We start from the raw sequence: 72,089 nt of genomic DNA, 5'->3' as shown, positions 1-72,089 counted from the left end.
ATTACTCACCTATTATAGGCTAAGTGTTTTACAAATGTTATAACATCTGATCCCTGGGAAGTAGGTGCCATTACTATCTCTGTTTTACAGATGAGGAAACTAAAACAGATTGAGATTAAGTGACTTGCCTAGAGTCACACAGTAATTAAGTGTCTGTCCCCGGATTTGAACGAAAGTCTTCCTGACTTCAAGCCCTACATTCTATACCCTGGTGCTTTTCTAGTTGCTTTACCCAGGGATAAGGATTTGAAAGAGGGAAAAGGGAAAGACAAAGAAGTATGGGATCCAGGAGTGGAGGAAAGCTACTTGTTGAATTAATGAACTTGTGAACAGGCAAAGACTCACTGATTAGGGTTATATTGGTGCAGAGTAGAAAGAGAATGGGATTTGGAGTCAGAAAACCTGAGTTTGAATCCTGACTCCATCAATTACTGTGTGACCTTGGTCAAGTCTCTGAACCTCAATGAGTCTCTGCTTCCTTATTTGTAATATGAGGTGATACTTAAGGTCCCTTCCAGTTCTAAATCTTTATGATGCTATGAAACATAGGGTCAAGATTTTAGAGGGATGGAAGAGTGGCAAGAACCAAAGTAATAGCTGGGGCCCTTCATCTCAAAGTATATGACAGATGAGACTTGGAAGACCCCAACACAGGTCCCTGGGAAGTGTCTTCAGGCACAATAACTTCTCTAGTGGAATGCTATTGAAAGACAGGAGGACAGAAGTTAGTAATCCTTCTCCTGATAACCACCAACTGAGAGCTACTAGAAGACCTAAAACAGAACCTGCCCCCCCACCCAAAAAAAAAGGAATAAAGGAAGGAAAAAAGAGGGAAAGGAAGAAAGAAGAGGAGGAGGAGGAGGAGGAAGAGGAAGAGGAAGAGGAAGAAGAAGAAGAAGAAGAAGAAGAAGAAGAAGAAGAAGAAGAAAGAGAGAGAAAGAGAGAGAGAGAGAGAGAGAGAGAGAGAGAGAGAGAGAGAGAGAGAGAGAGTCCAAAAGTAGCACAAAGGCTGTCCAGCAAGAGGACTATACAGTGTTTCTACTGCCATTCTAGGAAAAGAGCAATGTGTTCAACTTGTGGGGGTGAGAGAGTGGGGGTGGGGGAGGGAGAGAGTAGGGAAGATGCTACATTGAACTAAAGAGGAGAAAGTAGGCTCTAAGGGGGTTACAAGAAAGCTAATGTGAACTTTCTTGCTTGAGACAAAGAAGCGAACTTGTATTAAGACTCCTGGTATGGGGCAGCTAGGTGGTGCAGTGGATAGAGCACTGGCCCTGGATTCAGGAGTACCTGAGTTCAAATCCGACCTTAGACATTTAACACTAGCTGTGTGACCCTGGGCAAGTCACTTAACCCCAATTGCCTCACAAAAAAAAGACTCCTGGTATTCCAGAATCATATTATAGGGGAAGGACAGAGCAGGTATAAACCCTGAAAGGTTAGAATTTGTCCTGTTCAAAATGTAGATCTCGATCATTACCCAAACCAGGACATTCCTACAGTTTCTTCTAGATCCTAGCACTAGAAAGGAGATGAGGAGACCCTCTGGACCAACCCCTTGACTTCAGGCAGGTTATATCAGGCTAAAACATACAGACTTTAATATTAGAGTCTCTCCCTGCTCTTCATTCCCCACCCCACCTGCTGCTGCTCCCCCAATGTGCTTTGCCACTGGACCAATGCAGATGGTTGGCTCTGACCTTCAGAAAATATAGCAACGTCTGTAACTAGGCAGGAACAATAATCAAGAAGGTAGAGGCAACAATAATCAGTGTGGTGCTAGCACTTTCCCTCCCCCTGCCCATCACCATCAAGGTCTTAAGCCCTCATTCTATATGGAGGCAAGAAAACAGGGATTTCTAGAATGATTCAGGGCTTGTGTAATCACTTAAAGATAGGAACCAGTATTTTTTGTGTATTCGTGTATTCCCACTTTGCCTAGGAACAGACTCTGCATTCAGTAAAAGCTCAAGAAATTCCTGATTAGAAGTTTGATAATATTTTAAAAATTAACCTTTGAAGATCAGTGGTTCAAATTTCCCTGTGAATTTATAGGAATTCCTGGTTGTATTTGTGATAAATATGCTAACACAATAATGATGACTACCTCTTAGGTGTTTCACAAGTCTTGTTACTTGATTCAACAATTGACATTTTAAAAATGTCTACTGCTTGCCCAGAACCAAACTTGTCACTGGGCAGCTAGGTAGCAAAGGGGACAGAGTGCCAGGCTTAGAAGACTCATCTTGCTGAGTTCAAATCTGGCCGGACACTTATTAGTTGTGTGACCCTGGGTAAATCACTTAACCCTATTTGCCTCAGTTTCTTCATCAGTTAAATGAGCTAGAGAAGGAAGTGGAAAACCACTCCAGTATCCTTGTCAAGAAATTACCAGATGGGGTCACAAAGTATTGGAAATGACTGAACAACAGCACACAAACTTGGCACTGGGAAAAATTCAAAGTTTAAATAAGACATGACCCCTAACTTCATAGAGCTCACAAGTTAATAGTAAGGAGCATGTAAAACATACAAAAATAGCTATGATACACAAAAATATAAGTGCATCAGAGAGGTGTATATAGCACCTTCAGGAGATAGATACCCTATTATAACTATTCTGCAGCAAAGAAAAGTGAAATACACAGAGGTAAAATAACTTCCCAGAATCACCAAGGAAATCAATGCAAATAGTGTCAGTTTCTAAAAACAAACAAAAAAAATCATACAGAGGTCAATTTAGATTCAACATGAGGTGGGGAAAATTCTAATAGTTAGAATTATCCACAAGTTGAATGGACTACTTAACTTAGAAGGTAATAGGTGCACCCTCCCTCCATTAGAGGTCTTCAGACAAAGGCTGATTGACTGCATGTTAGATATGTTGTAGAGGGGAATTTTGTTTAGAAATCGGTTGGGGGGTAGCTAGGTGGCGCAGTGTATAAAGCACCGGCCCTGGATTCAGGAGTACCTGAGTTCAAATTTGATCTCAGACACTTGACACTTACTAGCTGTGTGACCCTGGGCGAGTCACTTAACCCTCATTGCCCCACAAAAAAAAAAAATTTTTTTAAAAGAAATTGGTTGGACCATATGGCCTCTGAGATCCCTTCTGACTCAAAGATTCTCTTCTGTGATCATTTGGCCAGAGACCAACTAGTTCAGCACCTGCTTGAACATCAGACCTGACTACCTGACACAGTGCCCTGTCTTTTAATTGAATTGAAATAATAGGGCTTGACAAAAGCAGCAGGGGTGGTGTAAATAACATCCCTTCACCCTCCCCATGTCCAGTTGCCAATTATTCTAAGCTATCCCTGGAGATGTAAACATTGTCACAATATACTGAGGGTACTCATAGGGGTTCTAGTATGATTCAAAGCATCCCTAGGAAGTGAATCAGTTCTGAGGTCACAACATTTAATTTAGCCCCATTTCCTTATCTCAGTAGAGTAGAATGACCCTAACACTAAGGATGACCCTGCAATTGACCCAGCTTTCTTCCTTTCTTCCTTCCTTCCTTCCTTTCTCTTCCTTCCTTCCTTTTTTCTTTCCTTCTTTCTTCTTTCTCCTTCCTCCTTCCTTCCCCCTCCTCCTTTTCTTCTTCTTCATTCTCTCTCATTCCCTCTCTCCCTCCCCTTGCCTTCCTTCCTTCCTTCCTTTGTACTTTCTTTGTTCTCCCTATCTTACTCAGACCAGGAGTTGAAGGGCTACTCACAGGCCAATCCCACTATTAATTAGCACCAAAGTTTCAATCTACACCATTTCTGACCTGGAGTGATTCATCCATTCTTCCTGGCCCCCTTTTTTTTTTTTGGAGGGGGGTGAGGCAATGGGGGTTAAGTGACTTGCCCAGGGTCACACAGCTAGTAAGTGTCAAGTGTCTGAGGCCGGATTTGAACTCAGGCATTCCTGAATCCAGGGCCGGTGCTTTATCCACTGCGCCACCTAGCCGCCCCCTGATTCATCCATTCTTAACCAAGTGGATGTTCCCTTTCCTCCCCCACCACCAACTCCCAGTACTCACCACATTGATACCAAATTTAGTGTGGATAACTAATCTGTGTAGCCTGCTGCAGTTCAGAAGGCAAGGCAAGAGGCATTTATTAAGTGCTTACTATGAGCTAGGCATTGTGTTAAGTGCTAGAAATGAAAATACAAACAAAAAGAAAGACAATGCCTGCTTTCAACATATAAAAGGAGCTAGAACAGGAAGGAGAGACATGAAGGTCTGTGAGGGCTAGCCTAGGTATACAGCTTAAAATGATGGTTCAAGGGGCAGCTAGGTGGCACAGTGGATAGAGCACTGGCCCTGGATTCAGGAGGACCGGAGTTCAAATCTGGCCTCAGACACTTAACACTTACTAGCTGTGTGACCCTGGGCAGGTCACTTAACCCCAATTGCCTCACAAAACAAAACAAAACAAAACAAAACAAAAAACAATAAAATGGTGGTTCAAGGAAGAGGCAGCTAATCAGAGGGAAAGGTGAAAGGGGTGAAGGGTGATTCCAGGGTCTGAAGCTCAGAGTGAGCTTCCAAAATGAAGAGGTTTCCTGGGTGTTGTAGAGTCCAAGAAAATCAGCAGTAGAGCCTGGAGAAATATGAAGAGCTCAGAAAAACTCCTGAGTTCAACAGATATACCATGCGCAGCCTCCTCCGTAGATGGGATTACAACTATAGACTACAACATCCATCTGATCCAGATGAGAAAATTCCTAGAATCATGTCAAACTCTCTAGCTTTCCTGATCCAGATCTACACCCCTGGTTTATAATCAAATAAGTCTCCAAAGTAACCTGATGCCTGTTTGGCTGCCTTTCCCAAGGGGGTCAAGTCACAGTCTAGAGTTCCTGGCTTTCAACTCACTCACTAATTATTATAGAAAGTGGGCTTTCTTAGCTATGCTTTATAAGCCTTCATAGTACAAGACAGAGGCAACTTCAAGCATATTTTTAAAGGTACTGCAAAGACGTCATTGATTTAGAAGTAGGGAAGACCTTAGAAGCTATTGGGTTGGTTTGGGTTTAATAAACACAAGGTCTTTCAAAGACCTGGATCATAATAAGAATAACAGCACAATAGCTTTTATTTATTTTGGTCAGGCATGGGATTGTCAGAGCATAAATTAGAGGTAGGAAATGACCATAGAGGTGATATACTCCAACGTCCTTATCTATCACACAAACTGAGGTTCCAAGAGGAGAAAGATCTGCCCAACATCAGTGCAGGCTTTTTCTTGGCCAGCACAATTAGTTACTCTTCCATGCCTTGGCAGGTGGTCTTCAGGAATTGGTGTAGTCAAAATAATGCACAAACTGGTGACTGACTTGAGAATGCTGATCTTAGGTGAACTTAGCTAGACTGGTCCTTAGATAACCAATACACAATGCAGTCCGTTGATGGAACCAAAACTAACCTGAAAGGCTCGAAGCCTTTCCACCTTGGTGGACCTGACCAGAGCCTGTGTTTTGCTGGCATAATCTTTGAGAATCTAAGGTCACCAGGGGCAGCTAGGTGTCGCAGTGGATAGAGCACCAGCCCTGGATCAGGAGGACCTCAGTTCAAATCTGGCCTCAGACACTTGACACGTACTAGCTGTGTGACCCTGGGCAAGTCACTTAACTCTAACTGCCTCATTAAAAAAAAGAGAGAGAGAGAATCTAAGGTCACCTCTGTGCCACAGTGAGACATCACAACAGTACTTCAGGGGAGTTCACTTAAAGGTAGGCTAGAGAAACAAACCAGAGATGTCTATTTAAGACTTCCTGCATTAGTTCCAATGAAAACCAGACACTCCAGGGAAAAGTACCAAGGTAAACTTACTACCTCATGTAGGAGGAGCTGGATTTGCTTTCAGGAGTCCAGAGAGGTGCTAAAAGGAGTCAGGCTTCCTGAAGCAGCTCAGGACTTCAGGGGCAAGAAAGGGAGGATTTCTGGAATCATTCATGGTGTGTGGGGCGGAAAAGGCACCAGAATTTCCTATTAGTGCCCCCTGATCTAAGATGCTCATCTCTCTAAGTTAGCCCTCCACCCTCACCCCAAGGCCCTTAGGAACCAGAAGGCTCCCATGGCATATATGCTGTACAAAATCACTCTGATTCTTTGTCACTAACTCCATGGGGGCCTGAGAAAGCTGAGCCAAGGTTAGGTTTTCAGGTCATATGAGAGGTTTGGGATTATGAAACATTATCATCATTGTGTGTGCATTTGGCCTGGGATGACTTCCACAGAGCAAGCCAAGCAGATTCCCATGATGTCAGGCTCCTGGGCAGAGTTTCCAGGGTGTCCAGTTGATGTTGCTTTCCCTAGCCCATGGAAAAGTTTTTTTAAAAAATACAGTGCAATTCATTATATAGCAAAACCCAATAAATGCCCATCTGCCATATAGAGTGGTAAAACCCTCTTAGTTTGGGTTTGATTATTCTTGGAAGCAAATATGAAATCAAATGCTTTAAAAGGAGCTCTTAATCATGTCCCTCTAGCTAACTTCTACATAATAAGCACTGTTAATAGGGAAGGCATGTCCCTCTAGCTAACTTCTACATAATAAGCACTGTTAATAGGGAAGTTGAGTCCCTTCCATGCCAGCTCTCCAAATCCAATTTATCTCTCAAAGCTCAGTGCAAGTCTCTTCTGTTTCCTAAAACTTCCCAGTCACTCCTGCCCATCCTAAGCTCTCTTCTCTGAACTTCTTTTGCAATAAGTTAAGTGCTCAGAGAACCAGAGAATCACAGAATGTGATCATTGGGCAGAACTTCAGCATCCAATTTGTCCAAACCATACCCAAAAGAAATCCCCATTATTTCAAGATGACACTTGATGATCTCTACCAATGAGTAACTGACTATCTCTCAAGGCAGCCCATACCACTTTTGGGTAGCACTCATTGTTATCAAGTTTTTCCTGATATCAAGTCTAAATCTGCCCCTTTGCAACCTCTATTCATTATTTTTGGTTCTGCCGTCTGGAACCAAATAAAGCAAACTCAATCTTTCTTCCACTTAACAGACCTTCAAATACTTGAACACAAAGAATATCTCCTCCAGCTCTTCTGCAGACTAAGCATCCTTTGTACCCTCAAATGGTCTTCATATGTCATGGACTCAAAGTCTTTCACTCTCTTCCAGCTTCTTAAAGTATGATGCTTACAACTGAACACAATACTGTAGATGTGGTCTGACCAGGGCAGAGTATGGTGCCCTTTTCATAGAAGCCATGCTTCTCAATAAAGCTCAATATTACATTAGTCCTTAAAATGTTAGGAAAAGGGGGCAGTTAGGTGGTGTAGTGGGTAAAGCACTGACCCTGGATTCAGGAGGACCTGAGTTCAAATCTGGCCTCAGACACTTGACACGTACTAGCTGTGTGACCATGAGCAAGTCACTTAATCCTCATTGCCCTCTTCCCCCCTCCAAAAAATTTTAGGACAAGAAACTTAGAGGTAATCTGGTTCAATCCCTTCCCCCATTTTCTGGTGGGAAAACTTCATTGTTCTCTAATGGCTTCATGGGATACTCTGGTCTTCCCATATAGACTCTAAGTCCCTCAAGGTTAAGGACCATCTTGTAGGGAGATGGCAAGAGATCAATAGACACTCAGACACAGAGACAGAGACAGAGAGAAATTGAAAGAGAGTATGGGGAAGCTAGGTGGTGCAGTGGATAGAGCATTGGCCCTCGATTCAGGAGGACCTGAGTTCAAATCCAACCTCAGACACTTAACAATTACTAGCTGTGTGACAGGCAAGTAACTTAACCCCAATTGCCTCACCAAAAAAAAAAAAAAAAAAAAACCAAAAAAACCCAAACCCAACAACAACAAAAAAGAGAGTATTATTACTCAGTATTGTGTGCCAGGCAATGTGCTAAATATTATTATGCATATAATAAGGAAAAGAAAAATAACAGCAGGTAGAGATGTGACATGAAGCCATTGCAGATATAGCGACAGGAAAAGATTAGAAATTTGCAGTTTCTTATGTAATCATCTTTCTTTTTATTCTACTACGCTATGGAAATGCTTGTTATTTCATAAATTAAAAATAAAATGCTTTAAAAAAAGAAAATAACATTATGACTGGTCTAGTTTACTGGAACTTCAAGTAAAGATATATAGGATAAGGCTGGAAAGGTAGGTAGGTTAAAGCTAAATTGTGACTGGACCTTGAATGTCAGGCCTTTGAGTTTGCGTTTCATTCCATAAGAAGCAGGAGAAGGAAATGGCAAACCCCTGCAGTATCTTTGCCAAGAAAACCCCAAATGGGGTCACGAAGAGTCAGACACAACTGAAATGACACCACCACCACCACAGCAACAAGAAGCACCAAAGGTTATTTGAGTAGCAAAGTGATATTGTCTGATGTATGTTAAGAAGATTCCTCTCACAGCAATATGAAGGATGCATTGGAGTTGGGAGAAATTATAAGCAAAGAGACCAGTTAGGAAACTCTTACAATGCTCCAGGAGAGAGCAATGAGGGCTGAGTGATAGTGTTTTCAGTGAGGTAAATTCAACAGATGTTGTCAACATAGAACTGACAGGATTTGGCAACTGATTGAAAGCTGAGGGTGAGGGAGAGAGGAGAGCCAAAGGCAGCACAAAGACTTCTCATTTGGCTGACTCAGAGCAGGATGGTGCCATCAACAGAAATAGAGTTGGGAGGAGGGACAGATTGGGGGTGCATAGGGAAACATGAGGAGTTCAGTCTGTGAGATGTTGAGGTTGAGGTCATGCCAGGATATCCTAGTGGAAATGTCCAGTAGCCAGTTAGGACTAAAACTGTGAGGAAGAGTCATAGGTTTGGCAGTCATTCACATGGAAGCAATAATTAAAGCCATGGAAGTGGATGAGATGGACAAAGGAAAGGGTACAGAGATTTTGGAGAAGGTGAAAGACAGGGTGGTGGGGGATGGCCAGTCTAAGCATTCCACAGTCTACTGGAGAACTTTGCAAAGCCTGTCATTCTGCTCTAAAGTCTCAGAAATGATAGGCTCATAACCTAGGCATCATCCTCAACTCCTCACTATCTCTCACTGCCTCCCCTTCCCTATCTCCAATTTGTTGCAGAAGTCTGTCAATTTCACCTTTGTAGCATCTCTCCAATATGTTCCTTCTCTCCTCTGACACTGTCACCCTTCTCATGCAGTGCCATCATTTCATTGGACTGTTGAATAGCCTGTGGGTGGGTCTGCCTGCCTCAAGTCTCTACCCCACTCCAATCCATTTTCCATTCAGGTACCAAAGTGGTGTTCCTAAAGCATACACCTGATCGTGTCATCCTCTCTACTCATTAAACTCCAGTGGCTTCCTATTGATTCCAGAATCAAACAGAAAATCTTGTTTGGATTTTAAAACCCTTCATAATCTAGCTCCCTCCTACCTTGCCAATCTTCTTACACCTTATTTTTCATCTTGTACTTGACATTGGACTCTTGGCTGTTCCACAAACAAGACCTTCAATCTCCCAGTTTCAGGAATTTTCTCTGCCTTCCCTGACTTCTTTTAAGTTCCAACTACAGTACTATTTTCTACATGAACTTTCCTAACGTCTCTTAATTCTAGTGTCTTCCCTCTGTTAATTATTTCCTATTTCTCCTGTATATAGGTTATTTGTGTATATTTGCTTGCTTGTTGTCTCAACCCCATTAGATTGTGAGCTCTTTAAAGGCAGGGACTAACTTTTGCCTCTTTTTATATCTGTAGGGCTCAGCACAGTGCCTATAACATAGTACATGTTTAATAAATGTTTATTGGCTATTGACCATTGATTGCAACCAACCGACTGACCGATGGGTGGTAAAGCTGATCTGTGAGACAGAAAAACCATAGCCACTACCAATAACCCCAACGAGGACACTGGCCTCTTTTCTTCTCCAAGGCTGTCTTTAGGAATCAGATGAAAATAGACAGAGCAAAGAGGCTCCAAGGTAGTGTCCCCAAGGACGTTCCCCTGCAATTGGAGGGAAAGAGCCTAAACAAGAGACCAGGAGATAGCTACCACAACTCAAACCACTGAAATGTCTACCACAACCACAATCATCACAAGAACCAGCATCACAAAACATTAACCACAGCCACCACAACCAAAAGAGCCACTTTAACCACAACTACAACTACCTTAGCCACAACCACCACCACTACCACAACAAAAACAACCTTCACCACAACCCCAACAAAAAGCAACACAACCACCAACCTCACAGCAATAACAAAACATTGGCCCATAGAAAATGTAAGAATAATATTTTTACCATAACAAATAATTCTTAATATCCTATCTCTGTGAGAAAAAAACTCTCAAGCTGTACAGAACTATCAGAAAAAATAAAAAACATGGGAACAGGATGAAATATGTATCATCTTCATCATACTATCTGCTCCTAAAGTTATTCTAAAGATGCTTTCAGTGAGCCCATAGAAAGTAAAGTAACAACCCAATATTTTATTCAGTTATGTTGTTGTTGTTGTTGAGTTGTTTCAGTCATATCTGATTCTTCCTGACTCCATTTTGGATTTTCTTGGCAGAGATACTAGAGCAATTTGTCATTTCCTTCTCCAGCTTATTTACCGATAAGGAAATTGAGGCAAATAGGGTTAAGTGATTTGCCCAGGGTCACAGAGCTACTAAGTGTCTGGGGTTGAATTTGAACTCAGGTCTTCCTGACTCCAGGCCCAGGGCTCTATCCACTTTTATTCAGTTATAAAAAGGCAATCATCGTGTGAAACAATGCTCTAGATCACTATTGATAAGAGAAATGCAAATTAAAACAACTCTGAGGTATCACTTCATACCTGTCAGAGTTAACAAAAAAGGAAAATACTGGATGTTGGAGAGGATGTGGGGAAACTTAAACATTGATTCACTGTTCTTGGAGTTGTGAACAGATCTAACCATTCTGGAGAGCAATTTGGAACTATTCCCAAAGGGCTATAGAGCAGTACATACCCTTTGATACAGCAATACCACTACTAGGTTTATATCCTAAAGACAACCCAAAAAAGAGAAAATGACCATTTGTACAAAAAATATATAATAGCTCTTTTTGTAGTGGCTAAGAATTGGATATCAAAGGAATGCCCATCAATCGGGGAATGGCTAAACAAGCTGTGTATATGTTTGTGATGGAATATTATTGTGCTATAAGAAATGACAAACAGGACGGTTTCAGAAAAGCCTGGAAAGAATTATATGAACTGATGTATAGTGAAGTGAGCAGAACCAGGAGAACATTGTGCACAGTGACAGCAATATTGTTTGATAAAGAACTGTGAGTGACTTAACTATTCTCAACAATACAATGATCCAAGACAATCCCAAAGGATTAATAATAAAGCATACTATCCACCTCCAAAGAAAGAACTCATATTGATTGAGCACAGACTGAAGCATGCTATTTTTCACTTTCTTTTTGTTTCTTTTATTCAAGTTTTCTTATACAAAATAACTAATATGGTAATGTTTTACATTAAAAAAGACAATCATTTTGTTGATCTGTGCAATAGTCCTGTAAGCATTAAACATAGAAGAACGGGTAGGATAACAACAGGACCATTTCTCTCTGAACTCATATAAAATGAGAGTTAGAGTAACAAAAATAATAATTACCAAAATTCATATAGTAAACAAGCATTTCATTAAGTGCTTACTATGTGCTAAGCATTCAGGATACAAATACAACCAAAAAGAAAGCTAATTTCTGCCCTTAAGGAGCTTACATTTTGATGGAAAAGACAACTCATAAAAGGGAGCTAAGCAGGAGAGAGAGAGGAAGAAGGTACCCCTGGTAGACATGATGGATAAAGTATATGGGGTCAAGAGTGTATCCCAGAGAAGAATGAAAACAACACTTTTTTAAAAGTTTTTTTTTAATCATTTATTTATTTTTGCGGGGCAATGAGGGTTAAGCGGCTTGCCCAGTGTCACACAGCTAGTACGTGTCAAGTGTCTGAGACAGAATTTGAACTCAAGTTCTCCTGAATCCAGGGCCAGTGCTTTATCCACTGCACCTCTTAGGTGCCCTGAAAACAACACTTTAAAAGGCATAGAGTAGGGGTAGCTAGATGGCACAGTGGATAGAGCACTGGCCCTGGATTCAGGAGTACCTGAGTTCAAATCCGGCCTCAGACATGTAACACTTACTAGCTGTGTGACCCTGGACAAGTCACTTAACCCCAATTGCCTCACCCAAAAAAAAAAAAGACATAGAGTAGATTAAAGTTTGAAAAGCATTTTATGTACATTAAATCATTTGATCATGACACAAGACTCTGAGGTAGGTACTACAGATGTTATTATTCCCTTTTTATAGATGAGGAACATGAGGCTCATAAGCAACTTTCCCCATGGTTATGCAATCTGGTAAATAGCAGGAATGGGAGAGAATCAGAAAAAAACCCTGAATGTCAAAAGAGTGTGAGCACACTCTGTGTGCTGTATTAAGTGCCCTGGACCTAAAGAACATGGCATCCAGTTCTTAACACAGGAAATGACCTGGGTTAGGGTGAAAGGTACACATTGTTTCATAGGTAAGTGCCTGGTTATGCAGTAAGTACCTAAGACTCAATTTGAGACACTAGAAGTAAGCTGGGTGAAAGGTGTCCAATGGTGAATATTCAGTCATGCTACTGTGATAGATGCCATATGCCAAGATGTCCCCCTAGCAAGGACTCTTAACTTTTTTGTGGCAAGGAACTTTCTGTCAGACTGGTGAAACCCAAGGAGCCCATCTCAAAATAATGTTTTAAATGCAAAAAACCAATAGGTTTACAAAGGAAACTAATAATATCAAAATATGGTTATCAAAATATTTTTAAAAGTTCACAGACCCCAAGTTAAAAATCCCTGCAAGCAATATGTGGAGCAAAATATGAAATGGAAATGCTGAAGATGGGTCAGCAACAGGCATCCCAATTCCCTGACAAGGTAACTTCAGACAATACTTTCTTTTCTCTTTCTTTTTAAAAATTATTTATTTTATTTTTAATTTATGGAATAAAACAACCATTTCTATAACATAGTTCAATAAAAAGATAATTGCACATGAAACTGCAAATCTATTATGTGCAACTTGCTATCCCTTTTAAATATATACTAAAGTTAGGGGCATCTAGTTGGTCTAGTAGATAGAGCACTGGCCCTAAAGTTGGGATGGACCCGAGTTTAAATCTCACTTCAGACACTTACTAGCTATATGACCTTTGGCAAGTCACTTAACCCCAATTGTCTTAAACATCTGGGATCATCTCCAGTCATCCTGATGTATATCTTGCTACTGGACCCAGGAGAAAGTAAGCTAGATGATCTTGCACAGTCCTGTCTCACTTAAATCCAATTCAGTGCAAGTCTATGACATCACCCCAAAGTCATGGTCCTCTTCAAAAATGAAGCACAAACAACAGTAATAAAGTTATCATATACATTTCTTATTTTCCTTTTTTTCTTTCACCCTGCCCTAAGAAAAAGTTTACAAGAAGCATATCCAAGTCATTTCCAAAATTATTTAACATTTTAAAAATTTATGTTTATTTATAATTTATAGTATATTTATAATTTTTAATAATTCAAATAGAAAATATTCCCCTGGTCTGTTTAAAAAAAAAAACAATTTAAGTGTTTCAGTGACAAAATAACCTAGAGTCATCAGTTTTGTTCTGGAAACTGGATAAGACAAAAAGAAAGAGAAAAGATCATCCAGTAGAGAAAATTGTACAATCTGGAGGAGATCCCATGAAAGTTAGTTATCTATTATGACAGCTCTCTGTTTATGTGTATGAGTAAGTGTTGGCTTTAAGTGTTTTGTTTTTGTCTTAAGTAAAAAGGGGATATATCACCTCACCACCCAAATAAAGTTGAAGAAAGGAAAGAAATTGCAATAAATATCCCATATCTGAACCCAGTATCTTAAGGGTTCTTATTTCCATTTCTCATTTTCTCTTTCTCTTTTCTCATAGTCATGAGTACCTACAATCATAGTGATATAGAATGGAACTTCCCTCAAATACTATATTGCTACTTATGTCTTAAATGTGTTTCTCTTTCTGCAGGCTAAATCCCAGAGAGGGAAAGGTGTTTTTTTATTGCCCTATCTTGTCTCACAGCAGAATTGTGGTGGGTCATTTCAGTTGTGTCCAACTGCTTTTTACCCCATTTGAGGTTTTCTTGGCAAAGATTCAGTAGTGATTTGCCATTTCCTTCTCCAGCTCATTTTACACATGAGGAAACCGAGGCAAACAGGGACAAGTGACTTGCTCAGAGTCACACAGTTATTAATCTGTCTAAAGCCTGATTTGAATTCAGGAAGATAAATCTTCATGACTCGAGGCCCCACATTTTATACTCAGCACCACTTAGCTGCCCAGAATTGTGGTCCTTTGTAATTTATTATCAAAAATTAAGACCTTCGTGTCAATAGCTATCAGATTGAGCTAATCCATATTTCACTGAAAAATATGCTGGTGTATCTTTCAACTAGAATTTCTCCAATGTGATCATGATATATTTGATTTTAAATTCTGTAAATTTATACTCCTATTTTTAAAGATAGACCTATGAAAATGTAAATTATTGACTACAGTCTGCCAAGACATACTTCCACCAAAGCTAAATGACCCTGAATTTATGGGACTCTTGGAATATGTGTAAACTAAGTATGTGACCATGTGTTTTTCCTCTGAATAGTTCAAGCAATATCATGCCTAGATGCACTGATACTATATTTGTATATGTGACCTGGAAAGTAATTTTGGATGTTATGATGTGTAATGCCAAAGCTATAACTTTCAAATTGGTAAATAAGCAATCCTAAGATATATATCGGATACAAATGAGTTTAGATCTATGCTCTCCAATGGATATGTGAAAATAAATGAAAAAGACAGTCCTAATATTTGAAAATATCATTCCTATAGTAACCATTGGACTAGGAGAATTTAGCACCTTGAAATTATATACAAATTCTTTTTCAAAATTTAGAATCAAGCCACCAGGGGTTTGCGGGGGGGGGGGTTGTTGGGGGCAGGGGGAGGGAAGAAACAAAGCAGAGAAATATCCATCTCAGCTTTTAAAAGCTAACAGTTTCCAGTCTCAAAAACAAAAACCACTTCCAGCTTTTTGTCAGTGAAAAGAATGTCAACTTGGACTCTGAAAAACCTAAGTTCAGAGCCTCCTTCTGGTGCCTGTCAATCATTAGCATAGGTAGGTCATTTCATCATCACTATCAACAACAACAGCAACATGTACTTTTATTAAGCACCAACTGTGTGCCTGGATAAGTGCAATGGATACAGAGATAAACGCAAAATAATCCCTTCTCCTTCAGGAGTTTTACATTCTGGCAGTCAGCAGGTCAACAAGCATTTATTAAGGTTTACTATTTCTAGGCACTGTGAATACAAGGAGAAAGAAAAACAGTCTCTGACCTCAAGAAGCTTATATTCTAAAGAGAAAAGACAACACGTAAAAGGAAGATGAAGGGTAAGGGGGTTTGGGAACTGACCCAAAAGTAGGCTTTGGGGCATGGTAAAGTCCAGAATGCAGCTTGGAGAAGAAGGAAGACATCCCTGGTCTTAGGTGGAGGTTCTGAGAGAAGTCATCACATCGGAGGGAGAAGCCTCAGATGTTGAGACTATTTTCTTTTTTTTCTTTTGTGGGGCAATGAGGATTAAGTGACTTGCCCAGGGCCACACAGCTAATAAGTGTCAAGTGTCTGAGGCTGGATTTGAACTCAGGTCCTCCTGAATCCAAGGTCAGTGCTTTATCCACTGTGCCACCTAGCTGCCCCTCAAGAGTATTTTCAATGTGTAAACTCTGGGGCTAGAGTGAGCTCCCAGGATGAAGAGAATTCTGGGACATGGTAGGGAAAGCATAAAATGCATCCTGGAGAGGAATGAAGAAATTAGTCTATATACAAATAAGTATATATAAAATATGTGCCAAGTGTAACATTTGACCATCTTGACCCCTACTGCCCGAAGGCGAGTTATTTTACATCCCTCCTTTCCCCCAGAGTTTTCTAGTACCCATTTAGAGGGCTGCAGTGTCTAGGTTCTCAGCCAAATGGCTCCAGCCCCTGTGGATAGTGTTTCCCCAATTGTAGGGGGGTGGAGGGGGTAAACTGCATCCGAGTTCAAATGGTCAGATTCATTTTTACAAAGGAATATTTTCTTCAAAAATATAATAACAAATATACAAACTTACTCCCCCAATACATGTGATATAATCCCAACCCCTCCCCTTGTACCACCTCATACTCTGGGGAGAAGGGGATTAGGTTCACAGTTTAGCTCAGTTCCTGTGAAGCACAGTTCCAAATTCCAATTCCAAATCCTCCCTTGGGCTCAAATCCCAGGCACCCTGGCTTCTTTGGGATTCTGTTTGAATGGCTGTCTGCAAACATCTGTCCTGAAATTCTGCCTCCAAGGTCACTATTGCTTGAGCTCCTGGTCCAGTGGGGATTACTGCCTACACTAAGAAACTGAGGACAAATGATACAGAATAGATACACCCCCTCAGGAAAGAGGAAAGAAAGATATTCCTTTCTTCTCCCTTACTGCTTCAATTCATGGCACATGTTGTGGGTGAACTGTGATCTCCACCCTCTGAATGCAGCAGGAAAGAAAATGAGACTGTCCCAGGCTGGTGGTTTTAAAGATGCAGCCTGTTCCAGCTACACAGACAATCAAGGGAGACCATTCAGGTACTTGGAATTTCCCAGATGGCTGTCTCCATTTTAGATGATCTGGGCTTGCACAAAGATTCCTATTATACAAGTAAACAAAAGGTAATTAAAATGAGGGCGGTACTAACCACTGAGGAGAGCAAGAAAGACCTCACATGGGATATTGTATAAGAGCTGAGCTAAGGAATCTCAGCTGTGGAAATAAGGGAGGACTTTGAAGATGTCAGGAGAACCTATGCAAAGTTAAAGAGATGGGAGATGGAAAATCGGATGTGAGGGACAAGCAGGCTAGTATGAATGGCCTGCAGAGTGCATGGAAGGGAGTCATGTGTAATAAATCTGGAAAAATATGTTGGAATCAGCTTGTGAAGGATTTTAAAAGCCAAACAGAGGAGTCCAATTGTGTTTAATCTTGGGAAAAGTGAGGAGTCACTGGGCAATAAGCAGGATAGTAACATAGTCAGAGCTTTCAGTATATCACAGGAATAGCTATGTCCTGTGTGGATTGCAAAAGGAAGAGACTAAAGGCAGGGAAACAAATTAGGAAATGAACAATATTCCAGGGGAAAGATGATGAGACTGTGACCTCGTATCATGGACATGTGAGTGGGAAGAAAGGGGATGCAAGGAGATGTTTTGGAGGTGGAACGGATAATGTGATTACTTACTGGATGTGTGGGGTGAGTGAAAGTGAAGAGTTGAGGATAACTCTGAGGTTATGAAATTGGGTGGCAAGAGGGTGATTGTATCCTAGTCAGGAATAAGGAAGTTAGGAAGGGAGAGAAAAGAAGGAGGGAAGAGGCAAAGAGAGAGAGGAGGGAAGATGAGTTTTGTTTTGGCAATGCTGATGCCTACAGGATCCAGTTCAAAATGTCCAAAAGGTAGCTGGCAATGCAAAACTAGAGGTCATAAGCTGACTAGGACTGGATATACAGACCTAGGAGTCATCTACATAGAGATTTTTTTTTTTTGGTGAGGCAATTGGGGTCAAGTGACTTGCCCAGGGTCACACAGCTAGTAAGTGTCAAGTGTCCAAGGTCAGATTTGAACTCAGGTCTTCCTGACTCCAGGGCTGGTGCTCCAGCCATTGCACCACCTAGCTGCCCCTACATAGAGATTTAACCCTTGGAAGCTAAAGAGATCACCATGAGAATGCATATATAGAGAGGAGTGCCCAGGAAAGGACTTTGAGGGACAACCACAATTAAGTTATAGGACAAAGATAATGAGGGTAGCTAGGTGGCAAAGAGGGTAGAGTGCTGGGCCTGGAGCAGGAAGTCCTGAGTTCAAATCCAGCCTCAGACACTTACTAGCTGTGTGATGCTGGGAAAGTCATTTAACCCTGTTTTCATCTCAGTTTCCTCATTTGTAAAATGAGCTGGAGAAGGAAATGACAAATCACTCCAGTATACTCCAGTATCTTTGCCAATAAAACCCCAAATGGGGTCATGAAAAGTCAGACATAACTGAAACAATGAAAACAACATAGATGATGAGCCTGGAAAAGAGACTGAGAAGTAGTGAGGTCGAGAGAACAGAGAGGATAGTGTCATGTGTATCCAGAGAAGAGAGAGTATCTAGGAGAAGATGGTTAACAATGTCAAGAATTGCAGAGACGCCAAGAAGCATGAGAATTGGGAGTGGAGCAAGGGAAGCCATTGGCAATTAAGATATTAACACATTTGGAGGGAGGAATCTTAGTTGAGGGATGAGGTCAGAAGCCAGACTGCAAGGTCTGGACAAATTAAAGGAGAGGAAGTCGAAGCAAAAAGGGTACATAGTTTTATGTCCTGTAAAAGGCAGGACAAATGTAGGACAGAAGTTTGAAAGGGTGGTAAGTTCCAGTAAGTTTGGGGTTTGGGGGTTTTGGGGGGGTTAAGGTTGGAGGAGAGCTGGGTATGTTTGTACACAGCAGGGAAAGAACCAATAGATATGGAGAAATTGGAGATCAGAGAAGATGGGTGATTGTAGTGAAATCTACTAGAAAAGATGGGAGAAGATGGGATCAAAGGTCCAAATAGAAGGGCATGTTTCAGGAAGGCTTCATCCCATCATGTCATCACAGATTGGAAAAAAGTAGGAAGAAATGGCAGAGATTTTGAAAGGTGAAGAAAAGCGGAAGGAACTCTCTATAAATGATCTCTATTTTCTCAGTAAAATAGGAAGATAGTTCCTCTGCTGAGAGTTTTGTGGGTGGCTTGAAGGAAAAAGAGTGGAAGCAACATAGAGTAGTGGATAAAGTATTTGAATTAAAGTGAGGAAGATGTGGGTTCAAATCCAGCCTTAGACACTATTTTGATTTTAATAATGCACTTTACTTCTCTTCCTCAATTGCTGTTCAATCATGTCCGACTCTTTGTGACCCCATTTTGAGCTTTCTTGGCAAAGATACTGAAGTGGCTTGCCATTTCCTTCTCCAGCTCATTTTACAGTTGAAGAAACTGAGGTAAACAGAATTAAGTGACTTGCCCAGGATCACACAGCTAATAAGTGTATGAGGACAGATTTGACTTCAGGAAGATGAGTCTTCCTAAGTCCATGCCCAGAACATTACCCACTATGCCTTCCTCAGTTTGCTCATGCATAAAATAAAGCATCTGGATTAAATTACCCCTATGGTCCCTTATAGCTCTAAATCTATGATTCTGTGACCTAAGGCTTGGAACAGCTGCTGTGGAGAGCATAGGAGAGAGTCAATTGGGGAAAAGTAAAAAGATCATCTTGAGGGATTAAATAATATACATCTGTAGTGGACTTAGCACAGGTTATGTGACTTCTTCCAACACCATTCAATTGTACATGAGGCATATTATAGGACGTGAATCATAGGAAGGGGGGGGGGGTAGGGGGTAGGGGGTAGAAGACTAATCCATAGCTAGATTTTGTCAAGGCATGAGTGGTAGAAAGTTAAGGTAACAAGGGTGGCAAGAATAAAGGATGGCATAATTTTGAACTTGGCCTCCAGGTTCTCAGTATCCTCACCTGTAGCTTGTAGTGCCTTCTTCAAAGTGTTAACATAAGGTCTGAATGAGAATAATATATGCAAAAGTGCCTGGTCCGGTCCAAGTGAGGAATTTGGTATTTTCCCTTATTTAAAGAGATACTTATGTAATTTTATATGATAACAGAAGCTATCTGTTTAAGCCTGAGTCAGTCACCTGTAGAAGTAATTCCCCTCTCTTTCCCACCATGCTCACTCACCCCTTCCTAGACCCCTACTAGAGAACTGGAGGCATAGGATCTTCTAACCATTTTTTACATTTAATCTCACAGATGTTATCATTTTGATCCTCCATTTGAGACAATCACATTTGTTGGGGGTTGGGAGCGACATGGTATACCTCCTTCTGGCAAATGATCACCCATTATTTATTTATTTAAATGGTCTTTTATTTTTTTTTTTAAGTTCCAAATTCCCTCCCTCCAGCCCTTCCCCAACCCATTGAGAAGGCAAGCAATATGATATGTGAAAATATGAAAACATATTAGCGGGATTTCCAGGGTGGAGCCAAGATGGTGGAGGAAAGGCAGTGACCTCCCGAATTCATGACACGATCACTCAAAAAAACGTCCAAATAATGCCATAGGAAAATGCCCGGAGCAGCAAAACTCACAGAAGAATGTGCTGAAATCATCTTCTAACCAAGAACGGCTTGGAAGGTCAGAAGGAGGGAGCTGCTGTGCTGATACAGGAGTCGAGCCCAACTCCAGTCACCCTGACACAGATCCAGTCCCAGGAAGTCCTCACCAGAGAAGGAGACCCCCAGAGCCTCTGAATCAGCTGAAGCACCAGTGTTATCTGGAACTAAACTCACAGTCTGGTGAGTGGGCTGAGCCCTGGGCAGGGGGGAGACTACAGGGGTCTATGCTGGTGCTAAGGCAGAACTTGGATTTTACACCCCTGCTGAGAACCAGGAGGGAGGCTCAAGTAGCAATGGCCCAGGTCATGGAGGGGCACAGGCTCATGAGAGCTAACAACCACAACACACAAAGCTAGTTGATTAGTAAGTTGCTCTGGGGTCATCTAAGGACCAGGGAATAGGCCGGGCAAGTGAAAAACCTGATTCTCCTTAAATCATACCACCTGGGACTTCTGAAGCTTGGAATACTGCAGCCTGGAAACAGTTCCCCACTTTAAGGAGCTAAAAATCTAGTAAAAGAAAGGCAAGATGAGCCGACAGAGAAAGGTGAGGACCATAGAAAGTTTCTTCAGTAACAAGGAAGACCAAGGGGCACCCTCAGAGGAAGATGTCAACATCAGGGCCCCTATATCTAAAGCTTCCAAGAAAAATATGAATTGGTCTCAGGCCATAGAGGTGCTCAAAAAGGACTTTGAAAATAAAGTTAGAGAGGTAGAGGAAAAAATGGAAAGAGAAATGCAGGCGATGCTGGAAAGACATGAGGAAAAAGTCAACAGCATAAAAAGCCAAATTGGCCAAATGGAAAAGGAGGTACAAAAGCTCTCTGATGAAAATAGTTGCCTAAGAATGAGGATTGAACAAATGGAAGCCAGTGACTTTATGAGAAACCAAGACACAATAAAGCAAATCCAAATGAATAAAAAAATAGAGGGCAATGTGAAATATCTTCTGGGAAAAACTGCCGACCTGGAAAATAGGTCCAGGAGAGATAATTTGAAAATTATTGGTCTACCTAAAAACCATGATCAAGGAAAGAGCTTAGACACCATCTTCCAAGATATTCTCAGGGAAAATTGCCCTGAAATTCTAGAAGAAGAAGCTAAAATAGAAATTGAAAGAATCCACCGATCACCTCCAGAAAGAGATCCCAAAAAGAAAACTCCTAGGAATATTATAGCCAAATTTCAGAGCTCTCAGGTCAAGGAGAAAATATTGCAAGCTGCCAAAAAGAAAGAATTCAAGTACTGTGGAGCCCCAGTCAGGATAGCACAAGATCTAGCAGATTCTACATTAAAGGACCGGAGGGCATGGAATATGATATTCCAAAGGGCAAAGGAAATGGGATTACAACCAAGAATCACCTACCCAGCAAAACTCAGCATTATCTTTCAGCGGAAAAAAATGGGACTTTAATGAAAAAGAAGACTTTCAGATATTTGTGATGAAAAGACCTGAACTGAATGGCAAATTTGACTTTCAAATACAAGACCCTAGAGAACCATAAAAAATTAGAGCTGGGGGACATACCTGGGGTCGTACAGTGAGCGACTGTCTTGTGTCTGAGGCCAGGTTTTGGCTGGGATCCCCCTGGGTCCAGGGGTGATTGCTTTGTCCACTGTGTCACTTAGCTAGGTGATGACATGTTTAGGGTTAAATTGAGGGGTGATGGGAATTCACTGGGGGAGGGGGAAGGGCAGAAGTGAAATCCTAGATGAAAGTAACAGGAAAAGGTTTATGGAATTGGGAAGAGATGGGAGAGGAGCAGGGCAGTAAATGAATTTTATATTCATCAGAAAACATATTAGCCATGTTGCCCAAAAAAAGCATGAAAAATAAAGAAAGTAGGGAAAAATATACTTCAGTCTGCACTCAGAGTTCATCAGTTTTGTCTCTGTAGGTGGATAGTGTTTTTCATCATGAGTCCTTTGGAATTGTCTTGGATCAATCTTTATTAGAGTAACTAAGACTTTCAAGGTGGATCTTTGTTACAGTATTGCTGGTACTGTGCATAAAATGTTCTCCTGGTTCTGCTCACTTCACTTTGCATCAGTTTGATTATCTAATATTTAAAAGTATGTACACCAGTGTGCCAAGAATTAATTGGATTTGGGAGATGTACAAGAGAATTTAGGGAGGCAAAAATCCTATCAGCCTTCTGACTCTGTGTCTATATGTGCTAATTATTCTGTAAAGAGCAGAATAGTCTCCATGAACTTTCAGTAGTCTTGCAAAGAAAATAGAAAGCAAAAATGTCCATATATATGAGTGGAAATTCAGTGGTCCTCTAAGCATGGTAATTGGAAAATTGATTTTTGAATTATAAAATTTCTTTCAGTTGTGATAAAAGGCTACTTGCATTTTAAATTTATAAATCAGAACATGAGCTTGTTGATTTAAATCTTTATTTCTATTCCAGGGATCTAAGGACATCTGATCCATCTTATCCCTTGCCTCAGATAGAAGGATGGTAATTCCATATGCTTATTACAAGTTAATCTGATCTTGATTTCATTCTGATCTCCTTATAACTTGTTTGGAAGAATATATACAGGTCCACTTTTGAAAACAACAAGATAAGAATAGAGAATACAAAGAATACCTCTTAAAAACAATGCAATTCAAACGAACTGGGAATATTTAGGATGTAATCAAAATATGAAATAAGGAACTTCTATGCTATTTAATAGGAAGTTATTAGCCAAATTTGGTGCAGCTTCTGAAGAAACTGAGGCTGGTGAGTCAATTGAACTCAGACATTCTGAGGTTCAGTGGGCTAAACTGATTAGATGTCCACACTAAATCTGGCACCAGTAAGTCTGAAAGAAAAAGGCCACTAGACTTCCTTAGAGTGCGTGAACCCATCCAGGTTGGAAATGGAACAGATCAAAGCATCTTTGTTGATCAGCAGTGGGATTAGCTGGTGAAGCGACCAGAGTACCACCAGCCTGAGCAATGTAGGGAGAGGCAGTCTCCAATAAAAATTATTAGCCAGTCAATCAATTAAAATGTATTAAACACCTACTTTATGTCAGGCATTGCTAATCACAGGGATACAAACAAAGGCAAAAGATAGTCTCTGTCCAGGAGGAACTCATATTCTAAATAGATTTTTTTTGGTGGGGCAATGAAGGTTATGTGACTCACCCAGGGTCACACAGCTAGTAAGTGTCAAGTGTCTGAAGTCAGATTTGAACTCAGGTCCTCCTGAATCCAGGGCCAGTGCTTTATCCACTACACCACCTAGCTGCCCCTGGAACTCATATTCTAATAGAGGAGACAACATGCAGACATCTGTATAAAAACAAGTTATGGCCAGAACAAACTGTTAATGTTCATCCCTTGTTCTCAAAAAGGACCGGTGACATCCGGAGGGTGATGTTTTGACTTGAAAATGATTAGGAAACACTCAAGAAAGGGAGCACACCAGAAGTAAGAAGAATTCATACACAGGCTTCTTGTAGAAGGTGGGATTTTAGCTGAGGCTTAAAAGAAAATCAGGAGGTGCAGGTAAGGAAAGAGAACCTATTCCAGACACCTACACTAATAGTGAACCATGATAGCCAACTTTACCCACAGTTGTATATTCACAAGTAGCTAACAAGATGTTCATTTACTATTGTCAAATCCCTAGAGTAAGATGAAGCATTGGTACTATGGATGGAGGGAACTGAGACTCTGACAGGTGAGGCCTCCATCATGGCCCAACGCAGCCAGCGGTCATACCTAGTGACTGCACACGATTTTCTATGCTGAGGGTGTGCCAACTCAATGTGGAAAAGTAGAACCCTACCTCTATCTTACATCCTCCAAAGATGAGGCAGAATACCAACCATCCACTTGATTCCATCTCCCAAGATAGAAAAGAATTTCCATTATTCAGGGTAGCCCAAGGTTATAGGTAGGCCTTGGGAAACTCAACAAATTGTTAAATGGCCATGGAACTACCCTTGTACATGTAAGCAATGCAAATGTTAAATGCCAAATCACGTTCCAAAGACCTAGGTATGGACACAACTTTCAACCCATTTTCATTGCTACTCTTGTCTAATGGTAGAGGGGATGGGAATTGTGGACTCAGTATAATATGTAACGATTTTTTTTATATTAATGTTGGTTTCATTACCACTGCTTGAGATGTGTTTTCAGAACATAGCAGAGACCCAGAAAGCTTTGGATCCTGTGTGCTGGGACTCTATATCTTCATCTAGGACTTATGCATTTATCTATACAGCATGATGTAAGTGTGATGTTTAAAATCTAAATTGTGGTCGCCTTCAATTAGAAGCTTTAGCACCAGTCTTTGGGCATTAAAGATTTATTAAAGCATACAGATATTCACAAGGAGTTCAGAAAGTTAAGAAAAAGCCTATCTAGCCTAGAGTTCCAGCCTGGTTGGGTTCTTCCTCAAGTCCTCCTCCACTAGTCCGCTTTAATCAGGAACTCTCCAGGAAGCTGATTGTGGAAGCTTTTTATAGGTCTGGAACAGAGGCGGTCCTTACACACTGCTTCAAGCTGATTGGTTGGCATCATCCAAATCCATTGGTTTTGAAGGTGTTCTCAAGTTGAGTTCACAGTCTAGCTTCTGAGAACAATACCTTCTTAAGGACTAGCCAGGTGTGATTACAATCTAGTTAACTTGAAGTAGGCTAATCAGCAGTCAATCACTCTCACTTGATTCAATCAGTCTAGATTAATCTCAAGGTGGGTCTTTGAGTATCTGCTAAATCCCATTATTTCATCACATAAGGAAATAGAAAAGCACAATGAGTGTATGGAGAGTATGGCACAATGAAGTGGTCTAGTCTGGCATCTGTTACAGATTGCCAGACTAGACCCTCTATTATATAAAGGAGGGAATGTAATTGAATGTATTCATTTAATCATTGACAACACTATGCTAAGGTTTAGTAAAAATCCAGCAATTCAAACAGTTAAAGAAGAGAATCCAGCTTTCCAGACCAGAGTCCAGAATCCAGTTTTCCAGATCAGAGTACAGAGTCCAGAGCCCAGTTTTCCAGACCAGAATCCAGCTTCCTCCTGATGGCATCTTACCATTTCAAGAAGACAAGAGAACTCAGACTTTATATGAACAGTTTTTGTTATCTCCTTCTGTTATTATATACCATCTGTAGTTCATGAGGGATTGCCCCTCTGGACAAAACTTTTCTCTCTCCCTTTTCTATATTGATATTAACATATTATTAGTTGGCATAGGATATTATTTTTGGTTCTCACACATCATTTTTAATCTCCCTCATGGAGGCTTATAGGAGCTAGAGTGTTATATGCTTTTTAAAAAAAATTTTAAACTTGAGAAATAAAACAAGCATTTCCATAACACAGTAGAAGAGAAGAAAAAAAAGATTGCAAATGAAACTGAAAATCTATTATGTACAGCATGCTATTCTTTTAAAATATATACTAGTTATCATGCAACTTACTTATATTTTCCTTTTTTCTTCCCTCTTTCCTCTTCCCTAGAGATGTATAGAATGATTTTACACACACATATATTTATGACTAACACCATATTCTTGATACCCATTTCCTGTGGTATGTTGGTAAATGTTTAACAACTGGCCACCAAAAACTTGCAGTGTACCTTTAAGCTAATCTTCATTATTAGTATTTTCTTATATCTAGACAATCTTTCTTTCTTTCTTAAATCTAGATAATACATCAAGCCCTGATGTTTAGCATTTGCCAATTTCAGGCAATTTCAGTTGCTCACAGTGAAAATTTAACAATCAGCTCCAGAGAGTGAGTATAATATTGCTCTAGCACCCTCTGCCTATTTTCCTTATCCTCTTACAATGCCTCTTTCTTACCACCCCCCCAATTAGATTTAAGTCTTGTCAGAAACAGCCTGCATCATGGAATAAAATATGACAGGATGAATATTATGATTTGCCTCCCATAAATTTAAAACTATCACAGCTTGACCAACTCATGAGTTTCCCTATAATTTTATTTTGCAAAAGTTCCAAAATGTCATTCCTTGTTTTGTGATTATTGATTTTCATTAACAATGTTTGGTATGGACTGTGTTATGAAAGGAACATGATATGTCATATATGAATGATGTGAGAAATGATTATTAATAATCGATATCTTGGAAGACCCAGTGATCTCTTCTATTTCTTAGTCCTTTAGGAGCAGCTAGGTGGTGTAGTGGATAGAGCACTGGCCCTGAAGTTGGGAGTACCTGAGTTCAAATTTTACCTCAGACACTTATTACTTGTGTGACCTTGAGCAAGTCACTTAACCCCAATTGCTTTAAATGTCCGGGGACATCTCCAGTCATCCTAATATATATATATATATTTTGCCACTGGACCCAGATAGATGCTGTGGAGGAGAGAGTGAAGCTAATGACTTTGCAAAGCCCTGCCTCACTTAAATCCAATTCACCACAAGTCAAGACATCACCCTGATGTGGTGGTCCTCTTTCAGAATGAACAACAAAGAACAACTTAGTCCCTTCTCCCTCTCCCTCTCCCTCCCCAACTCAAAGGCAAGTTCTCCTTGAGAGAATTCCATCAAATTTCTTCATCTGGGTGAGCCCAAGCCAAGCTTACAAAGGAGGCTTGGGTGGAGACAGATCCTCTTGTCTAGTTAGCTGAAAGACTTTGTCCTGTACAACCATATCTAGATGGAAACTATTTTGGGTGAGGAGTCTTACATTCTTTCTCCGCTGTCATGTTGAGTGACTTGAGTCACATATCTCCAGACTTCATTTTAATATAACCCACTCCCAATCAATGTCAACCAATTAGATTTGATTGCTATATGATGGACCCTTCTACTGTTTAGAAGGGTATATGAACTGACACCCCACCATTAGGGGTCCTTTGGTCTGAGACAGACAACCAATAGACCTCCTTTTATTAACAACCTGCCAGCCTATTAATAAAATGATTAAATTACCCAGAAAACTATGTCTCTCATATTTTTAATCATCACAGTGAGATACAAGGGTAGATGCTAAAAAGGTAAAAGAGCTGGATTTTTAAAAAAAGACTATATATCAGCTTGATAATTACAAAAGATAGTCTAAATTATTATCATGTATTATACAATCACTGTAAACCAATTGCAACACTGTTGATATTAATGTCAACATGAAAGCAACTAAAATATGTTTTAATTGTAGGCAGTGTGAGATAGAACAGCATGAGACTTTCACTGTGTCTTGTTTTTTGCTTATGACCTCATTTTGATCCAAGGTAAAGGTATTTATTTTGACAAATCAGCAAGTCATTGTGCAAGAGGAAAGTATTCAGCAAGCTGCTATCCATATATCTATCTATCTGGCTATCTATCTATCTATCTGGCTATCTATCTATTTATCTATCTATCTAAGCAGGGTGCTATCAGAAAAAACCTGGAAAGACTTACATGAGCTGATACAAAGTGAAATGTACTGTATACAAAATAACAGCAATATTATAAGATGATCTGCTGCAAATGACTTAGTTATTTTCAGCAATGCAATGATCCAAGACAACTCTGAAAGACTTATGAAAAATGCAATCCATCTACAGAGAAAGAACTGATGGTATCTGAATACAGATGGAAGTATATTTTGTTGTTGTTAGTTCCTTTTTCTAAAGTTTTTTTTGTCTGATATGTTTTGTATTAGTGCACATGTATAGCTTATATTAAATTGCTTGAGTTCTTAAGCAGGTGGGGGGGCTGGGAGGGAGGAAGAGAATTTGGAACACAAAGTTTTAAAAATCGATGTTACAATTTGCTTTTACATGTAAGGTGAGGAAAAATTCTAAATAAATAAATACATTAATTAAATTAATTATCTATCTATCTATAAAACAACATTAATATATATGGTAAAGGGTTTCAAATGTTTCTTTTTTAAAAAATCTCCACTGAAAATCCCTCAATGAAAGGATGCAGAATCCTGTTAACTATAGTCTAGGAATGATGATGTTATGATAATATATCCATATGCTATTTTATTAATCTACAATTATATTATATTATATTAATGTATAAGGCAGCTTGCTAAATACTTCCTCTTGCATGATGAATTGTTGACTTATGTGTGTTTGTGTTTGTGTGCATGCATGTGTGTATTTAACCATTTTCAGTGAATATTTTAGATTTGAAGGAGGGAAACAGTCCTAGGGGAGGCAGAGACAATATTGCTCTGACTTATTCCCCATTGTTTTCTTTCTTCCATCTAAACAGTTAGACTGGAGGCCAACAATTATTCCCCTTAAATAATGCAAAGTTTCAATGTCTGAATCAGCTATTCCAAAAAAAATCTGGCTTTTACCACAGATCAAACAGAGCTGAAGGAAACTAGCCCCTGGATACTCATAAAAAGTCACTCTGTAATTTTCAGGCTGATACCTGACAGAAAAGATTCAACATTATTACACCATGTCCCTCTCCCCTTCTCTTAGTAATTCCCCACCCCCTCAAATACCTTATGATGAATCCTAGCCTTACTATTTATTTTTGAATCCACAGTGATGGTGAAGTGTGTATCATGGGTGGTAAGGGAGAGAGAGGATGTAGGAGAAAGGGCTGGGGGAACTTTTCCAAATTGTTTCATATACAAATATTCAAGTGTTTCTTTGAGCTGGGGTAGGGGACAGGGTGGGAGAGGGAAGAAGAGAGTGTAAGCAAGGAAGACAACAAACTTGGGACTGGGAAGTGTCTCAGAGGACCCTTGAAGCTCTATATTGATTATTCTACTCTTCCAGAGCACCATGAGGTGACTCAACTCATCTTTCCCAAGTACTCAATGGTCATGAAACCCAACAATATGAAGTAATAAACCAGTAGGACTGCAATTGTATTAGGGCCAGCTAAATTGTGACTGCCAGGATGCATTCCATAATCTCTCTTCTGTAGCTATTATATCCCTTTTCATAATGTATACCTGACTCAGTTATTTAGGAATTTTGCAGGTACAAATGCTATTCTTCCTTTATGAATTTATTGACATTGCCTGTTAAAAACACATCAAAGGAAAGCTATAAACTCCTTGGCCAAAGGCCCTGTTGTCACCAAAGAACATGCCTCAAGGCAATTTTCCTTGGCAGCAAATTATTTAGAGATAAAGAGAACGCTGTTAAGACGAGTTCCTACTGATTGTTTATTTTCCTTCTTACCTATATGATCTGTTGTTGCTGTTTTTTTTCTCTATCCTTACTTAAACTGTTTAGAAAAAATATTTTCCTGTTTAAAAAAAAATCCTAATATCAAAAAGCCCACATACACTCAGGGAATCCTTATCCCAATTCCCCTTTAAAATGATTAGTCAGATCCCTGAGCAAAACTATTATCCCCCACTTGGATGTTCCTCTGGGCCCTAGGATGTACTCCTGAGGGGTTGGGAGTGTCTGTCTCTAATGCTTTAGCCTTGAGCCACTATTCCCCACCAACATCAGCCACCAGGGATTATTGCAAAAATAGAAGTCACAAAGCATTCCTCCCAACCCCTTCCAGCTAGGGTGAGATCATTATACAGTCTCCAATATTTCCTTGGTCCCTGGGAGACCAAGCAATTTTTACAAAGTATTCACACCAAGTTCACTTCCAAATCGCTGGTCTGGGCCAATCAGGTCACCTTTCAGGCCTTCAGCTGCCACCTCACTTGTGTTTGACTGTCTGCAAGATCTGGTGAGGACTTTAGCTCCCAGACGTCTGGGTCTCAGTAAAGCTCACAAGGACATAGACTTCTCTAATATTCCTTCACCTAAAATCATGGGGGAAAATAGATGCATCAGAGACAAAAACAACAGCAGGGCCATGTGCTCATTAACCACATGGCAGCAACCCAGGTGGGGAGAGAAAGAGTTCTGTGTGTGTGTACTCAACATGGGGCTCCATTGGCCCAGCCCCATCACCCATGGACTGTGCTCATCTGGGCCAAAATGGAGGAGAATTTCATAGCATCAGAGTCCCTAGACTATAGTTCACAGGTTTCTGCATCCTTTCATTTAGGGAGTTTCAGTGGTGACTTTTTTTTAATGAACATTTGAAACCCACAGTTGTCATTTTTTTAGGCAATCATTATCCAAGAATCCTGGGAAATTTAAGCACTGAAGTACCATTAACACATCAGAGATGCAACTTTTGGGATTTAAAAAAGGAAATGTTGATAAGTCAACTTGATGACTCTCCTTATAACCCTCCTTATAACCATTTGAAGATCAGATGCCCCAATTAGCCTATATGAGACTTACAGAGCTTTACACTGATTGGATAACTGGTAGAGACCCAAATTGAGACATAGGCCCAAGGAAGCACCGCACCCCTGTCTCTAGGCCTCCAGAGATTTCTGCTGGAGACAAAGACTCCCTTTCCATAAACTTCATTAGGATACAGAAGTTCTGTTCATGGAATGTTCCTTCCTTTCTTGTACAGTGGCTACCTTGCCACAAAATCACTCATTTAGAAAGCAATTACTTCTAAGTGGCAGGGAGAAATGGGTAGAGGCCAAATTCTCCTGAACTAATGAGACATATATTCTTGGACATGGACAATGTGGAAATTTGTTTTGCTTGACTATTCACATTTGTCACAAGGGTTTCATTTTTCTTTTAAATTGAGGATGGGAGAGAAGGGAGAGAAAATAAATGCTTGTTAATTGAAAAATTAAATGAAATTAGGGAGTAAAAAAAAGAACCCACCTGCCCATTTTCCCCTACATAAACATAATAATTCCCTGGAGGATTTTCCCAGTATGTTTTTGTGTTCTCTGTGTTGTGTATATCCTGGGAAAAGTTTTATGTATCAGGTCATATTGCATGTTACTGTGATGTTTAAAATTTAATGTGTGGTCACCTTATTCCTGTCCCAAGTGTAGGGAAAATTAGCTAGGGTTTACTTATAAATTAGAAGCTTTAGCACCAGTTTTGGGCATTAAGCATTTATTAAAGCATACCAGGTATTAGTAAAAAAACAAAAAAGAACACCTGGGTCAGAAAGTTAGAAAAAGCCTCTCTAGCCTAGAGCTCCAGCTGGTCTTGGTTCTTCCTCAAGTTCTCCTCCACGAACCTGTTCCCAAGATGAACTGCCTATCTAAACCTCCGCTGAGTTGGGAGGAGAGGCAGTCCATACACACTGCTTCAAGCTAGCATCACCCAAGTCCATTGGTTCACTGGACTTGAGGGTGGTCCTGTGTTGAGGTCAGAGTCCACAGCCTCTGAGAACACACCCTCTTCAGAGTCAGGCAGGTGTGGTTTCAGTTGAATTGACTTTAAGTGAGTTAATCAGAAAAGTCAGTCAATCTCAGTCAGTCCAATCAATCCAATCAAGCTGGGGCCTTTGAATGTTCCAAAACCCATTATTTTCTTACTAGGGCCTGGGCCCCCGACTACACTGAAGGATCATTCTAGAAGATGACTGTATCACAAGATCAGCAACAACTGCATCCTTGAAAATACCCCCTGAGGGGGACAGCTAGGTGGCACAGTGGATAAAGCACTGGCCCTGGATTCAGGAGGACCTAAGTTCAAATCCGGCCTCAGACACTTGAAACTTACTAGCTGTGTGATCCTGGGCAAGTCACTTAACCCCCATTGCCCTGCAAAAAAAAAACAAAACAAAACAAAACCAAAACCAAAAATACCTCCTGAAAATTTTTCTTTACTCTTAGACATGTCTCTATCAAAAGCCACAGAATTCTGACCATGGGTGTGAAAAAAACAAAGGCAGAGAGCCATGGAAAATAGGTTATTTCTTGAATATGGGTAGTCGTGAACCTTGGACTGCAGTGGCCTAACAGCCAGGGTAGTCACCTAAATGCTCTGTTGCCTGGAAGACAAAGATGAATTCTCACCCTCCCATCTCTCCCTCATGACTTCTCTGGCTTCCTTCAAGTTTCAGTTAAAATCTCACCTTCTGCAAAAAATCTTTTCTTATCCCCCTTAATGTTAGTTCCTTCTCTCTGTGGGTCATCTACTCTCATACATATCTTATTTTTATATACATGTTTGCATGTCATCTCCCCCCTTTGCATTGTGAACACTTTGGGGTCAGGGACTGGTTTTTTTCTTTCTTTGTATCCCCAGCACTTAGCACAGTTCTTGGCACTAGTAGGTGCTCAATAAATGCCTCCTGACTTGAGTTGATACCTCATATCAATAACTTAGCTGTTATAGATTCACAAGCTAACAGATGACAAAAAAAAAAATAAATAAAACTTCTGTCTTCGGTCTGGCTGGTTTTTCCATCATTGCATGGCCACAGCCACTAAGCTTAGTGGCCCAAAAAGGAATTCCATCTGACTTCAGAGCAAGGTAAGATGAACTCGAATCAAACCAAGGCCAGTTGGATCTACACTTTACCTTTGTCTCCTGGAATGTGTCATTGTCAAAAAAAAAATGGGTGAGTAGAATGGGATACCTATAATAAGCATTAATTATTCCTGACTTCTGAGAAGAGCCCCTCTTTCAAAAACACTATTTTTGACTTTCAAGATTCCTGGGCAACTAAGCTAGCTGTCCACAAACCACAAAGGATGAATTTTGCCAAGAAACAAAGAAAAAGATGAATCCCTTAGAGAAGTCTTGAACAGATAAATTCATTGTTCTGTCAAGCAGGGAGATGGCACAGAAACAGTGGTTTTTAGTCAGCAGGTATGTGTGTATTTAAGAGGTGAATTAGACATTTACAATACAGGAAAATCAGGTAGCTGGCAGTTGTTTTTTCTAATCTACCATTTTCCAAAGAATTTAGTACCACTATTTTAGCCCACAGCTCCAGGAATACTTCCCATCCCCAGCCAGTGTTATCTCTTATAATACAGTAACAATCTGTCTCAGAAAGAAATGATAAGGGGACCTGAGTTGTTACTAGTTAAGAAGGATTATGGAAACATGGCCCTATGTGGGATGAATGGTCCTCCAACGGTTGGCAGTTTAGACTGATGTGAGCAACCAATGTCAGTAGACCACAGGTCTGTAATTTCAGAAGCATTCTAATGTTTTTGTTTTGTTTTGTTTTTAATTTTCTCAAACTTTGTCCCTCTTCTATCAAAACTTGGATATTAAATTCAGGAGCAGTACTGTTCCCCGATTCCTGCTGGGAAACATGATGTGACAGCACAATTCCAGCATTTTCTGAAAGAGTGTTCAGTCTATCCTCATCTCCCAGTTGGAGCTGCTCTGCAAATCTATAAAAAGCCACAAACCACATCTTTAACATTGTGCCTTTGTTAAAGTGCACAGGATAACAAAGGTTCAAAAAGTAACATGGGAAGCTAGAGATTTTTTTTTAATAGGGACAAAATTAACCAGTCCTTTTTTGAAGCCTTGCCAGAAGCTTCAGCAGGCATTACTCCTGGACAAAGTATTTTAACTCCAGTTTAGCTATTCCACTTCTGATACTGACCAAATTTCTGTTTCCTGGCTTTTTCTTAAAGCATATTTGAGAATCTTTGTTCTCAAGATTTAAACAAATTTTTAAAAGTCAACATTAAGGGGGCAGCTAGGTGGCACAGTGGATGAAGTACTGGCCCTGGATTCAGGAGGACCTGAGTTCAAATTCAGCCTCAGACCCTTGACACTTACTAGCTGTGTGACCCTGGGCAAGTCACTGAACCCCAATTGCCTCACCAAAAAAAAAAAAGTCAACATTGAGCTTGGCCTCAATGCCAAAAGACCTAAGGTCAAATCCCAACTCTAAGGGATCCTGGGTATAAGGCAGTCTCTAGATAAACTGTATTATAGGTTTTGTGTTTAGGGACACTTCTCACTTCTCCCAGTTATCCTGATATCTTATACTCCTAAATGTCTTCTATTTCTCTGTCCAATTATGGTTCTTAAAGCACAGGTCTGATCATGTCACACCCCTATTCAAGAAGGTCAAAGACTTCATATTGCCTCTCCGTAAAATACAGACTTTTCTGTTTAGTTTTACACGACTGTTGCTCCTGCCTGAAACACCCTCTCTCTTCACCTCTGACTCAGAATTCCCAATTCCCTTCAAGGCTTATCTCAAGCTCTGCCTCCTACAAGAGGGCATTCCTTAATCCTTTGGGTATTAATGATTGCTATCCCCACAAATTACTCTGTATTTATTTATTTGTGTGCATATGAACTATATTTGTATAGATTGTATATTTACTTAACTATGTACATGTTTCTTTCCTTGATGGAATATAAGTCATTTGTAGGTAAAGGCTGGGGGAGGGGAGGTTGCCTTCATATACTCAGAGCCTAGTACTGTGCCTTGTACATACAGAATTATGTTCTTAATGAAGGCTTATTGAATAAATGAATGAATGAATACCTGATAGAGCCTTCATTCACAACTTTGGTGTGAACCACATCTTAAAAATGTGATCTCTTTCAGAGATCTGTGTGTATTTATCTATCTATGTATCTGTCTATTTATCTATTTTCTATATATCTGTCTGTCTATCATCTATCTATGTATGTATCCATCTATGTATCCTTCTATGTAACTACCTAATTAGGTAGCTATTTATCTATCTATCTATCTATCTGTCTGTCTGTCTATCTATCTATTTACCTACCTATCTACTTATCTTTCTATCTATCATCTATCTATCTATTTCTCTATCTGGGACCAAAGCTTTAAACTAAAGGATTGTATTCTAATGATGATTCAAAGAAGGGATAGGGATAAGAGGAATGATATAAGATCTTCCCTTTTCTCTGAAATAATAGAGCCTCTTTTGTATGTACCCTAATACTGTCCCATCTCCATTTCTCCATTAGAAATAACAGCACTTCCTCTTGGTGTTGGATAACATCCACAAAACAAACCTGACCAATTCCTATTTGAAAAGCCACTAATTTGGATTTCTAAGGGTCAGTGGCTACCACTACTCCCTCCTCCAGGGGGAAAAATGTTACCAAGTCTCTGAGCTTGTAGGTAAACTGTTAGGGGACTCTAGGTATTATAGGTTATTGTAATATTTTCTAGTTAGCTTCAGGCTTCCTGGTTAAGGCAGAAAGCTATCTCATTGTTGGTAAAATGAAAAGATTGCTGGACCTAGAGTAAGGAATTATTGTTCAGTCATGTCTGATTCTTCATGACCCCATTTAGAATTTTCTTGGCAAAGATACTGGAGTGGTTTGCTATTTCCTTTCCCAATTCATTTTATAGATGAGAAAACTGAAGCAAACAGGGTTAAGTGACTTGCCCAGGGTCACACAGCTAATACGTGTGCTGGCTAGATTTGAACTCAGGAAGATGAGTCTTCTTGACTCCAGGCCCAGCACTGTATCCATTGCACCAGAGTATTCAGTGGCCCCAAAGTAAGGAGACCTGGGTTCAAATCTAGCTGTGACACTTATCAAGCCATATGACTAAGAACAAACCAGTTTACCTCTCTGAGACTTGGTTTCCTTATCTGTAAAAATGGGAATAATGAACATTACCTCCCTCCTGGTATTGTTATGAGGAAAGTACTTTATAAACCTTAAAATGCTCTATAAATGTGAATGGTTATTATTATTATGACTTCCCTACAATTGAGCCCTCGTCTCTAAAATCCAGACTACCTGCTTAAGTTCCTGATCCCAGCTGCTCCAATTGTTTTCTTGAATATCTCATACTTATTGGCCAGTTAATTCACATGGGTTCTGAACTCACTGTCAGTTTCTATGGTTTTCTGTTTTTCTGTCTGCTCAGCCTTTGGAAATGTGCTTTGTTTTGCCCCTCAATATTTATATCCCCTTATTTCCTGAATGCCTTTCCCCACCAAGCTGCAGCCTTTCTCGGACTTTTGGAAATGGCATTTGATCCAGTTTGGAACCATTCACCTTCTCTCTGCTTCAAAACCATAAGAATTCCTAAGGCCAACTCAGTAGGGAGGGAAAGGAGCAGCGGAGGTGGTTGACTTAGTCTAAAGACCACAGTCATGGAAGTTGAGGGGACTGAAGAACTGGAAGGCCAGGGTATTCAAAGAAATGATTGTTTGGGATGGAAAAGATGATTGTGAGTCAAATTTTGAATTTACTGGTATGAGAAAATAATGGGTTTTGGGGGTCCCAGACGCCCCCCCCCCACTTGAAGGAGCCTTACCCAATCTCTTTTAAGGCCAGCCCAGAGTCAGGAGAATTGCAAAGGAAATGTTGATTGACCTTCCTGACTACCTAAAGGAAGATAACTCACCTAGGTGACCACCTTCAAGTCATGTCAACCAATGGACTTGAATGTTACTGGTCAATTAGCTTGGATCAATGTGCAGTGACCCACCTCTACCTGAGAGAAGATTAAAACCATTGGAGCAAGGCAGAGAGGGGGTCCCTCTCTTCTTTCTCCCACACTGCCCTCTGGCTCTTTCTCTCTATCCTAGGAATGTATCCTGAACTTTTGGAGCCATGTGCTCTCTCTCTCTTTACTAACATTTAATATGCTTAAATAAATGCTTAATGCCAAAGACTAGTGCTATAGTCTCTAATTTATAAATAGCAATATATTAGAAACCCCAGATAATTCCCTAAACCTTGGGACAGAGATAGGCACCCCCATAAATTTTCAAATGACACACTGGGAAGGAGGGAGAGGGAATGGAAGGTCCATTAATGACAGCAACAAGGGCCTGGAGAGGATGGAGTTAAAGTTAAAGGAGAAGGGGTGGTTGCTGTGTTAGGAGTATATCAACTCCTCTTTCTGGTCCTATATCCTGGATAATTTACCACTGGTTTCATGGGAGACAACTGTGGGAGGAGCTAAATAAAAACAGGAAGGAAATTGTGTGGGTGATATGTATGGGTTCAGGCTAGTAAAGAAGGCCAGAGATGAAATTCAAAAGGAGAAACTAAGGAAAATTTGAAGGAGAACAATCTCCAGTTTCAGATACTTGTTCAGATTCTACTACCAGGTTCTATTTTTTAAAAGAGGAGGAGAAAGGGAAGATAAAGAAAATTCATGAAGACCAAGGAGGATTTAAGATATAAGGTACTAAAGAGGAAGACTCAAAAAGGTGAAGGTAGTTGGCAAGGTAAGGCAAGGTAAGTAAGAAAAGAAAAGAAAAGACAAAAAGAATAACATACAATGGAACAACCTTCAGGGGATAGTGCTAAAGAAGTCTTTAGGAGATAATGCATATCTCTAAACACTTTCATCAACAAAAGAGAAAAAGAAAATATCAATGAATTGGGCATAGAGTTTTTAAAAACTAAAAAAGTAACAAGTTAAAAAAAAAACTGGACTCCAAAATAGAAAATATGAAAATCAAAGAGAAATTAACAAAACTGAAAGCAACCCTACCCAAAAAGCCTGACTTAAATTGATAAATAAAACTAGGAACTTTAAAAATCACATAGTTACACCATTAGCTAGTTTTATTAAAAATAAGAAAGAAAAAAACCAAATTGCTAATACTGAAAGTGAAAAAGAATTCAAAACAAATGAAGACATAAGGGAAATATTAGAAATCATTTTCCCCAATTATACATGAGAATACCTAGCATATTGTGTAATTTAAGATTCTAAATGTAAATTCTAATCTGTTCCCCCAGTTTGGGGGAAACTGACTAAAAATCACTGATAAAACGAGTTTAGGTTTTTAAGGGTTTATTGGAAAATAGAAAGAAAAAGATTGAGAACAGAATTCTAACAGCCTGGCATTCCTATCTTTCCTCAAATTTCCTGTGAAGTCCTCTGCCACCACCACCATCAAGTCAGGAAGCCAAAAAGGCCAGCGCTCTCTGCGCAGGCTCCCTTTCCTCCTTCCTGTCTCCTCCCAGACCATAGGAGGCTCCTCAAGTTGATTGGCTGGTAGCCTTGATAGACAGCACCCATGAGCAAACGTCATTTCCTGACGCCAAGGAAAAGCCACAATGCCTCTGAGGCATTTTCCTCATGGTGGAGTTTTCCACAGCAAGTCTCCAGTAGGTGGCGTCATTCCAATCATTACAATATAAAGCACTTTATACATATTATCTCATTCACTAAAAGTGGCAACTCCAATGAAAAGAATAAATATTTACAAAAAATCAAATCCCCAAATTAAAAGAAAAATAGAGAATTTAAATTACCCAATTCCAGAAAAAGGAATTGAATAAGCCATAAATTCCTAAAGGGAAACAATGAAATCATGTGGATTTGGAAGTGAATTCAAACATCAAAAGAACAATTAATTCTATCATTACATAAATTATTTGCTAAAATAGGAAAAGGAGGGATTCTACCAAAATCCTTCTATGACACAAGTATGGTTCTGATCCACAAACAGGAAAGTCAAAACAGGGGAAGAAAAATCTAGACCAACATCCCTAGTAAATATTGATGCAAACATTTTAAATAAAATATTACAAAGTAGCTATAATAACATATCAAAAAGATTGTACACTATAATGAAGTTGGATTTCTACCAAGAATGTAGGGTTGCTCCAATATTAGGGAAAGTATAAAGCATAATAGGTCATATTAATAATAATAACATTAACAAAAAACACATGATTATATCAATAGCTGCAGAAAATGCTTTTGACAAAATATTACACTTATTTATATTAAAAATAAAACCATACAGAAGCCATTAGAATAAGTGGACTTTTCTTTCAAATGGTAAATATTATCCAACTAGAACCAAGAGATAGCACTATATGTAAAGGAGATAAATCAGACACCATTCCAATAAGAATGGTAGTAAAGGAAGGAGGCCCACTATCACTACTATTATTTAATATCCTGTCCAAAATGCTAATTATAACAAGAAAAAGAAATTGAGGAAACAAGTATAGAAAAGTATTATTTTTTGCAGATGATATGAAAGTCTACCTAAAGAACCCTAAGAGATTCAACTAAAAGTAACTGAAACAATTAATAATTTCAACAAAGTAGCATTATAAAAAAACCACATAAAAATATTAACTTTTTAAATACTAGCAACAAAACCCAGCAAGGGGAGAAATTCTATTCAAAATAACTATAGAACATAAAAAATATTTGGAAGTCTACCCAATAAGACTGGGAAATATGTGAGTGCAACTACAAAAGACTCTTCACTGAAATAAAGACAGACATGAATGACTGCAGAGACATTAATAGTTCATGGCGAGGCCATGCAGATATAATAAAAATGGCAATCAATGCTACCTAAATTAATTTATTCAGTACTATGCCAATCAAACTATTAAAAACATACTCTAAAGGCTTGGGGAAAATAATGAAATTCATCTGTGTGACAAAAGGAAAAGAATCTCAAGGGAAATAATAATTTAAAACAAAGGCAAAAACAAAGTGAAAAGGAAGGGGACCTATCAGTACCAGATGTCAAGCTCATCATCTGAAAAACTGCATCACCTTTGTTGTACCTCATCAGTAAACAAAGTAGCCTCTGCCCCTTCTGGTTGGAGGGCTGGAAGGTAGAGTCAAAATTCCCTCCAAATAACTTTCATTTAAAGAGGGCTCACAAACCCAACCAACTCTTTATTTCCTACCACCTGCACTTTTTGGATTCAACTCCACCATCATCATGCTCCTTCAGGGATCCCTTCTCACACCCCACCCTCACCTTTCCAATTTTCTTTAGTCTGTTTTCTTCCCCCCCTTTATAGCACAAGTTTCTTGAAGACAGAGACAATCTTTCCTTTTCTTATTTCTATCCCCAGTTCTTAGCATAGTGCCTGGCAGACAGTAGGCATTTGATACATGTTTATTGAATTAAAATGTCAAACTATAATAAAACGTAGCCATCATCAAAACTCTTTGGTACTAGTTAAAGAGTACAGAAGTTGATCAGTGGAATAGATTGGATATAACATACAGAAACATAGAAACATAGTGTTCAATGAAGCCAAAGACCCCAACCAACTACTAGGGCAGGTTTTTCAATCAACCGATAAACATTTATTAAGTGGCTACTATGTGCCAGGCACAGTACTGAGCACTGACATTTTAAAAAGAGATAAAAGACTGTCCCTACCCTCAAAGAGTTCACAGACTAATGGGGAAGACAACATGCAAGCAAATAGATATGAAACAAACTACATACAGTATAAATAGAAAATAATAAAACAAAGGCACTAGACTCAAAAGGATTTGGGAGAAGCTTCCTGTAGAAGGTGGGATTTAAGTTGGGACTTAAAGGAAGGTGGGGAAGTCAGTAGTCAGAGTGGAAGAGTGATAGACTCCCAAGCATGGGGGAACAGCTAGAGAAAATGCCCAGAGCGCAGGGATAGAGTGGAGTGTCTTGTTCATGGAATACTCAAGAAGCCAGTGTCACTGGATTGAAAAGTATATGTCAGAGAGCAAGGTATAAGAAGCAAGGACTTAACTATTTAACAACAACTGCTGGCAAAACTGGATAGCAGTTTGGCAGTCTAGCAGAATTAGGTTTAGGCCAACATCTCATACCATATACCAAGATGCTACAAATTGATGTATGACATTTAGGTAAAACAGTCATATTGTAAACATATAAAATCCTATTATAAATGAACTGGAGAATCAAGGAAGGAAAGAATAGCAAAGAAGTTCATGACCAAAGAAGGAATAAAGAAGATCACAAAAGAAAACAAACTTTTTTTCTTACATAAATTAAAGTTTTTGCACAAATCCAATGCAAACTAAGGATAAAAAGGAAAAAATTAATTGGGAAAATCTTTGCAGCAATTTCTCTGATTAAGGTATAAAATCCAAAATACATTAAAAAAACAAATAAAATTTATACAAACCAGAGCCAATAGATACGTGGTCAAAGGGTATAAATAGACAGTTTTCAAAGGAAGAAAATCAAGCTATCAATAGCCATTTGATAAAATGTTCCAAAACATTAGTTGTCAGAGAAAGGCAAATTAAAATATCTGTGAAGTTCCAAATCATATCTATCAGATTGGCAAATATGACAGAAGGGAAAATGACAACTGTTGGAAGGACTGGGGGGGGCACATTAATATACTGTTAATGAGGCTATAAATTCTGGAAAGCAATTTAAAACTACATTCAAAAAGTCATCAAACAGTGAAAACCCTTTGACTCAGAAATACCACTACTAAGCTTATACCCTAAGGAATAAAAGTAAAAGAAAAAGGACACATGTACAAAAATATTCATGACAGTACATTTTGGTAGAAGAACTGGAAACTATGATGAATTGGGAAATGTCCAAACAGATTATAGTATATGAATGTTATGTATATTACTGCACCACAGAAATGATGAAATGGACAAATTCAGGGGAACCCAGGAAGATTTGTATAAATTCATTCAGAGTGGGCATACATAGAAGGTGGAGAACAATTTATATAATACTGACTATATTTTTTTTGAAAAAGAAAAACAACATTGAAAGATTTAAAAATTCTGATCAAGCAAATACTCCTCCAGAAGGTTAAGTATAAACAATATGCTTCCAACCTCTTGACAGAGAGGTGATGGAATAGAAATGGAGAATGAGACATGCATTTTAGGACAGAGCCAATATGTGGATTGTTTTGTTTGACTATGTTACCTTCTTTTAAGTCTTTTAATTAGGGGGTATTAGGGCAAGGCTACAGAGGACAGGGTGAACTTGGGGAGGAAAATAGGGCTTGTGATAATAATGCCCAAAAAATAAGGAAAGAAGAAAGAAGAGAGCATCCGTGAAGTATTTGCAGAAAATGCATAAAAGAGATCAAAAGAAAGTTTGGGTTCAAAAGTTACAGACAAGGCAGCTCTAGAACTAGCTGAATTGAGTACATATTTTTAAAAGAAGGCCACTTGGGGGCAGCTAGGTGGCACAGTGGATAAAGCACTGGCCCTGGATTCAGGAGGACCTGAGTTCAAATCCGGCTCAGACACTTGACACCTACTAGCTGTGTGACCCTGGGCAAGTCACTTAACCCTCATTGCCCCACCAAAAAAAAAAAAAAAGAAAGCAAAAAGAAGCCACCCATAATGAAATTCACTGTTTCATAGCCTCCTTTCCTGTTCTTTGTGCATGGAAATATTTGTGTTTGCTGGTATTTGTCAAGGTCAATATAACAAAAAAAAATTTTTTTAAGTGTTAAGAAGATAGTGAAATTCCACCCCCTTAGGAAGTAGCTTCCTCCTTAGATGTAGGCACCAATATAGTTCACTCACACACACACACACACACACACACACACACACACACCTGGTTATATTCTGCTCTCCCTCAATTACCACCTCCCAGGTATTATCCTAAGCAAGTTCATAACCACTCCTTGCTATTAACCCAACTCCTGCATTCTTGAACTCAGCTTCCTGGTTTCCTCTCTCTGTTCATGGTTCCTGCAGTAGCACAAATACACTAGAGTAGCCCAAACCTGCTACCCAAACCCACGAAAAATTATGATTTCATGAGTTTAAAACTACAAAGCTTTGAGAGCATTATATGAAAGGTGCTTTTAAAAATACAAAACACTTGATTTCCACAGAAAATAACCTTTTAAATTGTTCTCAGAAATCTCCTAAGTAACTTCCAGTTCGATTTTTGTTACCATTTTCTAAAAGATGGAAATAACGTGATTTGAATACATGTATTTTATACATATTAAAACCTACAGACTTATTATAGCTGTTCATGTCACATTTGTCTAAATATCAATAAACCCAGAAGTTATATTTACAGTTGTATGTAGACTAGTTCTTCAACACAAGAATAGGAATTTTCTTATTTTCATCTCCAAAAAAACTGAGCTAGAAAAAGATACATGATTTGTATTACACTTTATATTTTATTCCCAGATATTATAATTGCAATACATTCTCTATTCAGATGAAGAATGATCTAATAAAGAGATCTGGTACCAAAAGAAGGGAGATATAAATTCTGTTCCAATGCAGCCATTGATGTACTGTGGGACCAAGGCCCATATTTTTCAGAAGTGAAATAGGTAGCTGCCTACTGATATAGACTGAGGGTGCCAAAAGACCCCATGACCAAAATATCTCTTCCAACTGTCAAAGAGAGTGAAATTCCAATTGGTATTAATTCCTATAGGGATGGTCACCTGGAAAAAGTAAGGGACCACTGATGAACAACCTTCAGATTCTCCACTGATATCCTTCCAAGTATATTGAGTTGGTCCTGCACCAAACTGATAGGATGATATGGACAAGAGTTATAGCACAGCTGGGCTACTGTGAAGAAAATTCTTTGTCAGGTATAAGGTACTATATAAATGTTTTCTATTACCGTTGTTGCAAGAATCAACCTCATGGGTTTATTGTAAGGAAATCTCTCTTTAAAGTACTATATAAATGTAGTTTACTATTTTAAAAAATGATGAGCAGGATGCTATCAGAAAAACCCGGAAAGACCTGCATGAGCTGATGCAAAATGAAATGTACTGTATATAAAATAACAGCAATACTGCAAGATAATGTGCTGTGAATGACTTGGTTATTTTCAGCAATGCAATGAGCCAAGACAGCTCTGAAGGTCTCATGAAAAATGCTGTCCATCTACAGAGAGAGAACTGATGGTGTCTGAATATAGATTAAAGCATAATTTTTTGTTAGTTCCCTTATCTGAAGTTTTGTTTTTGTCTGTTTTCTTTCACAACCTGGCTAATGTGGAAATGTTTTGCATGGCTGCTCGTGTTTAGCTTATGTTGAATTATTTGAGTTCTTGATCGGGAGGGAGGGAGAAAGAAAGAAAATTTGGAACACAAAGTTTTGAAAATAAATTGATGGCAAAATTTGTATTTACACATAATTTGGGAAAAATACAATTATAAACAAAAATAAAACAAAAAAATTTTAAGAGTTATAGCACAAAATGGGCAGGAATAGTTAAGTTAAATCTACAACAGAAGTGAATGTTATAAAAGAAAAGGTGCTGCATTTGGAATCAGAAGACCTGGATTCAAATTCTGGCTCTGAAACCAACTAGGCAGGTCATTTAATCTCTATGAAATTGATTAGGGAGGCAGCTAGATAGCGCAGTGGATAAAGCACTGGCCCTGGATTCAGGACGACCTGAGTTCAAAAACCCAGCCTCAGACACTTGGCAAGTTCTAGCTGTGTGACCCTGGGCAAGTCACTTAACCCCAACTGCCTCACCAAAAAAAACAACAAAAAACAACAACAAAAAACAAAACAAATTGGATTAGATCAAGGGCTGGAAAACTGTGGAATGGATAGAGTTAAATCTAGTCCACCCCCCTGTTTTTTGTACTGCAAACTAAGAATGGTTTTTGCATTTTTATTTAAAGTTTTATTGTATCTAAAATTTGAAAAACCATTTTTACTGTCCATGGGATTTGGTCCTTGAGCTAGGTGATGCCTAAGACCCCTTTCAGGTTGAAAGCTATGATTCTAATATCTCAGGGAAGACATACATAGATGAGATCATAAATATATTAGAGTATTAGAATGTAGCAAATATGTTCTGGTTACTCTCCAGAGCCAGGTTACTACTTCTCCCCCTCAGGTTCTAGGGCATCCTGAAGGGCTCTAGGTATTTCTATGCTAATGTCATTGACTTAGTCCCTGACTGACTATATTCTCCTCTCTATTAGGTAGCCAATGAGAAGCACCCAGTTCCATTTAACCATTTAATATCAATTAGCATTTATAAACAGATATTTACTTTGAAGATACAAGTAAGAACAAATATACATTCTATCCCACTTCAGGCTCTGGGGAAAGGGAGCTTAAACTGAACTGAGTTCCTATATATCTGGTCCCACCAAATTCACAATCAAAGGCAACATTGCTACCTCATGAGTCTGGCCTGAATCCTGAAGGTTATTTCTTACTCCTTGAAGCACCAATGTTGAACTGGCTGCAAAAACCAGATGCTGGAATACCTGGCCATCCAGATGCTGAAATGCCTGGATGTTCAGATGATAAGTATTCTGAACCTTCTCATTTCCCAAGATGGAACCTCCAATTCCTAAAATAGAACAGAACAAATGCAGAGGCCAACAACAAAAGCCTGTTCTCTACCAGGCCATATGCTGACCTTGGCAAGAAAGGCCCAAGGCCTCTCCCCTTACTGCATTAGTCTCTCAATTGGATGACATCAATAAAAGAGTTCAACATGGGGCAGCTAGGTGGCGCAGTGGATAGAGCACAGGCCCTGGAGTCAGGAGGACCTGAGTTCAAATCCTGCCTCAGACACTTAACACTTACTAGCTGTGTAACCCTGGGCAAGTCACTTAACCCCAGTTGCCTCACTAAAAAAAAAAAAAAAAAAAAAAAAAAAAGATTTCAACAATCAGCAGAGCAGGCCAGAGAATGGTCAAGACCAAGTGTGGCTTTTTCTGAAGAGGTCCCTAAGCTCTAGTTAAGAAGTGTGATGAATAAAATAATTAGGAGACAAAATTCTAGGTAAATTATAATCGATTGTATCAATCATTGGTAAGAGATTTACAAAAATGGCTCTTTAACCTCTCATGGTTCAAAGAGATCATGTGGCTACTTCTTTAGGTTTTTATGCCTTTTGGACAAGAGGTAGTCCAATGAACAGCAATTAAATCTAATTGGTTGATGTGATTGAAGGTAGGTTATATTAAAATGAGGGCTTGGGATATGTGACTTAGGTCATTTAAATCTTGGTCAGAGACATCAGAGAAAGAATGTAGACCCTACCCAAGCTGATTAGTGTGCAATAGCTTCTACCTGGATATGGTTTGGTGCAAAAGAGTAAGTCCAAATCTCATCAGTAGGAAAGGTAAAGGTTAACTCAAGCATTCGTAAGAATGGGAGGAGGATCTGAATCTCCCAAAGATACTGATTATTAATAATTATTTCTCACAGAAGTCAATCAAAAAGGCCTCTTCTAATCACATAATTAGCTGACAATAACCCATTATAGAACAATCCACAGTCATTCCAAGGCACTTCCCTCACTACTCTCTGAGAAGCAGGCTCCCTACTCTTTCCTCACAGAGAGACATTATCAAAGGTGTTCTGTGTCTGCACTAGAACCATCCCCCTTCCCCCTTACAAGAGTCATTTTTCTGAATAATAGGGCCCATTAAAATGCAAATACATCATCTGGGAAAAGGTAATGTATTAAGTCATTATCAGCCATTACCACTTTGATGCAATTAATTTCTCAAACTAGCCTTGTCCTGAGGGAATAGGCAAATAAGTTTGAATGAGGAAAGGGGAAAGGAAACTTCCAGAAAAGAGAATCAGTTCCTTCTGAATGAAGTAATCTACTCAGGGACCCCTATGCATGAAGGGAATTTCCTGAGAGCTTTGAGAGGAAAAACAGGAGGGTGAAGGACAAGGAGAAGAGCCCTTATGCAACCAAAAATTAGAAGAATGATCAGTACCGAAAGTAGAAAGATTGGGCCAAAAACAGACTTCATCATTTTGCCTAGGACTAATTAGCATTGGATGTGTCTTTAGGTAGTCCTCTTCTTTTCTTTGTGTGTCTCCATTAAGATAATGGCTCATTTTTAAAATAGTATTTTATTTTTTTCCCAATCATATGTAAAGATAATTTTAGCATTCCTTTTTATAAGATTTTGAGTTCCAAATTTTTCACCCTCCCCTCCTCTTCCTAAAACAGTAAGCAATTTGATATAGGTTATATATGTGCAATCATGTAAAACATATTTCTATATTAGTCACAGTTGTGAAAGAAGAAACAGACCAAAAGAAAAAAAACACACACACAAAAATAAAGTAAGTGAAAATAGTATGCTTCAATCTGCAGAGTCCATCAGTTCTTTATCTGGATGTGGATAACATTTTCTATTTTCCTTTGTTATTGTCTTGGATCATTTTATCCCTGAGAAGATCTAAGTTGATCATCACACAATTTTTTTGTTTTTGTTTTATTTTTCTCAATTACATGAAGAGATATTTTTTGAGTTCCAAATATTTCTCCCACCCTCCCGTCCCTCCCCCCTCCTGAGGCCAGCAAGCAATTTGATATAAGTTATACATTACTATCATGTTAAATATATTTCCATGTTAATTAGAACAAAAGGAAAAATGCAAGAAAGAATAAACAAGAATAACAAAAAAGCAATAACAAAAATGAAAATAGTATGCTTCAGTCTTCATTCAGACTCCATAGTTCTTTTTCTGAATGTGGAGAACATTTTCTACCATAAGTCTTTTGGCATTGTCTTGGATCATTGTATTGCTGAGAAGAGTCAAGTCTATCACAGTTGATCACCACAAATGTTGATACTGCATCACACAATGTTGCTGCAACTGTGCACAATATTTTCCTGGTTCTGTTCATTTCACTTTGCTTCATTTCATACAAGTCTTTCTAGGTTTTTCTGAAGTTTGAATGGCTCATATTTATATCACACTTTTCCCACAACAGCAGCCCTAAGGGGCAATTTCCATTTTACAGACAAAGGAACTGAGGTTCATAGAATATGACAGCATGACACAGTTAAAATCACTGTCAGGACATGAAGATAGGTTTCCAAACCTCAGGAGGAGAGATTTTTCCAGGGTGTCATTCTACTCCTTGAGAAGTATCATCTGTCCAGCCTGTCTCACAGAGAAAAAAATAAAATAACTATGATGGCCATCCTTCAGGGATGAAGAACAGAGTGTTGTTAAACAGCTGTGTTCAGGAGCTCACCCCCCCCCATAGCACCGGTACAAAAGATTAATTCAAGCAAGGTGACTTATGTTGCCTAAAATCCAAAGGCCCTCCACTCTCCTGAAATCCTGTGGCATACCCAAGTGAGATGTAGTTAGGGTACAATGCAGAATGATCATAAATTGCTCTTAAAGAATAAGATGTTTATAAGAATAACATTGTAGAGCTCTTTGCCACTATATAATTGCTAAATAGAACAGAACTTACTTTGGAGTATTCTCTCAACTTAAATGATCTCCCAACTAGAACAACTTTTGATAAGTCATCAACACAACTTTTCAAATAAAGCAGTTTCAGCCCTTTCACTTCTGACCACAAGACAAAGTGTGTGGAACCAAAGGTTAAACTCTAATTGATTAAGGTATTTTTTTTTTTGCTTCCCTCTTCTCCCCTTTATCTGGATCATCTTTACAACAGTGAATTGAAGATTAGATACTAGGTATTGAGATTTTTTTCTGCCTAGTGATTAGACTTGAAATGGATTTTACACACATTACATTGAAAGTCAATTGAAGTGAATAAAATACTATCCTCACCCACTCAAAACAGGCTTTGGTTTTTGTGTTGGGTTTTTTTGGGGGGGGATGTGGAGGAAGGTTGGTTCTCAGATGGTTTTTTTGTTTGTTTTTGTTTGGTTTGTTTTGTTTTTTTTTTAGTGAGGCAATTGGGGTTAAGTGACTTGCCCAGGATCACACAGCTAGTAAGTGTTAAGCGTCTGAGGCCGGATTTGAACTCAGGTACTCCTGACTCCAGGGCCGGTGCTTTAACCACTGCGCCATCTAGCTGCTCCTGATTCTCAGATGTTTTTAACCAGTTTTCAGTGATCTTTTAATGATTTCTGTAGGTCTCTGTTCTCAAAATTTGGGGCCACTTTTTGGTAGTGTTGTATATTGTCATCCCTCAAATTCAAGACTAACCTAAATAATAAAGTGGTTTTCAGTGGCTAATTTTCCCTAGATAAATGGAACATGAACCTCTTTAGGGTTCAATGGCTTCCATTTTGCCCTACTTTGGCAACATGTGTAGTAAGTCAAGGGATCTTTGCTTCACTTAAGTTTCTGCTAATGCTTTTCCTGATTTTCCTCCCAGGAAATAGAGCTCATTTTTCCCCAACTCCTTTCCTGGCACTCTCTCCATTCTTTCACATTTTATGGTCCACACTCTTTCCCTTCCATAGCGTTCCTCAAGTCACTGAAGTTGAGGTTATCATCTCCACACAGGTGTTAAAAATGAGCCCAACCTTCCCCATACCCATCCAATTCTGAATCTCAGTTCATTCCTTTATATTCCTGTTGTCTTTTCTAAATAATATTTTATTTTCACCCAATTACATGTAAAAACATTTTAAAATAATTCATTGGGTTTTTTATAAAGTTTTTCAGGTTTTGAGTTCCAAATTCCCTCCTTCCCTTTCTCCTCTCCCTCCTCCATGAACTGGTAAGTAATTTGTATGTGTCTGTTGTCTTGCTGTGATATCCAACTTACCATGGTAAAATCTTAAATTCAACTTTATGATTTGAAGTTGAGGTAAGTTTGAATCCTAGCCCTACCACTTTCTATTTGTAGGATGTATAGCAAGTCACATGTTTTAGAGCCTCAGTTTTCCTCATCTATAAAATGAGACAAGTAGATTCTATCATCTCATAGGTTCTCATAGAGTATAGTTACTGCATTACCAGGGGTCTTTTTCTTTCCCTCAAAGAATGAAAGTGTTCAAGGATCTTTGCCCCATGTTTCCCATGGATGATCTCTAAGATCCTTTCCAGCCCTAGTTCCTGTCATATCTGTCTTATCCTTTTCCTTCCTCTCTATCCCTTATCCCTGCAATTTTGTTGCCACTGGTAAATCCCTTAACTTTCTTTGCTTGCCAAAGCCAAAGCAAGTGTTTGTAGGAACTAGTGTATATCTTTCCTGTCTTTCTCCTATGTGACCAGTATCGGCTTTCAGTCAAATTGTGAGTCAGTTTTCAGACATTCCATTTCTTATCCCTTCATTTGGGCATGTCAGCATAATCTAGCAGAAAATATTCCAATGGAAGGAAGGCAGAAAAATTTAGATTTTTTTTTTGGTCTCTGTTCCTGTCTAAGAACATTAGCGCAAGCAAGCTGCTAAGTCCTTTAAGTCTCAATCTTTCCACTTATAAAGTGGAGTTAATGGGAAATTCCATTTTGATTTTAAAAGATGGCTCATGAATAAATGAAACTGCATTCATATGTTAAGCCATTGGCAAAGGAATATCAGGTACAGCCAACACTGTAAACATGCAAATCAAAGAATCTTAAATCTCTCTCAAAACCTAGATAAAATTTACCAATGCTAGGGCACATCAGGAAATCACTGGGCAGTCAATCCCACCAAGATTATCTTTGGCAAAGGTGGTTAGGTAAAACATCCTCAGAAAAACTATGATGAATACTTCTGCAAATCACCATGACAACAATCTACCTCAAAGTATCCAATAGAATTACTGTAAATCAGCAGAGAACATGTGTTACTATACCCTACATTGAAATTATATGTTGCAAGAAAGAGAAATGGGAAGATGATAAATCTTTCTAAACCCCTTGAAGTATATCAGCAGTATATTTATGGCATGACTGATTTGTTTTGATGGATGGTTATACCCTGTTGTTGCTCACTTAATCAGACACAACTGAGACTCATGCATGGTAGTGATTGGTTCAGAAGAGAAATGTTGTCCAATTTTGTTAGCATTACCATTGATCTCAATAGTTTTATGCCATAAACTGGTGTTGATGGAAAAGGGAGCATTTGATGGAAAAGAAAATGAGTGAGAAACAGGCAACATTTCTCCCAAATCAATCCTCAACAAGATCATAATTGAAGGTGTTGTAATTTTTTGAAAGAAGGATGCTAAAATTTTAACATAGCAACTAATCACCATTCCAAGCAGAAAAGAGATTCAAGAGAAAATGATGTTTCTCTGTGGTGAGATAATGAACTGAGCCCAAAGTGCCTCCAAGCTTCCTCACTCCAATGACAGCCATGCTAGAAATATATCAATAGGCTACATTGACTGTGTTCATTTTATTCATCAGAGTAACAGAAGAGGTAAACTAGATAAATGACATAGGAAAATTACATGTCGCCATTGGCTACACTGCCATTTTGGCTTTGTTTTCAAATCGATCAAAATCAAGAATATCACTTCATGGCCCTTGGTACAGAACAATCCCACTAAAATAAAGCACCTCCTCTTGCAAGCCCCCCAAAGAAGAATCCCACAGATAACTCTCTGGAACCAATTATTTTGCCTTTCTGATGGTGTTGAGTATCTTCACCAAGACTTATTCAATCCCATTCTCTTCCCTCGGGCAAAATGGAAATGGGGAGGGAAGAAGGAAAGGAAAGTAATTTGACTTCTTCACACATATGGGGGGAGGGGGGAGAATGAACCAGACCATGAAAGTAATCAGTGTTTTTCCTATGTTGACATGCTGTGTTATACTGCCAAAATCTTTATAAATATTTATTGCTAGCCAACCATCTCCCCTAGTTACTTATTTCACCTAATTAAAAGCCAGTGTAGTCATATCCAACAATCTTCCCATGACCCTTCCTGCCCTTCTCTTGAAAATCTGATTATTAATAACCCCTTTAATTATTCCTTTCCTCACCCTACTTTTCAGAGTTCTTCCAGTGATTTCCGAATGTGTAAAGTGAAAAGAGCTTTGGACTGGGGATTGAGAGGACCAAACCCCAACCTTGCTCTGTTACTTCCTCGTTCAGTAATTTTGGCAAGTTACATAACCCCTTATAAGTCTCAGTTTCTTCATCTGTAAAATGAGCATCATTAATATTAGCATTGGGGGTCAATCTTCCACAAGGAATAGAACGATGGCATTAGAATCAGATGAACTCGCCTTCACATCCTGCCTTCATGTCTATATTGAATGTGGGACAATGGTCAAGTCACTTAGCCCTGGAGGGCCCTCAAACAATTATTTAGAGCTCTAAATTGTGTGGAGGGTGCTAATCTTCATTAATAGAGTGTGATTCCTCACTGGCAGTTCCCTATGCCAATGAGTCCAAAACCTTCTGTATACATTTGTACTATTGCTTTACCTCGCAGGGTTGTGGTGAAGAAAATAATATATATCTTAAAGTACTATATAAATTTTGGTTATTGTTATTTTTCCACATTTGAGTCAGTCTTAAATTTCAAAGCCCTCTCTGCCCACACCTTTCCTTTTCCCCTTAAATAAAGTCCCCTAGTCTTTCTATCTCATGGCAAGACAGTTGATTAACTACTCTACCCATGTTACCTTGGCTTGTGGCTTTAGCTATTAGAGTGGAGTCTTAGAAGGGACTTATTAAATAAATACCTACTGTGTGCAAGGCACTATGCTAGCTACTGGGATTACAAAGATAAAATGCAACAGTTCCTGCTTTACATTTTGGGAGGGGCATGGCAACGAGGGTTAAGTGACTTGCCCAGGGTCACACAGCTAGTACGTGTCAAGTGTCTGAGGTCGGATTTGAACTCAGGTCCTCCTGAATCCAGGGCCAGGGCTCCTGCTTTACATTTTACTGAAAATTCTACTGGAAAGCTACAGGACCTCAATGACTGAGGTCGAATTCTAAATTTCTCTTCTTCCTCTTCATCTTTCTCCGGGTAGCCAAAATATGGCACTATGGCCAGAGATTTCTACAAGATAATTCCAAATATTCATCAGCTTTCCCTGGTTAATGAAGCCACTCTCTATTTGCAACTTGAGTTAAGTATTTCACAAATGGGTAGGTATTTTTGCTGTCAGATGTTCCCTTGTACCATCTTTGGATTTATAGAACTAATGAAACAAACCATCTGCATACTGGAAAGCCACAACTCTCCCTTATTGAAGACACATTTTCTTCCTTGATATAGAAATTCAACCTGTGATAAAATCTGGGATGGGTCAGTTTTTAGCTTTTGAGTTTGTGAATTTAAAGTCACCCCTGTCATCAGATAATATTTTGCTTGTACAAGATTTCCTGAGTGTCGCATTCTTTCTCTTTTCTCTTATGGCTATTCTTCATACCATAAATAACTACCATAAGTTCCTTTAAATCAAACTAGCATAGGGAAAAGGAGACTTCGTCCCAGGGCACCAGCATGGAGCAGAGGCACATAATTCCTCCAGGATAAGGTATGAGACTCCCCCTTGAAGTTACCACTATCCTCACCCCACAGCTCACTCTCCCCCACTGGACTATTGTGGGGGTGCCTTTCTTCTTCTTTCTTTCTTTTTTTTTTTTTTTTGGTGAGGCAATTGGGGTTAAATGACTTGCCCAGGATCACACAGCTAGTAAGTGTTAAGTATCTGAGGCCGGATTTGAACTCAGGTGCTCCTGACTCCAGGGCCAGTGCTCTATCCACTGTGCCACCTAGCTTCCCAGTGCCTTTCTTCTAAGCCAGCTTCATTCCCTATCTCAACTCCTGAGTGGCTATCCTGCAGTAGAACCACTGGCCCCAGGGAAACTTGGCATAGCTACACCTTGAAAGACTAAACTGTGCAGCTGGTGTTACCTTGACTAGTCTTTGGTGTGGTTTAGTTGCAGAAATGCTAGATTTGGAGTCAGGAGTCCTGGGTTTGAATCCTAGCTCTGCCACTTAAGTAAGTGACTTCAACTATCTAGGCTTCAGTTTTCTTATATGTAAAATGAGGGAATTAAACTAAATAACCTTTGTTGTTATTCAGTCATTACTCAGGGTTGTCTAACTCTTTGTGACCCCATCTAGGGTTTTCTTGGCAGAGATACTGAAGAAATTTGCCATTTCCTTCTCCAGCTCATTTTATAGATGAGGAAACTGAGGCAAACAAGGTTAAGTGACTTGCCCAGAGTCATAGAGCTGGTAAATGTCTGAGTCCAGATTTGAATTCAAGGAGATGGGTCTTCCTGACTCTAGTTCCAGTGCTCTAGCCATTGAACCACCTAGCTGCCCAAATTACCTTTATATTCCTTCTACTTCTAAATCTATGATCCTGCTCCTGGCTTCCAAAGGGTATCCTCCTATAATCCTTGATTCTTACTCCCTGGTGCTGCCAGATTAAATGAACAAAAATGTTCATATTGGTATCATAAGCAAACCTGGTCATTCCATCCCTTAGAAGATCATAGTATCTAACTAAACTCTAACTTGATTCAAGACCTTCCTGTCACCCTGTTAATTGATATAATCTCTCTGGTCCCAAGTTTACAACCACCGCCCTTATAGGATCAGAAATATAGAGATGAAAGAGATCTTACAGAAACTATCAAGGATAATACTCTCATTTTACAGGTGAGGAAACAGGTATAGAGAGGTCAAGTTACCCTTGGTCCCACAGTGAGGGAGTCTCTAAGTCAGGATTCTAACTTGGTTCTTTTTGACTCTAGGTCCAGTGTTCTATGCCACCTAGCTCCCATTTTCCAAACACTTATTTACTTGCAGCCGTATTAATGAAAGCTGCCAGATCTCCAGGAATATGACTACCTACTAAGAGATTTTTTTAAGGGGTTGTTTTGGGGGGTTTTTTGGTGAGGCAATTGTGGTTAAGTGACTTGCCCAGGGTCACCCAGCTAGTATCAAGTATCTGAGGATGGATTTTAACTCATGTCCTCCTGACTCCAGAGCCAATACTCTATGCACTGGGCCACCTAGCTGCCCCTGCTAAGAGATCTTTGAAGTCTTCATTTAAAACCTTTATAAATTACATCTAAAAGTAACACCTTCTCCTGGGGCAGTTATGTGGTATAGTGGATAGAGCAATGGACTAGTTGTCAGGAAGACCTGAGTTTGAATCCAGCTTCAGATACTTGCTAGTTGGGTGGCCCTGGACAAGGCACTTAAAATCTGTTTCCTCAACTGCAAAATAGGGATAATAATAGCATCTACCTACGAGGTTATGAGAAGAAAATAAGATAATATTTTTAAGTGCACTGCAAATCCCAAAGCTCTATAAGAAATGCTAGCTGTTACTATTAATTAGTCGGGTATGAATTTAAAAGATTAAATATTCTTTTTCTGGTTCTCTGCTTTCACTCCCATTCATTTATCCTTTGTCTCAACAAATATTTATTTAACATCTACTATGTGCAAGACAAAGTACTACCTTTATGCAAATACTGCATTAATATATTCTAGTCTGCTTTTACTTACTCCTATGACTTAAAGAATATCTACTTCATAAACCAGAGACCTCATCTTCTAGTATTTTATAAAATAGTATAGATAGTTTCATTGAGTAGCATTATTATACAAAAGTCAATGTTCGGGGCAGCTAGATGGTGCAGTGGATAAAGCACTGGCCCTGGATTCAGGAGGACCAGAGTTCAAATCTGGCCTCAGACACTTGACACTTACTAGCTGTGTGACCATGGGCAAATCACTTAACTCCAATCAATTGCCTCACAAAAACCAAAACAAAAAACCCAAAAAGTCAATGCTCATCACCTACTCAATATTAGTTATTATACAGAGTTCTAGCTGCAGCTGCCCCACAAATATCACATTTAATACTTACTGTCTGACCCTGAGCAAGTCACTTAACCTCTAAAGCTCACATTTATCTAACTCTTTAAGGTTTACAAAAGCTACATGTATGGTAAGTCATTTGATCCTCCAAACAACCCTCCTAGGTAGGTGGTACTACTACCCCTATTTTATAGATAGATGAGGCTCAGATGAGGTTGTAATTTACCCAGGGCCACATATCCAGTAACCATCAGAAGGATTCAAGCCCAAATCTTCCTATCAAATTCTCTCTCTCTCTCTCTCTCTCTCTCTCTCTCTCTCTCTGTCACTGTGTACCTCTATGTCTGTCTCTCTGTCTCTCTCTGTCTCTGTCTATCTCTCTGTGTGTCTCTCTGTCTAAATTTGTCTCTCCCTGTCTGTTTCTGTCTCTGTCTCCATCTCCATCTCTCCCTCCCTCCCCCTCTCCCCACCCCCTCTCCCCATTTCCGCAAGGTTTGAAGTGCAGTGAGCTGACCACACCTGGCTTGTTCCTTTTCAAGCTTCACCTGCTTCACCCCTTCTCAGGCAGCCTGATGGTCACACACTCCGAAGGACTGACCATATTGGTGCCAGACAATGCAAGCAATTGGTCAGCTTTCTCCCCTCCTTCAGCTCAGGACTCCCAAGTTAAAGTGATACACCAGCCTAACCCTCCCCAAAAGCAGGAATTATAATCAGGTGCCACCGTGCCTGGCCTCCACCTACTTTCAAAAGGGATTTAATACAGCATGCAGCATTAAAACACATAAAATGGGACAGTTAAAGAACAAAAACCAACTTTAAGAACGCTTCCATTAATTGATAGAAAGAGTAAAGATATAATAATAAATATAAAATAGTTCAAATGAGATCATGCATGTGAGAGTACTCTAAAAATTTTGAAACCTTATACAAATGTAATAAAATCTTAACAGAAATGCTACAATTAAATCTCCTTGCAGATTTTCTCTGCTTGACTGGGATATAAACTCTTTTAATATCACTCCATGCTTTGACTTCTAAGGAGTTGAGGGGCTCTGTTTAACTTGAGGGTTTCTCAGGAGGGTAGCAGCCTTTCTCCTAAATAACCTGCCTCTAAATTCACTAGAGAGCCTCCTTGAAGCCTTTTCTAATTAACCCTCCTGGTTCTCAAAATTTCATTACTCTTAATCCCTTTCAGCATTGGTATGGGTATGCCTTGCTTTATACAGTACAATAAAACATCATTAATTCAAACTAATTGGGGAAGGCAAGCCAGCCTAAACTGAGGGAAAATTTGAATTATGGAATATTTTAAAAGAAATACAGATTTTTAAAAAAAAATTTTCAGTTACAAGCAATAGTGCACTAGATTTGCAAAGCCCTGCCAGAGCTAATTCCTATGGGAATTTGCTCTAATAAATAGATTTAAATTATTTCAATTAGCATATGAATTATTTGCATGAAAATGGCATTTCTGACCTGCTTAAGGATGCTTCCCAGACTGATGAATTAGAAGGCACGTTGGCCTTGGAGCCAGAAGGCCTAGGCTCAAGTCCAGGCACAGTCACTTAGGTGTTCTGGAACGTTGGACAAGCCACCTTCAGCCATGCAGCTTCTTCATCTGTTTGGCTGAGGTGATAATACTTATACCCTCTACTTCACAGAGTTGCATCAAATAAGATAATTACAAAGAGTGCTTATAGCTGTAAAGAATTACATAAACATAAGCTATTGTTATTGGGTGATGGGGGAAGAATTAAGGGCTGTTCCACAAAGCCTAACCCTGGAGACCACCAAAATAATGAAGAAAACGTACAATAAAAGCAACATATTCTCATTGGGGTAATGCCCATCACTTGGGGAAAGGCTGATCAAATTGTGGGATGAGATTAGGATGGAACACTATTGTGCTTTTGTGAGAAATGATGAGCAGGATGCTATCAGAAGGACTTATGAAAAATGTAATCCATCTACAGAGAAAGAACTGATGGTAGCTGAATAAAGATTGAAGTATAATTTGTTGTTGTTGTTAGTTCCTCTTTCTAAAGTTTTTTTGTCTATTTTCTTCCACAACTTTACTAATGTGGAAATGTTTTGCGTGACTACACATGTATAACATATTGAATTGCTTGAGTTTGTTGGGAAAAAGGGAAGAAGATAATTTGGAATACAAAGTTTAAAAAAAATCGATGTGAAAATTTCTTTAGACATGTAACTTGGGGAAAATTCTAAATAAATAATTTTTTTAAATCAACATATTCTTGCCTTCTGCTCAAATAATAATAGCTAACCCTGACATAGAGCTTTAAGATTCACAACATGCTTTATTATATGTTAGCCCAGTTGATTTTCACAATGTTCTAAGGTATGTGCTATTATTATCCCCATTTCATGAATGAGGAAAATGAAGCTAAGGTATATTAAGTGATTTGCCCAGCTAGTAAGTGGCTTGATCAGGATTTGAACTCAGGTCCTTCCTGACTCCAAGTCCATTGTTCTAACCACTGTGTTACTCAGATACTTCTATACATTATAATCATTATGTATCTGGGGTCAACTGACCACATCATTTATTTTAAAATTCCTTTACATACCAAAATAAGGTCAAAATGGGTACATGATTTAGACATAAAGGGTGAAGCCATAGGTAAATTAGGAGAGGAAGGAATAGTTTAACTCTCAGATCTATGGAGAGGAGAAGAATTTATGACCAAACAAGAGACAGAGAATATTATGAAATGCAAAATGGATGATTTTAATTACATTAAATTACAAAGGTTTTGTACAAACAAAAGTAATACAGCCAAAATTAGAAGGGAAGCAGAAAGCTGGGAAACCAGTTTTACAACCAGTGTTTCTGATAAAGGCCTCATTTCTAAAATATATAGGGAACTAAATCAAATTTATAAGAATGCAAGTCATTCTCCAATTGAGAAATGGTCAAAGGATATGAACAGGCAGTTTTCAGAGGAAGAAATCAATGCTATCTATTACCATGTGAAAAAATGCTCTAAATCACTATTGATTAAGAGAAATGCAAGTTAAAACAATTCTGAGATACCTCATACCTATCAGATTGGCTAATATGACAAAAAAGGAAAATAATAAATTTTGGAGAAGCTGTGGAGAAATTGGAACACTAATGAATTGTAGGTCAAGTTGTGAACTGATCCAACCATTCTGGAGAGCAATTAGGAACTATACCCAAAGAGCTATGGGACTGTGACCCAGTAATACTACTACTAGGTCCTCATCCCAAAGAGATCTTAAAAAAGGGAAAAAGACCCACATGTACAAAAATGGCTGAACAAGTGTGGTAAATGAATGCAATGGAATACTACTGTGCTGTAAGAAATGAAGAGCAAGATGACTTCAGAAAAACCTGGAAAAATTTAAGTGCACTGATGCTGAGTAAAGTGAGCAGAACCAGGAAAACATTGTATATAGTAACATCATTGTGTGATGATCAACTGTGATAGACTTAGTTCTTCTCAGCAATACAATAATCCAAGACAATTCCAAAAAAATCATGATGGAAAATGTTCTCCACATCCAGAAAAAAGAATTGTGGATTCTGAATGCAGATTGAACCATACTGTTTCTTCTGGTTTTGGTTTTTTCTTTTTCGAGGTTTTTCCTTTCTGTTCCGATTCTTCTTTCACAACATGACATGCAGAAATATGTTTAATGTGATTGTACATATATAACCTATATCGGATTGCTTTCTGTCTTGGGGAGGGGGAAGGGCAGGGAGGGAGGGAAAAAAATTTGGAACTAAAAATCTTATGAAGACAAATGTTGAAATCTATCTTTATGTGTAACTGGAAAATAATTAAATACTTTTATAATAAAAAAGAAAAAATCCTTTAACCAATTTTAATTCAACAAATATGTTTTAGGAGGCAAAAAAAGGCAGTCAAGAAAACAAAAGTGGGAAAAACAGCCAGATTTAACTAAATTCACACTGAGAAGACCGATGATGGCAGTCACCTAGTTGTGAAAAAGCTGAAGGATTGATTTACAAAGTATATGAAAGGAGGGAAGATACTGAAGGTATGGAAAAAGTTTTGAGACTTTATTAATATCAAAATAGTTAATGGAGAAAACATTAGCTACTTACCAATGGTCTTCTGTTACCTCCTATATCAAATTTTTATGAAAATTAAGTACATATTCAGAAATTTTCAGCTATTTATCTGCTGGACACAGTGCTTCTTTGAATACAGCCTAATTGCATTGGGTTTTTTGGTTTCCATATTCTACCAGGGGCTCACAATGAAATGGCAGGCCACTCAGAACCCCACAATATCTTTTTTAAACAAACTGTTCTGTATGCATCCTACATCTTGCACTTATGAAGCTGACTTTTTGAACCCAAGTGAAGGATTTACATTTATTCCTATTAAATTTGATCACATTAGATTTGATCTAATGTTCTAACCTGTCAAGATCTTTTTTGAGATCCAAGCCTGTTATCCACTTGTGTCTCAGTTTTGTGGTATCTACAATTTTGATAAATGTGTTACATGCCTTCTTTTATCCAAGTTATTAATAAAAATGTTAACACAAAGTTAAGCATATATATATGATACAATCCACTGACTTTCCATATTGACTTTGTTGTTTTAGTCATTTTCAGTCATATCTAAATCTTCATAACTCCTCTGGGTAGTTTTCTTGACAAAGATAATAGAATGGTTTGCCATTTCCTTCTCCAGTTCCAGATTAACAAAACAGCTACTCTTTTCTATTCAGATCACCTTAAGTTGTTGTTTGTGCTTCATTTTTGAAGAGGACTATGACATCAGGGTGATATCATGACTTACACTGAATTGGTTTAAGTGATGGAGGGCTATGCAAGGTCACCAACCTCACTCTCTCCTCCAGAGCCATCTGAGTTCAGTGGCAAGATATCTATCAGGATGAATGGAGATAACCCTGGATGTTTTAAGGCAATTGGGGTTAAGTGACTCACCCAGGGTCACACAGCTAGTAAGTATCTGAGGTGAGATTTGAACTCAGATCCTCTCAACTTTGGGGCCAGTGCTCTATTCACTGCACCACCTAGCTGTCCCTTCAGGTCACTTAGATCTGAAGTTCCAAATTTATCTCACCCTACTATAAGCCCATGTCTCTCATCTTTTCCATGTGAAACTATATCAAATACTTTGCTTAAATTTAGGTAAACTATATCTACACCATTTTCATGATAGCTGGTTATTGTCCTTCATTCTCAAAGATGACCAAAATGGCATCCCTATATTGGGGTCAAGATATAATATGTCCAACTGTGGCTGATCAGACCAACATGAGCTTGGAAGGCTGTACCATAGCTTGGGCACAAATAGTCCATATGAACATTTGAAATACAGATGTCTCTAAATTTGCTCACCTCACATTTCTTTCGAACTACTGCAATTCCATTTCACTCATAGAGCACAGCACCTTCTTGGATGAGGGCACACCATGCTGTCAGTAGTTTGCCAGTATCTCCCATGTCACCAAATCAATTCCAAAGTTCTTCAAAGAGGGGCAGCTAGGTGGCACAGTGGATAAAGCACCAGCCCTGGATTCAGGAGGACCTGAATCCAAATCCAGTTTCAGACACTTGACACTTACTAGATGTGTGATCCTGGGCAAGTCACTTAACCCTCATTGCCCCACAAAGCAAAACAAAGTTCTTCAAAGAGACCTTGAGAGTATCTTTGTATTGCTTCTTCTGATCACCATGTGAGTGTCTGCCTCAGATGAACTCTTCTCCATTAGTACCCTGGGGTTGTCAGCTCGGTGTGGCCATACAGCAAGGACCAGCAAGTGGATCAGGAAGAGAGATATGTGGACAAGAGAAATGGATCGCATCCTCTGTTCCAATGTTATCCCTGATGTGCTGGACAAGGGATGTTTTAGTCCTTCCATACCTTGACCTGGTCAGATCAAGTGTAGAGTAAGTATCATGTTCAGTTCTGAGCTCCACATTTTTAGGAGAATATCGATAATATGGATCATTCCAGAGGAGAACAATCAAGATGGCAAAGATGTCTAAGAATGTGACATATGAGGTTTGCATGAAGAAACTAGAAAAGAAGTATTTAGACTGAAATGTGAATGACTGAATGGGAACATGATCACTTTCTTCAAATCTTTGAAGGGCTAACGTCCCAACATTTAGAGCTACCCAAAAATGAAATGGGCAACCTCAAGAGGTAGTAGGGTCCCCCTCACTAGAAATCTTTAAGAGAAGCTTCTCAGGCATGTTGAAGAGGGAAATTCTTGTTCAGTAGTGGATCAGATTACAATGATCCAAGACAATTAGAAAGGAGTCGTGATGAAAAATGATATCTACCTCCAAATTAAAAATTGATAGAGTCTGAATACAGATTGAAGCATGTTATTTTTCACTTTTTGGGTGTGTATTTTCTATTACATCATGACTAATTTGCAAATATGTTTTGAATGATTGCACATGTATAACCTATATCAAATTGCTTACCGTCTCAGGTAAGCAGGGAGGGAAGGAAGGTAGGGAGAGAATTGGGAAAAATAATAAAATATTTTTCCAAAATGAAAAAGAAAACAAAGGACAAACAAATATCATTAAGTAAATGGTTATGTTTCATATAAAAAAGAGTAGATTAGATTAAAAGATGACTTCTCAGATCCCTTCTGATTCTGAGTCTGGTTGATTCTGTGGACATAGTGCATTAGAGAGAGGGAATAATCAAGGATGACTCCAATGTTTCAACCCTGAACTATTTTTTTAGTGAGGCAATTGGGGTTAAGTGACTTGCCCAGGGTCACACAGCTAGTAAGTGTTAAGTGTCTGAGGCCAGATTTGAACTCAGGTACTCCTGACTCCAGGGCCGGTGCTCTATCCACTGAGCCACCTAGCTGCCCCCAACCCTGAACTATTAATTACAAGGCTTATTAATTCAGTCATCTTCTTCAGTCTTTCTCACTCTGTTGATTTGCGAGTCAGTGATGAAAGGGCCCAGGAGGTCAGTTTCAACCAGGCCCTACCCCTGAGGTTTTACTATCCTTGTGTTCTTATAAAGTAAAAAAAAACAAGAACACATTTCAGCAGCAGAAGGTGAATTATTTGCTTCTTCACCATATGAAAGCTTCAGAAACAACAAACGTCCCGGAATAAATGAAGAAACTGGGATTCTTAACGTTTCTTTAATACAGATTTTTAATTTAGGAAGTTGGAATGGATGTAGCCAAATTACAAACTGAAGTAGTCCAGATGCCAAATGATTCTTTCTGGTGATAAGATTATCTTAGCTCTGATAACCCGATGTCACTTTTACATATATAACCTTCTGATCATCTCCTAGTTATTTCTCCAAATTTAAAACAGAATACCTGACCCTTAGCCATAATGAAGGTATCATTAAATATTTATGCAAGATTGCTTTTATATTTGGGTTGCTTCTCATTGTTGGTAAAATCACACTGTGCTAGCGTTGAAAAAAATTATTTTTTTTTAAAATGAAAGACAGGAAGAATTTGAATGTCATAGAAATTCTAAAGATGGTCTCCTAATATTCACATAGACAAAAGAAGATAGTGATGAGTCAGCACTTTTTAAAATCCTTTAGAAAAAATTTTAAAGTTTATTTCTTTTGATCTGGACCCATGTTTTCATCAGTATGAGGGATTCCCAGTGTGGGGATTCTTTTTACTGTGCAGACTTAGCAACTCAAGTAATTTATTGTCTTAGTGAGTTGCTTGGGTAACTGAGAAGCTATGACTCGTAGACACAGCGACAGCACATATAAGATGGAGAATTTGAACCCAGATTTTCCTGACTCCAAGGCCAGTTCTCTACCCATTGCACTATACTGCTTCTCCCTTAGAGAAATGCCATTCCCAAATTTTGTCAGTTACTTAATGCCCACAGTACACTTAATTATGTATATGAACATACCAAGTCTGACTAGCATAAATTTATCTGTTACAGTACGTAGAAATATTTTTGAACTGACTAGCCTAATTTGGGGGCTGAAGCTGACTGGAGGACTAATCTGGGGACTGTTGACTATTTGGCTATCTGACTTCGTTTAATTTAATGTTGGCCATTTATAAAGTTCCACCACACTTCTCCCAAACTGATAGACTAAAGATTAAGAAGCCTCTTAACCAAATAATCAAAGCAGAGTTTATTTATGAGATACTATTTAAAATTAGGAATACAGGGAAATAAAGTGTACAACCTGACTGCTTTCCTGGGGTCTCCTTCATCTCTCTTTCGCACCTGCTGCTCTTCGAACTTCTTGAATACAATAAGGGCCTTAGCCGCCTCCGGCCTCAGGGCAAGTTACACTTTCCATGGTTTGTATTAAGGCCGTAACCTTGTCAGACCCAGCTCTCCTTTTGCCAACCGAACTCTCCTCCGTCCTTGTCCGGGCTCCCCTCTAGTCAGCCTCTCTCCTAGTCCTTCCTCGAGTCCGTCTCCTCCATCTGTCTCCTTCCCAGGTCTATATATATATATATATATATATATATATATATATATATATATATATATATATATATATATATATATATATACACACACACGCACACGCACACGCACACGCACACACACGCACACGCACACACACACACACACACACACACACACACACACACACACACACACACACACACACACACACACACACCCCTTTTCTTCTCTCCACTCAAATCTCGGGGCTTCCTTCGCCCCCACAGACCAAGCTAATCTGCCAGCCAGAGCTGCGGCTGGTGGGGGGGAGGTGCGCTCCAAGTTTCACGTGCCTCAGCACAGTCTATCCGGGATCCGCTCAGGTCAGAGGGAGCTGGGGGCTTCCCCCACCCCAGCTGTCTGACCTGGCGTCTCGTATAGCCCGCGGCGCTTTTTCACTCAGCTGAAGCCGAAGAGGAGGGGGGAGAGACCCTGAGGGCCTAAGGCTTTCTAATCTCAGCCTAAAGGTAGGGTCCCCAAATCAAAATAAATTTCCACAAGTACTATGATGAAAGTGTTTAGAATATATGTATACAGAAAAGCCAGCTAGGTGGTACAGTGGATAGAGCCCAGGGCCTGTAGTCAGGAAGATGTGAGTTCAAATGTGGCCTCAGACACTTACTAACTACGTGACCCTTGACAAGTCACCTAACCCTGTTTGCCTCAGTTTCCTCATCTATAAAATGAGCTGGAGAAGGAAATGGCAAAACCACTCTAGTATCTCTGCCAAGAGAAGCCCAAATAGGATCACAAAGAGTTGGACATGACTGAATAACTCAACAACAACAACAAACTTGGGGGGAGAGGACAAGAGAAGTGTGGAGGGGAAAACACTTTGAGGAAAGTACTTTGTAAATCCTAAATAATATCTCACCTATTAGATGGAAATAGAGAATATGCTGGAGGGAGCATATAAATGTAAACTATTACTATTATCACTGTCATCTGCATTACATAAGTAATGGCTCTAATGCTCTTAAACCACCTGTCCTTTGGGGAGTGAATAAAAGTACTTCCTAAGTATTGCTGTTTCCTTAAATGCATACACATCATCTCAAGTTTGGGCTACCTTTAGGAGTCAATCAAGAAGGAACAGTTGGCAAAGATGAAGACAGGGGAATGGATGGTATTCAATATCATGTAATTCAACAAATATGCTCAAGTACAGGGCACTGAACTAGACTCTAGGAATGCAAAGATTAAAATGATTTACTGCCTGCCCTCAAGAAGTTTACTTTCTATTCTAGTGTACTACCAATGAACAAAGAACTAAATACAAGATAATTTGAGGAGAGAGAGAGAGAGACCATTTCCAAATAAGGAAATCATTAAAATCACATCCATAAAGCTGTTTTGGATAATATAAAGCCCTATTCAAATGCAATCTGTTGTTGCTGCTGTTAATTAATTTCTATAGCACATTAAGGTTTACAAAGCACTGAACATATTTTATTTCATTTGATTCTCACAACCACCCTAGGATATGACTTATTATTATCCTGATTTCTACAGATAAGGAAACTGAGATTAATCATTGTAAGCCATGGCCCAGATTCCTGCACTAGATGTATTTATATAAGGTTCAATAATGTGGGCATCCTACAAATCAGACTAGATGAGGAACTGATGCACTCAAAGAATTCCAGACTAAGAAGATTGTAATAATTTTAGACAAAACTGAACTCATGTAATTATTGCTCCCCTTTGCAACCTCTGTAACCCACCACCCTCTACAACATGGCATTAATCTACATTTCCAGAATTACTTCACACTACTGTCTTTCATATACCCAATGACTCCAGCAAGATCTCTCCTTCCCAATGTTGTTCAATTGTTTCAGTCATGTCTGACTCTTCATGAGCCCATTTTGGAGTTTTGTTGACAAAGATACTGGAGCAATTTGCCATTTCCTTCTCCAGATCATTTTACAAATGAGAAAACTGAGGTAAACAGGGTCAAGGGACTTGCCCAGGGTCACACAGCTAGTAAGTGTCTGACTGAAGCCAGATTTCAACTCAGGAAGATGAGTCTTCCTGACTCCCAGCCTGATACTCTATTCACTGTGCCACCCAATTGCACAATAGTGTGCCCTAAAGACCCTTGGACCTTAACAATAGGACATGAAGCTGAACTCTCATATAGATTGTCTAAATAAAATGTGAACTCTTTGAGAGCAAGAATTTCTATTTGTTCTTTTCCATTTGTTATTTCCAGCACTCAGCATAGTGCTTGGCAGATACTGCTTAATAAATATTTTGTTTTGTTTTTTTCATTTCATTCTAGCCAAACTCAAGTAACTACTAGCTGTAAAGTAGTCACATCATTCCCATTTTACAGATGAGGAAACTGAAGCTCAAAAAAGTTAAATGACTTGCCCCCTGGTCACACAGCTATTAAGGGTCAGGAAAAGGAATTTGGATTTGATACAACTACCAATAGGAAGTTAAGCTACAAGAAGTGAAGAAATTCTCAGAATGTCAACATTGTTGGAGTCTCTCTTGCTGCACACTTTTTGTTTTAAGTGAACTTCTAAAATTAAAAGTATTATTTCTAGGGGCAGCTAGGTGGCACAGTGGATAGAGGACTGGCCCTGGAGTCAGGAGGACCTGAGTTCAAATCCAGCCTCCAACACTTAACACTTACTAGTTGTGTGACCCTGGGCAAGTCACTTAACCCCAATTGCCTCACCCCCAAAAAAATTTATTTCTACTTTCAAGGTTGCATTCATCTTGTGGTGAATATGACTATGCAGTTGCATAGAGATCTCAGTGAGGATATGTGATTGTTCACAAACTCTGAAACATATTTTCCCTATGTATTACATCACATAGTGCTAAGTGAGAGATGATGAAATTCAAGCCTGTACCAGCTTTCTGCAGACTAATCCTCTGTCACTTTAAAAGCAATTTGCTCCTGAGTAGCATAATACTCCATTTCTTTTTTGTTTTTTTTTTCCCTTAGGGGTTTTAAACAGCAAGCTTCTCTTCTTGGTCAGTGATTCATAAACTGCTCTGCAGCACACCATGAGGAAGTCCCTGCTACACACAGAAGGCCTTACTTGGCTTATTACATCTGTAGTCTCCTGTGCTCTGCTTTGCTCCTCTTAGCTTCCACAGTTCAGTCTGAAGATTATGGCGAAGACTTAAGCATAAACAAGCTGTGGTATATAATGGTGATGGAATATTATTGTGCTATAAGAAATAACAAGCAGGATGATTTCAGAAAGGCCTGGAAAGACTTGTATGAACTGATGTACAGCAAAGTGAGCAGAACCAGGAGAACATTGTGCACAGAGACAGCAATATTGTTCGATGAAGAACTGCAAATGATTTAACTGTTCTCAGCAGTACAATGATCCAAGATAATCCCAAAGGTCTGTTGATGAAACATACTATCCACCTCCAAAGAAAGAATTGATATTTATAGAACACAGATTGAAGCGTGCTATTTTTTACTTTCTTTCATTTTTTTCCTTTTATTCAAGTTTTCTTGTATAAAATAACTCACATGGTAATGTTTTACATAACTGTACATAAATAACCCATATCTGATTGATTGCTTACTGACTCAGTGAGGGGGGAGGAGAAAGAGGGAAGGAGGGATAAAAACTGGAACTCAAAACTATAAATAAAAATGTTATTACTTTAAAAAAATATTATGGCAAAGACTTAAAGGATGCATACCCCAAGTTCAGGATTTTAACCTCTTAGAATATAGGGACTATTCCTAGGTAACTCTAGTGTAGAGCCATAAATAAATATGCACCCAATAAAGGCCTTTTGAAGATGAGTTCAAATATGTCATAGGTAACTCTATGAAGTGTTAAAGGCAAGGAAGTCTCATTCATGTGGTTAGAATGAATGGGTAGGTATAAGGGTAGGGACTATTGTGATAGGAAGACTATAGATAAGAAGCTCATTGAGGTTGTGAACCCTGTTTTCTTTATGTTTTGTACCCACAACCCCCAATCCCTCTGCTCCTAAAGTAGTGGGTATAGGGATTCCTGTTCTGAGTGCCCTGGAGAAAAACCATCAATCATAGCTAATTACCACAAAGACCATACAATACTTTCATGAAATGATCTCACAACGCTGCACTGTGACAATAACTGAAAAGAAGCAACAAGGTCATAGACACCTTGGAACTGATTTTGCCACAGCCAGTATAGAATAGGTCAGGATCAACATCCATAGCTTCTGAATGTAGCTCTGACTTTGACCAATAGAACCTTAGAGTAGGATCAGACTTTGGAAAGATTATCTAGTAAACTCCCCTCATTTTACAAAAGAGGAAACTGAGTCTCAGAGAAATTAAATAACAAACTCAGGTCAAGTCAGTGACAGAATCCAGTTTCCTGCTTGGTGCAGTTGAAAGAACATGGGATTTGGAATCATTTGGTCTAGGTTTGCATCTCAGTCCTGTTATTTACTATCTGTATAACCTTGATTGAGAGGATTGGCCTAGTTGACCTCTCAGATCAACTTCCATTCTAAACTAAGACACTGTTTCTACTCCAATGCTCTTTCTACCATATGGACCACACGAATAAAATGGTGCTAAATCCTTAGAGGACATAAACAAATCAGAACACAGCAAAAATCCCAATGTATTGCCAACCTCACACATTTTACAGATAAAGAAACTGAGGGAGAGAAGTTAAGTGACTTGTCCAGATTCACACAGCCAGTGTCTGAGGCAGTATTTGACCTCAGGAAACAATATGCACAGTAACTACAATGACATAAATGGAAAGAATGGCACACCAAAATATCAAAAGTGTAACAAAATTATAAAGAACAAGAGTAACTCGAATGAAGACATATGAGAAGACACCCCTAGCATACCCAGTGGAAGAGTTGGGAGGTCCACAGGTGTTATACATTGCACCTTTTGGGGGGACTTTCTCAATGTATCAATCAGTTAAGCTGATTTTCTTTTCCTCTTATTTTTTGGGGAGAGATACATGGAATATTATGGTGATGTAAAAATAGAAATCATCACTAAAATTATTTTTTAAAAAGAATAATTGACTGACTATGAATTCAGAATCAGAAAAGGAAATACACATCCAAGAACAACATTCCAGTAATAGGGTGGCAAAGTGGATAGAGCACAGGGCCTGGAGTCAAAAAGACCTGTCTTCAAATCCAACCTTAGACACTTACTAGTTATGTGACTCTGGGTAAGTCACTTAATCCATTTGCCTCTGTTTCCTCATCTGTAAAATGAGCTAAAGAAGAAAATGGCAAACCACTTCAGTATTATTGCCAAGAAAGCTCCAAATGGATCACAAAGAGTCAAACACAATTGAACAACAGCAACAAAAGGACAACACAATCTACCAACTACTAGCCACCACATGGAGCTTAAGCACTGCCATCTCTTGGTATATAGTTTTCTTTCCACATCATAGCGAGCTAGGGGCACACCCCTCTACCCTGCAATCTGGAAAATCTGTGTAAAATGTTTTCATCCTCCCTTTGTACTAAAGAAGAAGTCTGAATTTTTTCTTTTTCTTTAATGAGGTATTTACAATGCTTTATTGTAAAATGTGGCTTGTTATTATACAATACCATACATATATATTATGCATTTCTGAGTTTCTAACCTTTTTCTGTGTCATCTGCTGCTCTTTGTGTGTTATCTGCAGCTTCTGCAAAACTCCCCCCAAATCCCAATTTAATTTCTTATGCCAACCTATGATATCTTGAAACTGCAATGAGGAAAGTCACAATGTGGAAGGGATAGATGTAATAGATTTGCCTTATTTCATGATTCTGATATGTTGTCTAATAAACCCCATGGTGTTTTCCCCTTTCCCCCACCCATCCTTAGCCCCAGAATCAATGAAGAATCTGGTTAAGAGATATAAAACTTTCTAGAATGAGCTGCTGCTTAGCCCAAATTGTTAACCATTGGGAGCACCATAACCTCTTCCTTTTTTTTTTTTCAAAATAAGAGCAAAAACCAATGGAAAAAACAAGAAAACGAGCCCTATTAGCAGTTACGTGTTCTTGCTGTCAGCCAAATCCTGACCCCAGGAGGGGCAATTAATACTTCCTCCTCTATGAACTCACCCAGCCACCTGTGACCACCCCTATGTTATATCAGGAACCACCTGTTGGCCCATCCAGCTGCACACACCACATGCCTATCTCCCTTCTAGAGCTGACCCCTCTCTGTGCAGGAAAGGAAGCCAAGATAGCAGCAAACCCCCAATCCTCAAGTCTGGCAACCCACAGCTCAGCAAAGATGGTAGCCAAAGGGGTTGGCAGATGGGGTCCTATAGATTTTGCACAGCTGTGCAGCTCATCTCCTCTAAACTCCCTTTGAAGCAATGAGTCTGGGCACCTCATGCTGGCCAGCTTCTGAGCATGCACAATTAATAATGTATACTTAAGATTTAGGTAGCTCTGTTTTATTGGACAAATTATTATTACATGTATTTGCTTTTCCTTTTAGCGCCTCAATCACAAGGCTCTGGGAAGGATTCTTCTTATTTTCTAAGTTAAAAAAAAATACCCAGAGAAATGACAAGGTCAGAGGAAGAGGTGGCTTGATGTAATGGAAACTGAAGTCAGAGTCAGGGGAACAGGTTGTGACCCCAACCCTGCTAATTACTAGCTGTGTGACCTTGAGACAAGACTCATTTAACCTCCCTGGACCTGAGTTCTACATCTGTAAAATAAGGAATTCAGACTAGTCAAGGGTTCTTAACCTCAGGGCTATAAACATATTTTTGTTTGGTTTTGTTTTCATTTTGATAGCTGTATTTCAATATGATCAGTTTCATTTTGCAATCTTATGTATTATCTTTTATGCTTCTTAAAATATTATTCTACGGGCTTTTCCAGATTGCTAAAAGGGTCCAAGACCCCCCAAAAAACAGTCAACAACTGCCAATAGATTATCTCTAAGGCAAAGCTAAAACTACCCCTTCTTTAATAGGGGCTAAATTCAATGAGTGGAAGAGAAAGGAATACTAATTAATAATGATGATGACGGTGATAACAATAATTAGCACTTACATAATGCTTTAAGTTTTACAAAGCACTTTACATAGGCTACCTCATTTGATCCTCATAATCTCACAACAACACTGTGAGGTGGATACCATCATTATTTCCATTTAATAGTTTAGGAAACTGAGAGGGGTCAGACAGCCCAAACAAATGAGGTCTATTCTCTTTGCTTTCTTTTACAAAAAAGAGATTCTTAAACTTTTTCCACTTGTGACCCCTTTTTGCCGGTGAAATTTTTATGCTATCCCTGGTATATAGGTATATAAAATAGATGCACAAATCAAACATTTACTGCCAAAATTTTTGTGACCCCCCCCCACATTCATTTATGCAACCCTATATGGAGTTGTGACCCACAGCTTAAGAAGCTTTGACCTATAGAATCTAATTGTGCCACCAACTGCCAAGGGACCATGAGAAAAGGGAGGTGGAGGAAGAGAGATTAGAACTCCAGCCATTGTTTAACACACACACACACACACACACACACACACACACACACACACGGCCATGTAAGAGAGGCAACTTCATGAGCACTAGACTTTCTATTTGTTTGTTTGGCAGGGCACTGAGGGTTAAGTGACTTGCCCAGGGTCACACAGCTAGTAAGTGTCAAGTGTCTGAGGCCTAATTTGAACTCAGGTCCTCCTGAATCCAGGGCCGGTGCTTTATCCACTGAGCCACCTAGCTGCCCCCTAGACTTTCTAAAAGTCGAGGTCCAAGTAAGCTCTTGGAACTTACTGCACGATCGCTCCAAAAAAACCCTCCAAATAATGCTAAAAGTCAAAGCCCAAGCTCCAATCCAGGTTCTGTAAATAACTAGATTCCTCTGTGACATTGGGCAAATCAGTTATTCTTTCTGGACTTCAGTTTCCTTATCAGTAAAATGAGAGGCTTGGACTAGATCATCTCTAAGGTCCCATTGAGTTCTAACATGCTATGCCATATGCATCCCTCTTGCCTGAAAGAAAGGATTTAGGCAGGCTCTAATGTCTTCAGAGAGTTTCTGTCCTCTTCCCCCTTCTGTCTCACTTACTAATCCTCTGTTCATTTTCCAGCTTTCCCAGCCAAGATCCCTGCTCTCTTTCCTATTTGTTTTTTTAATGCCCTGCAGCCAGTGAGGCTGAACCTAAGAAGGGGAGATTTGTCACCATCTAAATCCAGTACAGGCTCAGAAATGGGGGCCTCCTTTTTCCTATTGTCCTGGAAACAAAAGTGAACCAGCACTCTCTGAACAGTCTCTTTGGTGGGTGGATGCTGTTTGTTTTTCTTTCGGGTCCCTGGCCCATTATTGAGCCACCTGCTGTGTGGTCAG

The sequence above is a fragment of the Dromiciops gliroides genome, chromosome 4 (assembly GCF_019393635.1).
Source record: "Dromiciops gliroides isolate mDroGli1 chromosome 4, mDroGli1.pri, whole genome shotgun sequence".
Lineage (NCBI taxonomy): Eukaryota > Metazoa > Chordata > Mammalia > Microbiotheria > Microbiotheriidae > Dromiciops > Dromiciops gliroides.
This window is presented reverse-complemented; position numbering follows the sequence as displayed.